Raw genomic sequence first — 64671 nt, forward strand, 5'->3', positions numbered from 1 at the left:
ATCCAAAAAGAGAGAAGAAGCCATCTAGCTACTAACTATGGACCCGAAGGTCTGAGGTAAACTACTCACACTTCATCGGAGAGGCTATGATGATGTAGAAGCCCACCATGATGATGGCCCTCTCCAGCGAAGCTCCGGAACAGGCCCCAAGATGGGATCTCATGGATACGGAAAGTTGCGGCGGTGGAATTAGGTTTTTGGCTCCTTTCTGATCGTTTGGGGGTACGTATGTATATATAGGAGGAAGAAGTACGTCGGTGGAGCATCGAGGGGCCCACGAGGCAGGGGGCACGCCCCCCACCCTCGTGACCGCCTCTCTGATGCCTTCGTGTAGGGTCCATGTCTCCTGGATCACGTTCGGTGAGAAAATCACGTTCCCGAAGGTTTCATTCCGTTTGGACTCCGTTTGATATTCCGTTTCTTCAAAACACTAAAATAGGCAAAAAAAACAGCAGTTCTGGGCCGGGCCTCCGGTTAATAGGTTAGTCCCAAAAAATAATATAAAAGTGGAAAATAAAGCCCAATATAGTCCAAAACAGTAGATAATATAGCATGGAGCAATCAAAAATTATAGATACGTTGGAGACGTATCAGTTAGACGTGAAACCATATGATCTTCCGACCAACTCATGATATTAGGCCGTGATTGGATCGTCGTTTTCCAACCAAAACCGCTTGTAAAACTGACGCTTGTAAATTAAAGCAGATGGTCTCGGGGAAGGCGCTTGGTTGGTCGATTTCGACTAGTAAAATATCGGAAGTACTTGACACATGATAAAAACGCTGAACGGCACTCGGATGATTGCTAGTCCAGCCGTTAGCTGCTGTTTCAGCCTTGCCCATGGATGGCATGATACGCACGTGGTGCATGTATCGTCTGGTAATGTCGCTCTCAAATTACACGCATAACCCGCCGGTTTTACTTACAGACCTCGGTCCCTCGGTTTCATTACGCCTGTATTTTACGCGTTGTTTTCGATGACGAGTAAATTACACTTGTATGTTAGTACAGGTTTGAAATAAACCAGAGCTCCCAAGCGCGGCCTTACCGTTTCATGCCGTCTCAGTTTCATGAAGGTGCTCATAGGTGTCCGATGATCCTGGCTTCCTGAATGAGTAGCGGGCGCTGTTTCAGACCATCCGTAGGGCCCGCGAGGCCCTCTCTGTTGTCCTTCAAGTTTTTGCGCTCACAGTGGCGCCGAGCATTGTTAACATCGTCAACGAACATGAGGATTCAGGAGATGACTTTATTTTGACTGGATGACACTAGTGACCCACTAGGGCCATAGCCATACGTACGCAAGTGCCTCCTTATTATGTACAACTATAATTTTTTTTTTTGCCTTTCTCCTGGTTTCGTGACATCACGGTCCCACACCATTGTCAACCTATGTAGTCAATATAAACGAGAGAATTGCACAAGGTGCGGCCGATAGCTGGGACCAAGCAGCTCGAGCAGTATTTGTGTTTTTGAGGCGTGAGCACTTCGGAGTTTTTCTTGGCGATGATTTCGTTGTTGTTTAGAGGAGAGCAGGGTATTAACTGGGCAGGCTGTGGCCCGTCTAGCCCAGGCTAGATATCCAGCCCAGATACTAATTTTTTTCAAGATGAAAATGGCTAGCCCAGCTATACGTCTTTTTGAGGAATACCAAGGCAAGGTCAACTTGTTATTCTCCGCACCGCTGGGCTGCAAATCTTTCCTAGGAGGGATGCATTACGCTTAACAGGAAAATGGGCTTTAAAAAATAATAAATGGGATGTAATTATAAAAACTGGGCAGTAACTATAAAAAATGCACCAAACACGAAATTAGTTTATAAAATATTATTTATGGATTTTGAAAATCTTAAATTTTCATTATTTAATCTGACTAGAATATTTCGGGATAAAAATATTTTGGAGCCCATCAAAATGTGGGAAATTTCATTGAATTCTGTCTTCAATGGTTGGTTGAAATTATTAATCATTGTCCTAGCTAGAAAATGGGTTGTACTTTTAACAAACTGTAAATGGGTTGTTGTAAATTCCATTAGAATTCCAAAATGGGATGTGCATTCTTACAAAACGCAAATGGGCTATAAGTTCTCTGCCACACACTTGTGGGCCTACTAAGTGACGCGTCCCCTAAAAATATTAAGTTGACGCGTATGCAAGGCTTTGCCAACTTATTATAGTCAACACATGGTTCTAGCAGCAGTGGCCGTTGGATGTCTATCCAACGGATGTCTATCCAACGGATGTCGTGCTTCTTCTTCAATCTCGGATATTCTTAGCTTCGGCCGCCCAAAAAATGATTCCTCCCCTAACATTTGGGGCGCACCATTTCGGAGGCTGACCTGTGGGCCTACTAAGTTGGAGCGTACCAGGGGCTTTGTCAACTTAGTCAATAATAAACGTTTCTAGCTTCAGTGACCGTACGATGTCCATCCAATGGCCGTAGTGCTTCTTCAACCTCTGGTCTTCTTGGTCCAGCCGCCCAAAGCAGCGCCGGTCGTGCCACCTGCTCCTGCCTCCCGTGGCCGGCTGTGCTGCCGCGGAGGCCTCACCGCCCCCATACTACTCCCACCGCTGGCCCGGCCACCCTCCACTCACCCACACCCCCTGTTATTCTGCTGCGATGGCAGCCTCACACCGCATCCGAACTAGTGAACCCTCGTACTCCTCTCCGCGCGGGCTTCCACTGCTGCGTCATCCCCGGCTCCGCGTCGTCCCCTTCCTAGGCCTCGCCGTCGTCCAGACCATCGCTCTGGTGCTCTCGGCGTGGCATGGTCAACGACCGACTTCCATCGGAAGAGTACTGTACATGGAGAGGCTGACAGCTAGGTCCAGGCGACCGCAAGGAAGTTCCTCCTTATTACGTGCAAAATAATTATTCCTCCACCTTATAGCAGGGACCCACCGGACGGGCCACCTTATTTCGTGAAAAAAACATTTTCCCCCTGACTGCTCGGACCCATCGGACAGGACAGCGTATTTCGCGAAAAAAAATGTTCCCCCCGCTGTCAGCAAGGACCCACCGAAAGTGCCTCCTTATTACGCACAAAAAAATGAATACTCCCCCTGCTAGCTGGGACCCACCATGGTGGGAGGCTGACTTGTGGGCCTACTAAGTCGATTGGGACGGGGGCCTTTGTCAACTTTAGTCAATATGAACGATTCTAGCTCCAGTGACCGTACGATGTCCATCCAATGGTCGTAGTGCTTCTTCAACCTCTGGTCTTCTTGCTCCAGCCGCCCAAAGCACCGCCGGTCGTGCCGCATGCTCCTGCCTCCTGTGGCTGGCTGTGCTGTCGCGGAGGCCTCACCGCCCCCTACTATTCCCACCGCTGGCCAGGCCCTGCGGCGACGGCAGCCTCACACCGCAGCTGAACCAGTGAACCCTCGTACTCCTCTCCGCGCGGGCTTCCACTGCCGCGTCTTCCCCGGCTCCCTGTCGTCCCCTTCCTAGGCCTCGCCATCGTCCACCGCCCTGGTGCTCTCGGCGCGGCATGGTCAACGTGGTCAAGGAACGACTTCCATCGGACGTGGACTGTACATGGAGAGGCTGACAGCTGGGTCCACGGCCGCAGCAAGGAAGTGCCTCCTTATTACATGCAAAATAATTATTCCTCCACCTGACAGCGGGGACCCACCGGATGGGCCACCGTATTTCGCAAAAAAAACGTTTCCCCCTGACTGTTGGGACCCACCAGCTACACCTTCGCACGCAAGGAAGTGCGTCCGTGCAAAAAAAACGATTCGCCCGCCTGACTGCTGGGACCCACCAGCTACATCTTCGCACGCAAGGAAGTGCCTGACAGTCGGGACCCACCTGGTCGAAGCGTACGTAGCGTTGTCATTCTGGTCGCAAACGTGTACGTACATATATACTGGTAGATGTAGAGGCGCGCACGTACCATGTACATGTACGTACAGCGTCCAGGGTGCAAGAAAGAAAATACGGCCACGTATGTGTACATACGGGCGGGGTCTTGAACGCCTACTCGCGCATACGTACGGCCAAGGCTCGTGTACATGGCTGGGTCAGAATGGAGAAACAGCGTCGTCGTCGTGTTCATGGGGAGGCAACGGAATGCGTCGTGTTCATCGGGAGGGCTTGGACGGAACAGGCGATGGAAACGAGGCCTGGCGTACCGCAGAACGGAGGAAACAGCCTTGTGTTCGACCGGCCACGTTCGAAATGGGATCCTATTCATCGGGAGGGATCTGGCGTACCGCAAAACGGAGGAAACGGACCTCCTACGGTCGAAACGGGGGTCCTGTTGATCGGGAGGGGTGTGGCGTACCGCAAAACGGACGAAACGGACTTGTGTTGGAGCGCTACGGTCGAAATGGGGGTCCTGTTCATCGGGAGGGGTGTGGCGTACCGCAAAATGGGACTCCACGGGATACTGTTCATCTCCACCGTCGACCCCCTCCAGCCTCCACGAGCTACTGTTCATCCACTGTCGACCTCCTCCAGCCTCCACCTGCGACTGTTCATCCACGGGCTCCTGTTCATCCAGCCTCCACCGCGCGCTACTCCACCGGCTACTGTTCAACCACCCCTCTCCACGGGCTCCTGTTCAACCACCCCTCCACGGGCTACTGTTCATCATGCCCTCCACCGTCTACTGTTCATCCTGCCCTCCACGGGGTGGTCCTGTTCATCCAGCCCTCCACGGGGTCATGTTCATCCAGCCCCAACCGGCTCGATCGATCGGGGTCCTGTTCATCCAGAGGCAACACCACGGGGTCCTGTTCATCCACCACCACCGGGAACTGTTCATCCAACCCCCCCCCCCCCCCCCGCAACGCTCACTGTTCATCCAGAGGCAGCATCGATCGGCTTCAGTTAGCAGCAGTAGCGAAGGAATCGCTCGATCAGGTTCAGTTAACAGCCATCGATCGATTTCTCGGATTCAGTAATGCGTAGCCTGCAGTGCAATCGCTCGGGTTCAGTTAGAGCCCAATGCCTCACTCGGGTTCAGTTAGAGCCAACGCCTCGCACACACGCGCGTACGTGTATGAGAGAAACGTGCATCGCTCGGCCCCCGACCTCCCACCATAACTGGGAACTCCCTGAAATTTTCCTCCCCCTTGCTTCTACCACAGTTTTTTCCGTCATGGACGGTCCAAAGAATGTCATGCAGCTGCGTCTCCGGCCCGCCCAGGACGAAAAGCCCATTTTCTATCATGATTTTTTGTCATAGAAGTAGGAGCCCACCACATCTATGATGATACCGGGTTTTGTCACAATTATCGTCATAGAAGTGTCATATGTATGACAGAAAAAAAATTCGTTCGGCCCAAAATGTCACGGATGTGTCTTTTTTTGTAGTGGATGTGGCTGACGGTTGGATGTACTAGTAGGCGAATTACCAAACCTGTCGGATTTCGGGTTCCGGCAGACCCTTGAGGTTTGAACACTGGGGTGCGCGCGGAGATCTCTCCCCTACCGATCTACGTCCAATCTCCTCGCGTGATCTAAGATGGAAACAACGAACAACACAAGGGACAGAAGGTTTATACCGGTTTGTGTTGGGGAACGTAGTAATTTCAAAAAAATTCCTACGCACATGCAAGATCATGGTGATGCATAGCAACGAGAGGGGAGAGTGTTGTCCACGTACCCTCGTAGACCGTAAGCGGAAGCGTTAGCACAACGCGGTTGATGTAGTCGTACGTCTTCACGATCCGACCAATCAAGTACCGAACGTACGGCACCTCCGAGTTCAACACACGTTCAGCCGGATGACGTCCCTCGAACTCCAATCCAGCCGAGTGTTGAGGGAGAGTTTCGTCAGCACGACGGCATGGTGACGATGTTGATGTTCTACCGATGTAGGGCTTCGCCTAAGCACCGCTACAGTATTATCGAGTTGGACTATGGTGGAGGGGGGCACCGCACATGGCTAAGAGACGGTCAACTTGATCAACTTGTGTGTCTAGAAGTGCCCCCCTGCCCCTGTATATAAAGGAGCAAGGGGAGAGGTGACCGGCCTAGGAAGAGGGCGCGCCAAGGGGGGAGTCCTACTCCCACCAGGAGTAGGACTCCTCCTTCCCTTGTTGGAGTAGGAGAGAAGGAAAGAGGGGGAGAGGAACAAGGAAAAGTGGGCTGCACCCCTTGTCCAATTCGGACCAGAGGGGGGGCGCGAGCCTCCTTCCTTTTGGCCTCTCTCCTCTATTCCCGTATGGCCCAATAAGGCCCATATACTCCGCGGCGAATTCCCGTAACAATCCGGTACTCCGAAAAATACCCGAATCACTCGGAACCTTTCCGATGTCCGAATATAGTCGTCCAATATATCGATCTTTACGTCTCGACCATTTCGAGACTCCTCGTCATGTCCCCGATCTCATCCGGGACTCCGAACTCCTTCGGTACATCAAAACTCATAAACTCATAATATAACTGTCATCGAAACCTTAAGCGTGCGGACCCTACGGGTTCGAGAACAATGTAGACATGACCGAGACACGTCTTCGGTCAATAACCAATAGCGGAACCTGGATGCTCATATTGGCTCCCACATATTCTACGAAGATCTTTATCGGTCAGACCGCATAACAACATATGTTGTTCCCTTTGTCATAGGATGTTACTTGCCCGAGATTTAATCGTCGGTATCTCAATACCTAGTTCAATCTCGTTACCGGCAAGTCTCTTTACTCGTTCTGTAATACATCATCCCGCAACTAACTCATTAGTTGCAATGCTTGCAAGGCTTAAGTGATGTGCATTACCGAGAGGGACCAGAGATACCTCTCCGACAGTCGGAGTGACAAATCCTAATCTCGAAATACGCCAACCCAACAAGTACCTTCGGAGACACCTGTAGAGCACCTTTATAATCACCCAGTTACGTTGTGACGTTTGGTAGCACACAAAGTGTTTCTCCGGTAAACGGGAGTTGCATAATCTCATAGTCATAGGAAGATGTATAAGTTATGAAGAAAGCAATAGCAACAAACTAAACGATCAAGTGCTATGCTAACGGAATGGGTCAAGTAAATCACATCATTCTCCTAATGATGTGATCCCGTTAATCAAATGACAACTCATGTCTATGGTTAGGAAACATAACCATCTTTGATCAACGAGCTAGTCAAGTAGAGGCATACTAGTGACACTCTGTTTGTCTATGTATTCACACATGTATTATGTTTCTAGTTAATACAATTCTAGCATGAATAATAAACATTTATCATGATATAAGGAAATAAATAATAACTTTATCATTGCCTCTAGGGCATATCTCCTTCAGTTCGTGCCACCGTTGTGGTGTAATACCCTACTCCAGTGTGTGGTGTGCTGGATTGCCTCAGGGGCTGATGATGATTAGTACAAGGGAAGAACAGCCTCGCGAGAGGTGTTCTTGAGCTGGTGCGATGAACTGCTTGGGTGAGTTCAATCGCCTCTCTCTCTCTCTGCTAGGGCTCTACCAGATTTCTAGATGTCCCTCTACTCTGTGTGGCTAGTTCTACTTATAGAGGCCCTGGGCCTCTCCCCAAATAATGAGCGGGAAGGGCGCCAACAAATGGCCATTTTGAAGGGGAACATATAGGACAAGTTATCCTGACCAAAGGTGGTCTTCGGCTGCCAAAAGTACTGGTGATGACGCCGTCTTGGGCTCCACGATGACCTCTGTCCTGCCGCTCTGCTGGTCTTGGTCTCGTTGCACCGGAATGGTAACCTTTGCCCGGTGCCATGGCCTGTGCTTGCCCCCCTTGCACCAAAGGGGAAACAAGGACACTACGCAGGCCGGCGCCCGCCTGGTCTCGATCGTCATGGCTTGCGTCACGGGCTCCTTGTGAGGTATCCCTGCCTTGATCTCTCTGCCTCCTCGCGAGCCTGCCTGATGAGGCTACCTCTGAGGAAGCTTCCGGTCATCCACCCCGCGAGGCTTGGCCCCTCGCGAGGGTCTTGAGCTTGAGCTGATGAAGATGGGCCGCGCTGGGCCCCCACTTGAGCCACGCCGCTGGCTGCAGGCAGGCAAGTCTGGGGACCCCCGTTCCCAAAACGCTGGCAGTAGCCCCCGGGCCCAAGGCACGCCCGGGCTTGGCCTAGCAGGGAAACGAAGGGGCAAGCGCGAAGCGCCGCGGGCCCTAACAGCCTGCGGCCTTGGGCGTCGCATGGCAATTGATTGGACGTGGGTGTCTGCGCTTCCCCACAACGCCTCGGCAACTGCACGACTTGACATGTCCCTTTGTTCCCTGTGAGGAATCGAAGCAACACCCCGTGGGGGTATGTAAGGCGCCTGCCATGTCTTTTGTGAACATTATATCCTTAATATGAATCAAAGTGAGGTGCTTGCTCTGTACTGGCTCGGCTCCCCCTTTCTATCCTCGCGAGGACTCGGCGCTCTACGCTGACAGGTCCTAGTCCCCCCGCAGGCTTCAGCCGTCGCTGGTATGCCAGGTCGCGATGCCGTGGTCAAGTCCAGGAGGTGAGCGGCCCGAGGTCCGGTAAGAGCCCCCGAGTCGCGATGCTCGGGCGGTCCTCTTTAGCGCTCAAGAAGCCCTCGCTGGGCGAGAAAGGAAGGCAACGTCGCCATGACAGAGCCGCACTGGGCGAGGGTTTGGCGCTGCGTTGGTCCAACTCTTGTAAGGGCGTGACTTATCTCTTGAGTTTGGTGTAGTTCCTCGATGAAGCGCCTGGCCCGAGCGGTGGCAGCTGAGGCGCTGCTGGGTTAGGTCCTCGCGAGCTTCTTCCCACTCCCCCGCACTTTCCTTAATGCTCTATGTCCTCAGGTCCCGGCCCTCGAGCGGTCTCAGTCGCCGCTGGTATGACAGGTCGCGATGCCGTGGGTTAAGGCCAGGGGGTGAGGGATGGAGATCCAGTAGGAGCCCATGAGTCGCGATGCTCAGGTACCCCCCCTTTTAACGTGCAAGCGGTCCGCGCCGGAGAGAGGGTGAGGCGGCTCGTGACGTCCCTGACGTTGCTCCTGGAGTAGGTCCTGCACACTAATCATGAATAGAAACAAGACCTGTTGTTACGGTTGCCAGCCAACCTTCGGTTGCTCCAGGGAAGTGATTGGGGCACTGAGGGCCTGGTGAGGTGGCGCCTTGCGGGGCTTCCGCGGCCAAAGCTCGACCACTCAGGTTTATCGGCGTTGCAGGGACGGACCCGTGCGCAAATGTCGTGCCAGAGCGAGCAGCTCCATAGGTAGGCGTCAATCGAGCAGGCGATTAGGTCGGCTGTGTTAAGCACGCAGGAGGAAATTCATTTAAATAGACGCGAGAAAAGCAAACGCCGCTGGGCCAGGCCTGAGCAGCTCGGGGATGATGCAGCCCGAGGGGCACCCCCAACAAGGTAAGTAAAGAGCATAAGCAAAACGGATACATGCCGCAGGGACGGACCCACGCGACCTGGGAATGATGCGGCCCTACGGGCGCTCCCAGCTAAAAACGGGACTTAGAAAGATGTCACCTAGTGCCGTTGAAGATGAAGTGATGCTGAAGAAGCGGGCGATGCACGATGAAGACGTTGATCCTCACGAGCCCCCAGGCCCAGGAGCCTTGGGAGGCTCCGGGGGCACAGGTGGGCTCCCGAGGGCCATCTCCATCTCCGCCAGGACCGCACGATGCCTGACCTCCTGAGCCTCCAGAATGCTCCTCAGCAGGCGTTGATGAGTGGCGACCGCGTTCGGCAGGCCGAAAGGCATGCGAACGTAGCTATGAGGTGGACCCTCGCAATGACCCACGCGTGAAGGCCAGACGCGCTCCTGAGACGCGGCTCGGTTGAGCCCTGACAAGTCGACGCAGACGCGCAGCCCACCATCCTCGCCTGGATGCGCGGCCATGGCAGGCAAGCGACGGCTGCCGCGCATGACTCTCGACTCCTGTAGCTCCTGGGTGTTTCTTGCGATGAACTCCCGAGGGTTTGGTCTTCCTTGCCTTGTATCTTCCTGAGGGAAACGTGCCTGGAAGCACCCCTCCAAGTGGTGCCCGAGCGCCTCCCTCGTGACCTTGGCAAAGTCGGTGGCTCTCCAAGAAAGAGCCCCCGAGCCCTGCCTGAGGAGGGCGCCGGGCGCGCCTTCCTATGCGAGAGAGGGTGGCGCTCCCTGATTGGGCGCAGATCCTGACGCAGCACCTCCGGAGGCGCCTGCCTCCTTATGGCTTGGGTCAGGTGAAACCTTCTTCTTCTTAAGGGTCGCCTCGGGAAGCCTTTAGTTCCTGTGGTTCGGGTCTTCGATTGCTGCGGCTTGGAACGCACGCTCAAGTGAACACACTGCGTCCCTTTCTTCACAGGGTACGCGATGACTCCATGGCTTCCTGGCATCTTGAGGACATTATATCCATGATGAGTCACTGCCATGAACTTGGCCAGGGCTGGGTACCCGAGAATGGCGTTCTATGGTAGACGGATGTGGGCGACGTCGAAGTCGATGAGCTTCGTGCGGTAGTTCTTGCGCTGTCCGAAGGTGACTGGAAGGCGAACCTGCCCTATGGGAACAGTGGAACCACTAGTGACTCCTGAGAATGGCTTGGTTGGCTGAAGCTGATCGTACGGCACTTGGAGATTGTCGAACGTCTCGACGGACAGGACGTTGAGTCCTGCTCCGCCGTCAATGAGGGTCCTGGTGACCTGCACGTTGCTGATGACTGGGGAGCAAAGCATCGAGAGGACTTCGGCCGTTGCCGCGCACTTGAGCCAATCCGCTGAGCTGAACGTGATAGCGCACGCAGACCACCTGAGAGGGCGCGTGGCCTCAAGCTTGGGGAGGACTGCATTCACCTCGTGAGCAAACTGCTTGAAAATGCGCTCTGAGGCTGGGGCCTGCGCGCCACCCAAGATGCAAGCGATTGCGCGTGGCTCCTGGAAGCCCCCAGCCCCCTCGTCTTGATGTTGGTCTTCGTTCCTCCTTGGCGGTGGCGGCAGAGGAGGAAGGCCTGCATTGTCGTACGGGCGATCCTCACGAGGCTGATCTCTCCAGCCTCCCTCGCGAGGCTGGTCCTGCCAGCGATTCTCGCAAGGTCGGTCACGCCACCCTTGCCAAGGGCCACGGTCTTCCCATCGTCCGCCACCTCTTCCTCCTCCTCGGCCATAGCCCCTGTCGTTGCGCTAGGAGCGTCGGCCGACACGTCCATCTCTCACGGCCCTGAGCTCTTGACATTCATTGGTGTTGTGGGTGTGGAGGTCGTGGTACACGCAGTACCGGCTGCCCTTGGATGACTCAGGCTGATCCCTGCCTCGCTTGGTGTCTGGCTCCGCTGCAAGCACGGCAGCCCACTTGCGTTTCACGTCCTTGGCCTTGGGCTTCTTCTCTTCTGGGTCGGCAGCTGGGAGTTCGAGGAGGGAAAGGCGCCCTTCCTCAGCCCTGGCGCACTTGGTCGCCAAGTTGAACAGCTCCAGGGATGTGCACAGGTCTTCATGGATTGCTAGCTCCTCCTTCATCTTGATGTCGCGTACGCCATCGGAGAAGGCCGAGATGATGGCTTCTTCAGTCACCTTGGGGATCTTGAGGCGAGCGTTGTTGAAGTGCTGGATGTATTTCTGCAGGGTTTCCCCTTGCTGCTGCTTGATGCGGCGTAGATCGCTCACGGCCGGGGGCCGGTCGCGAGTGCCCTAGAAGTTGGCGATGAAGCGAGTGTGCATCTCGTCCCAGGAGGAGATTGTGCCAGGAGCCAGGTTCAGGAGCCAGGTGCGGGCCCCGTCCTTGAGCGCCATGGGAAACCAGTTCGCCATGACCCTTTCGTCTCCGTTGACGGCTTCGATGCATAGCTCGTAGAGCTGCAGGAACTCCGCGGAGTCCGTCGTGCCATCGAGCGAGGGGGCAGGTCAGGCTTGAATTTGCCTGGCCATGCGATGCCACGTAGCTTGGGGGTGAGGGCGCGGCAGCCTGCCGTGGCCACCGGTGCCTTTTGCTGGTGCTGGGCTTGTTCCTGGGGATTACCGCGCGCCGCCGCTTGAAGCAGCGTGGGGTCTTGGCATGGAGGTGCAGGGACGCGATCTTGGCGCGCCGGCGCTGGGAGCGCGCGAGCACCTTCTTGGGGACGAGGGATCTCTTGGCATCTCCTTTCTTGCTGCGCAGGCGCCGGGCGCAGAGGGTCTCGCCCTGGGGCTGCGCGCCTTGGAGCCAGGGCGCCTTCTTGGGGAGGAGGTGGTGGAGGCGCCTCCTGATCCTCGCCTCCTGCGCGGAATGGAGGGCGAGGCAGCGAGAGGGATGGCAAGGGGGAGCCCCCTGCGGTGCTGACGAGCTCGGTGATGCAGGCGAGCCAGTCCTCGTAGAGGTCGTCGACGGGGCGGTAGTGCAAGAGCTCTCTTGCCAGGAGTAGCGCGGCGTGGGCGTCCGTGGGGGCGCGACGGGCATGGGATGACGATGCGGCTAGAGTCAGCGACGGTGTGGCGGTGCGGCCCTCCCGCCGAACCGAAGGATGCTGGGAGGATGCCTGCTGCTCGTTTCCCGTCGGGCCGGTGGCGGCGTTGGCGGTAGGCAACGGGGAACGATGAGAATGCCCGCCGACGGGCGCCGTCTGGGCGACGCGGGTGGCGAGAGCAGCCCAGCGCTCGGCGCGAGCCCGACGAGCGTCAGCCATGGACACGACGGAAGATCGTACGCGAACAGCAGAAGAAAGATTCCGGCGCACCCCTACCCTGGCGCGCCAAATGTCGGATTTCGGGTTCCGGCAAACCCTTGAGGTTCGAACACTGGGATGCGCGCGGAGATCTCTCCCCTACCGATCTACGTCCAATCTCCTCGCGTGATCTAAGCTGGAAACAACGAACAACACAAGGGACACAAGGTTTATACTGGTTCGGGCCACCGTTATGGTGTAATACGCTACTCCAGTGTGTGGTGTGGTGGATTGCCTCAGGGGCTGATGATGATTACTACAAGGGAAGAACAGCCTCGCGAGAGGTGTTCTTGAGCTGGTGCGATGAACTGCTTGGGTGAGTTCAATTGCATCTCTCTCTCTCTCTGCTAGGGCTCTACCAGATTTCTAGATGTCCCTCTACTCTGTGTGGCTAGTTCTACTTATAGAGGCCCTGGGCCTCTCCCCAAATAATGAGCGGGAAGGGTGCCAACAATTGGCCATTTTGAAGGGGAACATATAGTACAAGTTATCCTGACCAAAGGTGGTCTTCGGCTGCCAAAAGTACTGGTGATGACGCTGTCTTGGGCTCCACGGTGACCTCCATCCTGCCGCTCTGCTGGTCTTGGTCTCGTTGCACCGGAATGGTAACCTTTGCCCGGTGGACTGGCCTGTGCTTGCCCCCATTGCACCAAAGGGGAAATAAGGACACTGCGCAGGACGGCGCCCGCCTGGTCTCGATCGTCATGGCTTGCGTCACGGGATCCTCGTGAGGTATCCCCGTCTTGATCTCTCCGCCTCCTCGTGAGCCTGCCTGATGAGGCTGCCTCTGAGGAAGCTTCCGGTCGTCCGCCCCGCGAGGCTTGGCCCCTCGCGAGGGTCTTGAGCTTGAGCTGATGAAGATGGGTCGCGCTGGGCCCCCACTTGAGCCACGCCACCGGCCGCAGGCAGGCAAGTCTGGGGACCCCCGTTCCCAGAACACCAACAAAACCGGACACGATCGTCCATTTTCCTGACCCAAACGGACAAAGTTCGGATAAAGCGGACATCCTTTTGGGGTCTACTTTGGAGTTGGCCTTAACCAAAACCAAGATTCTTTGTTCATGCCCAGTGAAGAGGAGAAAGTTACTCGAGATTTCTTGGACAAGGAGAGAGATGGAGGGGGAAAGGGCAACCATGAGACATAAGAGAAACTCCAACGCAGTGACCAAAATTGTCCACCAGTGTTTGTTTGCGTCCGCTCAGATAAAAATCAAGGCCCAACACGCAGACCCATTTCCATTTTCTGTTCGCTCCGTCTCCACTTGGAGACTAAAATGGGTCCGAAGTGGATACAAAGCGGAAATTTTTTGTGTCCTCTTCGTCTAGCTACTTCTGCTGCACGTCGATGTTGGCTCATCTGTCATCCAAACAAAAGGGCTCGCTCACCCATCCTACTCCTTTCTCTCTCCTTATTTCCTCTCTTTCTCGCTCACCCACGCCGGCACATAGCATAGCACGCCGTAGTGCCGACGCAGCCGGGCACACCGACGGTGTGGCAGCTCTTCCTCCGGTGGGATCTGACGCAATGACCATGTCGCCGGGGCAGGAGCAGTAGTAGTCAGACACGCCTGCCTTCCTTGCTCACTAGCCAACTAGCCCCGCCGCTCCCGGCCTCGCCTCGCCTGCGCCCAAGCCGCACTCCTGGCCGTGTTCACCTTGTCACGCCTCTCGCCTCTCATGCGCCCAGTCGGCACTGCTAGCCCCGCCTCGCCTCCCTGTGCCATGCTCGACCTCGCCTCCCCCGCCCCCGGCCGACGCTCCTAGCCGCGCCCGACCTCGCCGAGCTCGCGCGTGGTGGCCATGGGTGGCTGCCGACCTCCCCTCTCATGGGACGGTCACGCCCGGCCATGCCCGCACTCGCCTAGTCGGTGCTCCTGGCCTCGCCTTGCCTCCCCATGTCACGCCCAACCTCGCCTCCCCGCACACGACTAGCTCTCCTGGCCACGCGTGCCTAGTCTCGTCGAGCCCGCACGCGGTGGCCATGGGTGGTTGCCGATCTTCCCTCTAACAGCGCGGGCGCCCTCAGCCGTGTACGCTCCCATGCCCGCACTCGCCCAGCCGCTGTGCTCGAGCTCCGTGGCGTGGGTCAGTCAGCGGCTACGCGCGGTCAGAGAGCGCGTGCTGTGGCATGCGGGAGCTCTGCGTCTCGCGTGCATCGCATATGGTGGCCGGTGCTGGCGAAGCCACTACAACGAGATGCGGATGGTGTGGGAGCTCACGGCTGCGGCGAGGCGGGAGCTCGCGGCAGCGGGACATGTATCAGGCGCAGGAACTCAAGGCGGCGATGCGGGAGCTCGAGGCAGTTCACCCACCAGGTGTTCGATGGAATGCTGGGGCAAACATGTCACAAAATGTGTCCACCCCGTTGGGTGCACCGGCCGACCCAAATGAAAAAACGGACATGACCGAGCGGTCTGGCGACCCAAACGGACAAAATAGATACCCTTTTGGGTCACCGTGTTGGAGTTGCTCAACTCCAATGCGGCGACCCATTTTGTCTGCGCATGTCCATTTGGGTCGAAATGGATATAAAAGTCAGCCCAACACGCAGACCCAAACAGACATGCGTCCACTTTTTGTCTGTCGCGCGACCCATTTCAAGCCCAAATTTGGGCCTCGTTTGTGTTGGCGCAGACATGAAACGGAAGCGTGCGACGCCCGCCTACTCCTCCTCTGGCCTGTGAGTCGGTGGCACATTGGCCATTCCATCTTCCTCATCGACAACAAGCACACCCGGCCGCCCCACCCGTTGCCGCCGCCTAGTTTCGGTGCACATGCCAGCCGTCTGCACCCACATACATCCCCCACAACACGCCACCTTCCAACGTCATCACCACCATCGCCTTGCCCCACCGCCACCGCAGCATCCCCGACGTCGCTGCCAGCACCACCTTGCCCCATGCCCAACCCTACCTGAAGCACACAAAGCACGGCGACCTCGCTTGCCGGATGCCGCCATGCTTGCCGAACGCCGACAGAGCCTGCTACTAAGTCATGGGGAGTCATGAGGCTCTTCACCGGCCAGCTTCTTCGACGACGCCCGCAAGTTGTTCGACGGTTTGCCCGCAAGGTACAAATGGACTCCGCCGACAATTTTTTTCCACAATTTTATTGGCGACTCGGATGATTATTCATCCGACGATGAGGAATTTGTGTCTGCTATGCTGGTCGTCCATGCTGATGTTCCGGGGCTTGATCTCAGGGCACACTCTGGCGTTGAATCGCAACCGAAGAGTGGTCATTTCCTACTCTGGAAGGACTACTTCGAGACCCCCAACACGCTCTTCAAACATCACCTATTCCGGAGCCGTTTCTGTATGTCTAGAATGTGTTCAACCGTATCCAGGAGGGGGTGGTAGGAGTATGCCCTTGGAAAGATTGGCTTCTCCTCTTATCAGAAATACACTGCAGCTATTCAGATGCTTGCATAGGGAGTTCCCGGTGATCTCATTGATTAGTATCTCCATATGAGCGAGTCCACATGCCTAGAGTCCATGTATAGATTTTGCAAGGCTGTGAACTGTGATAGCAATGTTTGGCCTGAGTACTTGAGAGAGCCAAATGCTGCAGATACAGTCCGGTTGGCGATGAATGCCAGCAGGGGCTTTTCGGGGATGCTTGGTAGTATATATAGATTGTATGCACTGGGAGTGGAAGAACTGCCCTTCTGCTTGGCAGGGGCAGTATAGGGGGCAATGATAAAGCTTGCGCCGTCATACTCGAGGCTATGGCTTCACAAGATCTACAGATTTGGCACTCTTTCTTTTGCATGGCCGGATCTCACAACAATATCAACATGCATCAACGTCCTCCGGTGTTTGCAAGGCTTGCAGAAGGCAACAGCTCAAAGGTCAATGTTGAGATCAATGGCCGCAACTATAACAAAGAATACTACCTAGCTGACGGTATCTATCCTCATTGGACTACTCTTGTGAAGACAATCCCCAACCCTGTAGGAGAGAAGAAGAATACATTTGCCCAAGAGCAAGAGAGTGCTAAGAAGGATATGGAGCGTGCCTTTGGTGTTCTGCAATCTCAATGGGTCATCGTTCGGTATCCTGCCAGAACTTGGAGCACTAAGAAGTTGTGGGAGGTGATGACTTCTTGTGTGATCATGCACAATATGATCGTAGAGGATGGACCGAAACATATCTATGATCAAGGATTTCAATTTCAGGGTGACAATATTGTGCTTGAACATGGAAGAGCGGTAACCTTTGCACAGTTCACCGAATTTCATCATCAAATGCGTGATTGAAAAACTCACGCTCAGCTGGAAGATGATTTGGTTGAGCATATGTGGGTCCACGTAGGCAACCAATAGATGTATCCACTATCTTTTTTTTAAACGTATTTGAGATAATTTAAATTTTATTTGACTTGGAAACTATGAGATATTTATTTGGTTGAGATATTCGTATTTTTTAAAATTATGTAAATTAATATCAAATTTTCGTATATTTGCAGAAAAATATGATAGACCGTTCGCGAGGACGAAAATGCTTCCTTGACTTAACGCACGGCGGATCCAAACACAGAAGAAGACGACGAGCAAGCAACCAACTTATAAATGAAAAAAAGCAAGCGGACAAAACGCGTAGGAGTTGCTCCGGTCCAGGGCCTGCCGGGCTCCGTAGACTGCAGTGGCCGTTCTCTCATCTCCGCTTGCTCAACACAGGGCTGGTGCCTTGGTGCTTGGTGGGGAGTTGCTAAGAATTTTGGACAAAGCATGTCTGATGTGGCCGCGCGGCTTCCTCTTGCGTCTTCTCCTCCGCGTGACCGCCGGCGCCACTGCCCGCCACGCCTGCGCGCGCATCCACCCGCTCCTCGTGAAGTCCGGCCACGCTTCCGACACTCGCCTCGCCACCGCGCTCGCCGACGCCTATGCCAAATCCGGCCTCGCCACGCACGCGCGCAGGGTGTTCGACGAAACGCCGCACAGGGACCTCGTTCTCTGGAACGTCATGATCTCCTGCTACTCCTCCCATGGCCTGCTGCTCGACTCATGGGCCCTCTTCGCCTCCATGCGGAGGAACTCCGGCCTCTCGGGCGACGGCTTCACCTTCAGTACCTTGCTGAGCGTCCGCGCTCCTCCTTCTTCCTGCGGCCACCTCCTGGGGCTCCTCGCGCACGGCCTTGTTCTCAGGCTGGGCCTCCAGCTGGACCTTGTCGTCGCCACCGCGCTCCTCGACATGTATGCAAAGTGCGGCCGGGTCGCTGATGCTCGACGGGTGTTTGACGCCATGCTGCTAAGGAACTCTGTATCCTGGAATGCCATCATTGTCTGCTATGGCCACCATGATGGAGGCAAGGAAGCACTGCAGATTTTCGTGTCCATGCTCAGGAATGATGATGGGTGCTGTTGTCGGCCTGACGAGCTCACGCTTGCCAGTTTGCTTAGTTCCTGTGCCAACATGGCAGCTGCCTATGAGGCTACCCAGCTTCATGCTTATGCCCTCAAAAGGGGCTTCCAAGGATTTCTGCAAGTAGCCAACGCTCTGATCATGGCCTATGGTAAGAATGGTTTTCTTCAACAAGCAACACAGACATTTGCTGCCATCCATAGCCCAGACATAGTTTCATGGTCATCCATGGTTTCATCTTTCGCCTACCTTGGGTGTGCCAAGAGCGCAATCCATGTGTTTGAAAGAATGCTCCAACAAGGCGTGCGGCCTGATGGCATTGCGTTTCTTGGAGTTCTTTCTGCCTGCAGCCATGCTGGACTCATTCAACATGGCCTAAAGTATTTTCTTCTAATGACGACGGACTACCAAATTGATCCATGTCCACAGCATCTTGCTTGTCTGGTTGATCTCCTAGGGAGAGCTGGCAGGGTTCAGGAAGCCTACAACATTTTACTCAACATCTCCTGCCAAACAAACACTGATGTAATTGGAGCTTTCCTTGCTGCCTGCAAGACACGAGGCAACATTGAGTTGACAAAGTGGGCTGCTGATAGGCTACTCGGTCTGGAGCCAAACGAGCCAGCAAATTACGTGCTTATATCTAACGCTTATGCTGCTGCAGGAGCTTGGAGTGAGCTTGCAACGGTAAGAAGTCTTATGAGAAACGTGTGCAGCAACAAGGTGCCTGGTTGTAGCTGGATAGAAATAGGTGGAAAGGTTCAGACATTTGTCTCCAATGATATTTTGCTCCAACAATCAACAAATATGCGACAAATGATGGAAATTCTTGTTACATTCATGGAAAAAGAGAGCAATGATGATACTCTTTGTAAGGATTCAGAATTTATTTCAGAACGGTTTTGATGTCTCAATAAAAAAAATATTGGTTAAACTGACATCTGCAATATATTGTGTCTGACATTATCAATGTGGCAATTGAACCATTCTAAGGTAACTTGAAGATTTCCTTATTACATGGTAGTTACATCATTTTACCATATATTTTCTTTAAACTGAATGGATTGCCAGAATTTCCTGGAACAGGTTATCATAAAGACGAAGATAGGATACTAGAACCCTCGGGAAGGCAGAAAGTGGTCTCTTGCTTATGCAGTTATGCTTATGTATGTATGTCAACAATCATATATTTCTGTTGAATCATAGATTTATCTTGCAGTGGTGTAAATCGATTTATTATTTCTCATGAATCTCCAGATGTTGTGCTAATATGAAAAGGTGAGGAGGGTTAGCAGGTAGATGAGGTGATCCATGATCCTAATCCACCGCTTCTATCCCTGAGATGGCCACGGCTGACAGTCATGTTAGAATATTTCTCGCTGCTGTGAGATGGTGGAGCGAACACTAATCAGTATGTCGCTCTCCCCGAGCTCCTCTCTTCCGAATGTCACCTAAGACAGCATGGCAGCAACTTAAGCAGCAGATTAGTACCCCACGAATTGAGCACTCTTAACTCGATCGACCATTAATTGACAGACGACCGTTCTTATCTCAGTCATCATAATTGACAGACGATGATCGTGACCATGATGACTCTCTCTTGTGTGTGTGCTTGATGCCTGTCGTCCTTCGCCCATACTGTTTTCTCAGGGGAGCTTGTGGTGCTCCATTTCTGGCTGGTTGCTGGAGGTTGGCGAGGCAGGTTCAGATCTGGGCTTTTAGTGCGATTCAAGTCTACAGGATTCAGATTTTATTTCAGAACGGTTTTGATATCTCAGTAAACATATATGTGGGTTAAACTGACATCTGCAATATGGTCTCAGACCCTACCAGTGTGACAATGTAACCATTTTCAGGTAACATGAAGATTTCCTTATTACATGGTAGTTACATCATCTCACCATATATTTAAACTGAATGGATTGCCAGATTTGCCTGGAACAGGTTATCATAAAGACAGATAGGATACTAGAACCCTCGGGAAGGCAGAAAGTGGTCTCTTGCTTATGCAGTTATGCTTATGTAAGTATTTCAACAATCATATATTTCTATCGAATCATATATTTCTATCGCAGTGGTGCAAATCGATTTATAACTTCTCATGAACCTCGAGATGTTGTGCTATAATATGAAAAGTGAGGAGGGTTAGCAGGTAGATAAGGTAATCCGTGATCCTAATCCGCTGCTTCTATCCCCGAGATGGTGACGGTTGACAGTCGTGTTAGGATATTTCTCGCCGCTATGAGATGGTGGAGCGAAGACTAATCAGTATGTCGTTCTCCCCAAGCTCCTCTCTCCCGAATGACGCCTGAGACAACATGGCAGCAACTTAAGCAGCAGATTAGTACCCCACAAATTGAGCACTCTTAACTCGATCAATCATAATTGACGGGCGGCCGTTCTTATCTCAGTCATCATAATTGACAGACGATGATCGTGAGCATGATGACTCTATGTGTGTGTTCTTGATGCCTGCCGTCGTTTGCCCACACTGCTTTCGCAGGCAAGCTTGTGGTGCTCCATTTCTGGCTGGTGGCTGGAGGTTGGTGAGTCAGGTCCAGATCTGGGCTTTTACGCAGGCTGTATTGTCCACGCATATGACTCTGGTATTACATCAGGGGCTAATCTGGAATGTAAGTGTTGGGTTCAAGTGAACATGAACCCAATGAGTTTTTCTTAAACTGACTAAATTGCTACTTGGTACTTAGCACCGTGTGTCACTAGTTAGTTTGACCTCATACTTTTACTGGAATGAACCCAATACGAAATTTTCCTGGCTGGCTATTGCGTATTGACATCATGCAAGCATCTCTTATTTGGTGCTTGATGGAAAGCTATGGGTTTGGCTGCCCTATCCTACTATTCACTCTGGAAGTGGTTGGCTGAGGTATATCAATCTGCCTAACCCCTGCTTTTACTGTACTACCAATTCTAGCTTAAATTGCTTTCAATCTTCACATGACCCTAAAGAAGCGGGAGACACAGTCAATATGTCTGCGGTAGAGTCCACAACCGATATGCACGAATTCTATTTCTAACTAAGGATTGCCATCTTTTACAAGATGAATTAATTCATTTGCATAGATTTAGATATTAATAGGACACACAGTACAACACTCATCAATGGTGCCTATGGTTTTCATTGATGTGTGTGGTCTTTTGCTCTTTATTTCCTGGTGGGGCAAAGGATAAGATTAAGATTTCACGATGTAGAAATGATGTAAGTATATGATAAACACAGATGAATTGTCTGTATGTGGGAGTCCAAGAGATCATGGGGATCTACCAAGTGGGGACGTGCCTATTGTCAGCCACTCATCCATTATTTGTCAGTCACCGCAGCAAAGGGACATGAGAGGCACTCGTCGACCTCTACCCTGCAACATACGTCAACTTGGTCCCAGCCACAATGTTCAACCAACCGTAGCTAGCTGGGCCAACTTGCCTATTCTTGGCACAATCTCTGGGGGTGTGTTTTCTTGTAATATTTGTAGGTTGTATGTGTTGAAACTAGTTAAGTACTTTGCCTTTCTAGTCTTTTCTAAGGATTACAATTTGTCGCATGTGCATGGATGATCGCTCACCGTAATTTGTGTAAGTTCCGACGCAGTTGTTGCATGTGTACAAGGTTTTGTGCTTGAAAAGAAGCAAGTTTGCTGGTAGAGCGTAACGAAATCCTGTAGCGCACATTCATCTTGTGATGTAGCTTGAAAACTAGAGTTGGTCATAAACAGTTCCAGATTGCTTCTGTTCTTTTGAAACATGTGTAATTTTGCACTACATGTTGTGTACAAACAAAGCGCTTCTAACTTTATTTTATTTTATTATAAAATAAGAAGTATATATGGCTGTAATGATTCTCCACGATATAGATGGCAAATAAACTCAGTTATGTATGCTTTTCAGTTTGTCTACTTCATTTTTTTGGGTGAAATTGTTTGTCTACTCCTTTAATTGTGACACATGCATTAGCTATACAAGAGGTCACTGAGTCTATGATGCAACACTCGTCAACAAATAGTCCATAACTTTTACTGTGTGACGACGTGCGTGGAGCCGGATTGTGTGTACGAGTCTGGTCCCTTCTGGACATCTTCGCAGTTAACTGTTTCCTCAATCTGAAACGTGAAATAATGCATCATTGATTGGTTCTCATCCTATCTCACTGGGTAGTGGCCGCACATTTCTTTGCTCATTTGTAGCTTTGGTGATGGGACCACAAACTCTGGTTTTTACGTGTATATGACGTGGCGAAATATAATGCGAGTATGTGAGTAACTGCTTCGGTGTACCTTATGTACTATGTCCGTCCTTGTTTGCGTAGAGAACAAAAATCGAATTGTCTAAATTAAATATTTTAACTGCATGTAACTTTTACATGCCTCATCCGTTTAAAGGAATTTCATGAACTATCGACTAGTTCGCTTATCCCATATATTTGCCTAGGCTTGGTTTAATCTTTGCGTTGCCAAAGAGAACTAATGTGAACACAAATCAGTGTGTCAACTATGGCGTGCTTATCTTTCTTTAGTCGTCACTTCGTTTTGTCATGTCAAAGATTGAAAAACCATGGACATAACACATAATGAATTGATTGGTATCATTCTCATGTGTTTGATACTACCTACTTAGAGATGCATCCTAAATTTGGGGGAGATGGTTGCATCATGTATGACTAGGATGTTGGGAAGCGCAAATTGGGGACTGCTTCGAGGCCATACAAACGAGGTAATATTTCAAAGATCTTAAGGTGCCTTGTGTGTACCATTGGATCAATGATAATAAGTCTATGCTTAATTTTGCGTCATAGAACTTTGCGAAAAAACTATCAATTGGGGTGGTCCTTTTCCTAGAGATATGGTGATAACCATGGAAAAATACTAAAGCACAAAATTGTCTCTGAATTCACAAAAAGAAAAGTCATTGTAAGTCGTGAACAACTTTTGGATATACCTTTTTGGCCGCCTATCATTAGCTCTCTTTCTTCTTCTCCCTTAAATGTGTCGACCTCAACTCCCACACCGCGTGAGGGAGAAAAGGATAGAAAGAGAGAGATATATAGAGGGAGAAAATGTGCCAACTGATGAGTCCCTTGCTTTTATGCATCCACCAACTAATCATAGGATTGGGCCATAAGTATCGGTGCTCGGTGATGCTTCTCCTCTTAGGCCAGTTTGGAAATGCGGAGTAACAAAAAAAAATATAGAAATACGAAAGTAATTCACATGAAAAATAGATGAATGAGAAACACATAAATTTTCACAGCGAGCCGGTTGTAACGCGGGAAATGAGGAAACACAAGAACTCTAAATAAAGTACCGAACATGTGATCTTTGAAGAGATAAACATGTTTATGGTAAATTTCTTGCTTATTTTAATCTAAAGCCACATGTAGCACAATACGTAAATAAATTTTTTTGAACCGGGCATTACCCCTTTTCATTACTCTCATAACGGAAATAACATCAGTTCAACATGACCACTCAGGAAACTTAGAAAGGGGAAGCGGGCTCAAAGCATCGCTGGGAAACCCACGACAAACACCCATCATCCGGCAGTTCATCATGGGGCGAAAACCCAGCGACACCAAAGCATCTACCAACCCAGCGACACCAATACGTAAATAATTGTTCACAGTGATTTCTAAAATCAAAAAATCACACGAAACAGGATAGCATAATGAGTTTAGATGGGGCCCACATGGCATAGGCGGATAAGAGAGAGAGCCCACGTTCTCGACCACAGCGGTATCGTGCTTTACCTTATCTGCCGCATTCCCTCCAACTCATGTTGTTATACTGAGCAAACCAAAACTTATTCGTCTCGAAATCTGCACCAGATCGAGCTCAGCAACGCGAGCCGAGCCGGAGGCGTTCGTCTGCCCGGGGTGGCGCCATGCGGATCCGTCTCTTCCTCTGAACCGGGCAAGCGCGAGCCGCCTTCCTCCTCGTGCTCGACGGCGGCGACGAGCGTCGGTGGCGGCACAGCACAGTCCAGCAACGAGCAGGTGATTCGGCGCCCCGCGACGAGTGCCCGAAGGCGACCCTCCGTCTGTCTAATTGCTTGCTTGACGCTTGATTTGCCTCGGGCGTACACGGCTCAACTGTACTCTGTCTTGCTATGATCTTGATGGTTCCTAGTACACCTTTTCCCTGTAAAATTGAGGTATTTTCACCAGAATCTCCTACGCTTTCTGCAGGGTTTCATGTAGGGGAGGGCAACCTGTTCCCAGCCCTCGATTTCCGCCGGAGCGTGCGAAGTCCAGTCGGCAGCAACGGCGACGCCGGTGCAGGCAGCCGCGGGCACGGCAATGCCGGTTCCTCTTGCCCCTTACCCAACTCCTCCTGTGCCCTTCACACCACCCGCTCCCAATGCAGGTATGGTCGCCGGCTGGGTACTGCAAGAACGGAGACGGCTTTGGCAATCCTTTGATGCTCCCCTTTTTTGTTTTTTGAGAAACTATTATTTTGATTGATGTTTCTTGGCTACCCAGAAAACCAAGATGTTAACGGCATAACGCTCTGGCTTCTTCATGATTTTTGGACTAAAAAGTCTATAGGAGCTGATTTTTCATCTGCTATTTTTGTCTCCGAATTTCTGATAGAACAGAATAAGCCCGAGATATCAATTAACCCATAGATGTTTCTCTGCTGATTTTGCTGTTGCAATGCTTTTCTGAAATGTAACTTTTGGTTATTGGTAGGTGAGCTTCAGCAGCTGAAATTTCGTAACTAAGGTCCCATGCTTGTGCAATTTCAGGAGCTCAAAGCCAACTTGTCTGCTCTGGGTGCCGGAATCTGCTCATGTATCCTGCCGGCGCAACGTCGGTCTGCTGCGCAGTTTGCAGTACGGTGACCGCTGTTCCGGCTCCCGGTATGCACATCAATCTCATTTTGCTCATCAAGGATTTGTAAGTAATGTGGCAGCTGAACATTGAGTTCCATATTTACAAGATTATTATTACTAGTATAGAAGACAGTAGTGTGCATTCTAATCGACTGTGAGAAGTTACATTAGCTGGAAACTATCCTCAAGTGCAGTTCTCTGAACATATTTTCCACCCTGATTCGGTGTAGGGACTGAAATGGCGCAGCTAGTTTGTGGAGGATGCCACACTCTTCTCATGTACATACGCGGCGCCACAAGTGTACAGTGTTCTTGCTGCCACACTGTCAACCTGGCAATGGAAGGTACATCGACCAAAGCTTCTCTCTCTCTCTCTCTCTCTCTCTCTCTCTCTCTCTCTCTCTTCCCGGGTTGCAAGTGGTATATGCTGCTGGTTTTGATTCCCTTTTCAAAACGATGTTGACATTGATTCGTGTATGTAAAATCCTCCTTCTGAGCAGAATGTGTTCTGAGGTTGGAAAAGCTCTAGCAATCAGTCGATAACCGTTAACATCGTAAAATTGGCTTATCCTGAAGTCGCACTCTTCAAAATTGGACAGTAGGATGTATGCATTTGTTGTGATGCAGAAAACAAATGGTTTGACAAGGATCTCCCGGATCTACCAAAAAGTTTGATCAATATCTCCTAGTTTTACTATAAGTCTGACAAACATGTCCTACAGTTACTACTGAACGATTCACAAACAAAAAGATTGAAAGATACCACTAGCATTGGGTCCTGACTTCTGAAGATGCTCCACAGGTTCTAAGAACTCAGAAGGATGAGTGCATAGAGCTGATGTGTGCTCATCAAATCTCAAATACTCTGAATGACAAATTCTATCTTGTGCTTGGCCGCAGCGAATCAGGTTGCGCATGTAAACTGCGGGAGTTGTCGAATGCTGCTCATGTACCAGTATGGCGCGAGGTCCGTCAAATGTGCAGTCTGCAGTTTCGTCACATCAGTTGGGGTAAGTGTTCATTATCAGAGCTGTTAATCCTAGCACGCGACAAGAGCATTTGCTCTTTTTCTGGATTTTTCACATCTTTTAATTGTCATTGCTGTTGAGAGACCTGAATTTCACACCAACCATACCTGAAATGTGTTACTTCTTACCCTTTTCAGGCATCATCGGGTGCAGAGCAAAAGCCCAGCAACTGAAGTTCTTCAAGTTCATACTGAAGGCAGCTTCCCGCAATAAGAATGCTTTGAGTGCACATGTATAGAGTTCTTCCCAGAAGCAATCTCTTCCTCCCCTCTCCATTTCCCTCCTTCGTTGGACCTGGCGAGCTTGCGGAATAAACAAGAGTTTTTGGTAATACATAGTGCTCGAAATTCGTCGAATCATCTGTGTAACTGGATCAGACAGATATATGAACCCACCATGTTTATGTTCAATTATATCCTCTTTTACTTGTGTTTTATTTCAGAAATTTTTTCTCCTTGTGGTTATCTGAAGAATTTCTGCCGATGCGCTTTTGTCGTGGCAATTCTTGAACCGAACAATATTATTACGGCCAACATGATCGTGAACAGTTCTCCCCAAAAAAAGAACAGTTCACTAACACATACAAATCCAAATGATGCATGATTAGGGTGCGCAAACACATCTTGAATGGTGACTCTGGCGCAGAGTTGATGTTGATTGCTAGGGCACAGGATTGGGTTAGTGTTGGGCACCATCTCTCTGACTCTTGTCCAACTCTGAATCTCCGATGGCATCTCCCAGCCAGCGAGCAAACAGCTTATGGTGATACGATGGCATGTCATGCATCTGATCTGAGCCTGAGAAGGACTGTCAGTTCCTGACCACTCTATCAATGGACCCAATTATTGCCAGGAAAGGTGCGCGGAAAAGTTTAGAGAACACAATGATGTAAAGGCATAGATGGTGCTCGGTCGCAGCAGCACTCAATGGTGCCTGCTGCTAGTAACAGTTCAGAGACATACTCGTACTACTGAATAGCAACATCACTATTCATGGGTTAGAATCATGTGGACCAAAGGAGCCCTAATGAGTCTAGGGGCATACTGCAGGATTGGTGGGTATCTTAGCTGTTGTTATCTCATGGACCGGGACTTTGTGTGCACCAGGTGCACTGCATCAGTTTATAGTAAAAACTGAAAGATTTTTTTAAGGGGTAAAAAACTAAAAGAAATACAATGGCGTAGATAATACTGGTATCTAATACTATGTCAGAAAAATACAAATCACAATTCACAACACCAGTGGAGATTTTTTAGGCGCTTGCTGTTTATCGCGCAGGTTGCTGGGTAGCGACCAATTGCATACCACCTGCGATCGCTACGTTTCATATTGGGCAAACCCAATTAGGCTTCTACGGGAGATTTGAACCTTCCTAGGATGGGTTTTATTGTTATTCTCTTGTTTCTTTTTTCTGGTTTTACATTTATGTTTTTTCATCTCGCGTGGATATTTTCAAAACTAATGAAAACAATTTGAAACCGTGAGCAGTTTTTGAATTCACAAAGATTTATTCAAATTCGTGATTTCTACAAAATCATGAATTCACAAACATTTTTGAATTCATGAACATTTTTTTTCAAAATCATAAATTCATGAAACTTTTCAAAATCATAATCATGAACTCGTGGTCCTTCTATTTTAATTCACGAATATTTTTTGAAATTCGTTAAAAAATTAAAATCACATTTTTATAATTACTTAAACTTTTTTAAAGTCATGAACATTTTTTGAATATGGTTTTTTAAATGCACGATTTTTATAAATTAGCCGTGGACACCCATATTGACCCCTATACCCACACGAATGAATATTCGAGTGAACCTCCAGTTGCCGTGAGCTATTCCTGTTGCTTCGCGATATGTCACAAACACCCGAGGTGAGATTTATTGCATTCCTGTGGATCAACAATTTGTCCACTATGCTAGTTACCTCGTTACTGGTTTTGTTCTCTTTTCTCGTTTCCGTGTTTCGGCATCCTTGTGATCAAATCACACTGTGTCTGGCCAGACGATGATGGATACCGTAACACCGAGAGGGCCCGAGAATATCTCTCCATCATCGGAGGAGCAAATCCCAATCTTGAGCTATCAAGTTACTTGACACACTTTTCCATGAACCCATAAGCCGCCGTAATAGCCACTCATTTACGGATGACATTTAACAAACCCCAAAGTTCATGAAGCAAGCATGAAGAAACTCGATACTCTCATGGTCTAAGGAATCATGCAAACGTTAATCATCTCTGTGTTATGTACCATTAACTTGCGACGAATGAATCTCTTAGCATAACATCAATCCGGGTCGATTCAACACAAATGTTCTCTTAACATTGTGCCCTCAAAGTTGCTGGCATTGACATGCCCATGATTAGGAAAATAGAACCATCATGCAACACTTGAGCTAGTCTTAGAGGCCAGACTAAGAATACTTCTTACCGTTTATTATTCCACACGTGCATATGAGTCTTCCTTCGAGCCTCGTGTTATTGCAGACTCGAGAACCATAGCAGTTATAGCATGGAAACATAAACATAATTATGAACCAGGAGATAATCAATAACATTTATTATTGCCTCTAGGGCATATCTCCTACAGACTCCCACTTGCACTAGAGTTAATAATCTAGTTAATGCTAATGCACTTTACACCTATGGCATACTCGTGTAAAAAATGCTTTGCATGTGGTATAGCCTGATGTCCATCGGATCTGACAATTTCATCTCAGTGTGTATCTCTGCATATCCTCACGTTTTCACGCTTTCACAAAATTCATATTTTGTGCGGACTTGGCTTTGTATATATGTGAATCATTGGTCGAAACCTGATTCCTCTGACTGAGCTATGGAGCAACTATCTGCAATAGTGTCCCATTGACCAAAGCCTTCTAGGAACCATACTAAGTTCATGAATGAACTATATGATTCAACGTCTTTGTCTTTGTCGCTTCTAAAGTGGCAACACACTTCGCCTCTGTTATAGAATTCGCCACAGTAACTTGTTTGGAACAATTTCCAACTAACTGCACCACCATATTGTGTGTTACACAAAACCCTCAATTTAAATCGAAAATCGCATGGAGAAATGATGAAGATTGTATCGATGTAACCTTTTACAATGAACTCTTCATGATCTCTCCACTTGCGAGAAAACATGTCACCGGTGCTACTTTAGTACTCAATGATCATTTTTCACTGTTGTCCCATGATCAGTACTTTTGATCACTTTGGTATCTATACTCGCAACAGCTTGGGAGTATTGGACATATCTGGTTGTTTTTACATACCATGGAATACATGATTAATCCAAAACACGAAGGTGTGTGGAATCTCCATCATGTATTTTACTCATCAGTGTTTTGGGACATCGAGTCTTGTAAAAACTCTTTCCATGTGACTTAGTCAAGAATCACTCCTTGGCGTTTTAAATGCTAAATAGGTTTTAGCACTTTGTCAATATGTATTCATTGCTTAGCCATATTAGGTAAATCTATCTCCATAGATCATCATGCCTAATATTGACGCTATTTAGCCTAAGCACTTCATCAAAAACAATTTCAAATGAAGTCCTAATTCGTGTCAAGAAATTTATTTCCAATTAACAATGTGTCAAGCACACAAGGTTTTTAGAAATATTATTACGCTCCTACTTACTTTCTTGAATTACAATCATCTTCGTTACCCATTGATGAAGTCGGAACCCTTTGACCATTTCATCAAAGCACGAAGATTCAAACTCCATTTTGCTCTATTCTGTCCATCGCTGGAACTCTGAAGTTTGCACCCTTACTAGCATCCTCTGGATAGACAAAATGCCTTGGACTGTAACACATGCAAGTCCTTGGTTTCATTTTCATCAGATGGAAATCCTATTGTCATCCATGTTTCATATCTCATGATTGAAATATGTATTAATTTCTAGTTCAACCCGAACCGGCTTTAAGCATCGCTACGATGAAAACAACCTCATCATAGTCAACTCTTGAACTCGTTATTTCAACAAGTCGAGCTTTATGGATAAAACATTTTTATCAGTATTAGTTTTAAGTTTGATAAATATTCGTTAGACTCTAAGTCTTACGAAAGGTGTATCAAGGTTTTAATCTTGAATCACTTATATGGAAACTAACTCGGGTTGTATTGGCATTTAGCCAATTTCGGAGTGAGGGCCCATCAACGCTTCCTTGTGTACCGTAGGTATAATGTTGTCTAACAAAAATATCTCATTTGCGCACCTGAGAGGTTTGCACGAGCCTTGCCTACGTGGTTCAGCTGCAAGTTCGACCGAAGTTCATACATTTTATTGTAGAGACTTCCGTATCAGTCGCAGTAGGAAACTCTAGAATTACTTCCAAGGTCTCTTTCCTTTGATCTAATGACGAAGATACTGTTTATCTCGTCGAGTTGCACTATTCTCCCACTCACCTTTTTGAAAGAACCACTTTCTTTAAAAGCACACCGCTTCGCAGTAAAACTATTTGCCTCGGTATAGTGAGGGAGGAATACACAACATTTTGGTATAACCTACAAAGTAGCACTTGTCTGATTTGGAATAGGTTTGTAACCTTTTACACAAGCCCCATATTCCAAATGTTAAGAAAAGAAATAACATGGTTGGGCGTACCATACCATGGCTTCATTTCAACGGACCCGATGTAGCTCTTTTCAGTGTAAAAGCCGCAGTCTCTAAAGCATCACTTTAAAAGGGATAATGGCAAATTTATTTATGTCATCTTTGACCTTACCATGTCATAAATGGTTAGATTACATCTCCACGGACTTTCCACTTGCAGTGGTGTTCCAGGAGGTGCAAGTTATGAAACCCTTTCATAACTCATTAGACATTCGCTAAACATGTAATTCAAATATTCTTTTGTGCAATCAAATTGCAGAAACATAATTTTCTTGTTACAATAACTTCTACTTCATTTTTGGAAACCTTTCGAATGATTTCAAAAGATCCATACTTATGTCTCATCAAGTAAATATCCATATATCTACTTGAGTCATTTCTGGAGATAAATAAATCCACCACTAACAACACTTATCGGACTACACACATCAAATGTATGATCACTAATAAGTTTGTTGTTCGTTCCTTATGGCCTGTGAACGGTATTTTAGTCACTTCACTTTTCGGAGGAAAGCTGCAAGTGTCAGATGATTCAAAATCAAAAATACTTCAAAATCCATCATAATGGAATTTTCCATGCGGGTTTCTCCAATGTGACCAAATGTAGGGCCACACTTGTGTGGTATTATTTTAGTCTTGCGACATTTAGCGTCAGTGTTATGGATGTATCATATTACCATCAATATTCATAACATACATCCCATCTTGGATGGAAGCATGGCCCTTCATGTTATTCATAATACTTAACAACAATTGTTGTTTTTCTGAACAACTCTTTTGCAACAAACATTGTGCAATGGGCTAGAGTGTATGAAACTCTAAAATGAATTATGAAAGTAAACCCGGAGGTATTGTATTATTATCAATATTCATAACATACATCTCATTCATAATGAAAGTATGGCCCTTGTGTTATTCATAACATCAAACATAAAAAGTTCTCTTATGAACAACCTTCTTGCAATATACCTTATGCAATGGGCTAGAGTTTGTAAAACTCTAAATGAATTATGAAAATAAATACAGATGGCAATACACCGATGGAAGGTATAGTAACATTTACTATGTTCCCTGTGTATACCTTAACCTCATTTCTGGCTAGTCTTTTTAGGCCATAGTAGCTCTTACATTGATTCGCAATAGAATGCAATCGAGTGGGTATCTTTGTGATTAACTCACAATACCCAAGAATTAGTGATTAAGATGTTTAACCATAATTCCCAAGAACTATCTCTTTGACCAGCCTACTATACATCAAAAACTTGTATGACATTCATACATGAGCTGGATATTCCAGTCATCTTTCTTTCTGCCTTTATACTTCTAACTGTTTAACTTTTAGTATTTCTCCTACTTGCAAAAGAAGCACAAAACTTAAGAGTGGCGTTAGCCCCAGACTTCCTAGGCGTGTAAGTCATACTAACGCCCTTTGGACACTTCCTTTCTCTTTAAGTTGTTGTTTTATTCACCTTTCATTATATGACAAGCGTTCTTCTGGATCCCTTTCCCAACAGTCAAATGCATAGTAAACACTTTTACTAATACTTGCAAACAAACATTGCTTTGTTTGTATCTGAAAATAATTTTCAGTTCCATGAATATCATATAACTATCCCAACTTTCAAAGTTTGGGTTTCATGGAAGCAAACATATTCCACTTGATCGTAACAGAATTCTAGATTTTGGATCGAAGGACGAGAGTCACATGATCCATAGCATTAGCGGGAGGATACGGAAAGCATGCGATAGGAGAAAGTCCTTCTCGGCACTTTTGAGGACAATCCTCATATTGTGTTACCAATCATAAATTTTTAACCAGATATTTAACAGCTATTCAATTTTAACAGGGAAGGTGGAAACACGAGCCATTATTCTACAACTATTTTGCAAGAAACACTTAGACAGTGTTCATAATTAATTGCACTTAGAATTAAACATGTTAATTCAACTGTGCGCTCCCACTCAAATCAATATCTCTCATAATTAATTTTGAGTGATACAAGATCCAGACTTCAATTCATCGCCATAGAATCATCATCTCATAACGGGAATTTTAATCGGTAGGCCAACTTGCCGATCACATCTCTATGTGTCTCTTGCTCATCTTTCGATGCGTGTGTTCCGAGCTCAGGACGGTCCTGCCATGAACGTCAAGACAACTAAGTGATCTTGCTGCGAGGTCTGACCTCACCCGCCTCACACTTCTCTAATCGTTCGTACCCATGCATCCATGGCACACCCTGAAAAGATAGGTGCCCTAATGGTGCTACACTTGGGAGAACACTAACTACTTGATATTTTAGTGAGAGATCACCCTAATAAAAAGCGACTACCGCGCAATCAAAAAGGGTGCATCAAAGGGATAAACATCTTAGACAATTCATAATAGCATGATATGGTATAGCCCTTTATGACGGAGAAGTCTTTCATTCCTTCGTCTTTGGCATTCGCGTCGGTGTTCACCTTCACGAAGATTGCCACCACCCTGTTGATGCACCAGATAATATTGCTATCTCTATAGCTAATAAAATAAGTGCATTACTTATGGTTGACACGCAGGTCATTAAAGTGACAATCATATGGCTCCAGCTATCATGCCGAATCATGACACGCAAGTCATGTTAATTACATCATATAGTCATCTCATACATAATCAAATTGAATATGAGCATTGCTATACCACATCACATGCACATCTTGCAAAACCAAGTTAGACGCCTCTAATCGGTTTATGCAAAAATTTATTTTATGTGGCTTCTAAGGTTTTGACTTAAACCGAACCTACCAACATTTTATCATCAAGTATGATTATTCAAGTTGCTAGATTAACATCTCGGGGTGTATGAAACACGAGATAATTAAATATCGAGCCCCATACTAAACTTCGTCATACGCATGACCCCCGTGCAGATCATATCTGCAATGCCCTTTCATCTGTGAATTTCATCTTTCTTTTGACTATGGCAGAACCCAAAGAACTGATAGCACTTCCATGACCAATCAGGATCACGGATTGCCAGAACTTTGTCAAATTCCACCATGTTGTCTCGAGATTGAGAAAACGCAAATTCTAGGGAAGCAACAAGAACGTCGGGTAACAGATTTCATCTGTCACCCGCATAAGTAATTTTCAGCAATAGATCTCATCTACTACCTAATTATATTATGCAATACCCATACATCTCCATGTATTCTAGATCGAAACCTGCATCTACGCATAGCACGGCTCATGATCTTCTAGTTGATTACTATATGGTTTATTTGGTTGAAGACTATATGTTGAGATCCATTATGCTATTTAATACCCCTCTAATCTTGAGCATGTTTATCACTTGTGAGTAGTTACTTTTGTTCTTGAGATCACGGGAGAAATCATGTTGCAAGTAATTGAAGGAAATATGCCCTAGAGGCAATAATAAAGTTGTTATTAATATTTCCTTATATCATGATAATGTTTATTATTCATGATAGTATTGTATTAACCAGAAACTTAGTACATGTGTGAATACATAGACAAACAAAGTGTCACTAGTATGCCTCTACTTGACTAGCTCGTTGGATCAAAGATGGTTAAGTTTCCTAGCCATAGACATGAGTTGTCATTTGATTAACGGGATCACATCATTAGGGAATGATGTGATTGACTTGACCCATCCGTTAGCTAAGCACGATGATCGTTTAGTTTGTTGCTATTGCTTTCTTCATGACTTATACATGTTCCTATGACTATGAGATTATGCCACTCCAGAATACCGGAGGAACACTTTGTGTGCTACCAAACATCACAACGTAACTGGGTGATTATAAAGGTGCTCTACAGGTGTCTCTGATGGTACTTGTTGAGTTGGCATAGATCAAGATTAGGATTTGTCACTCCGATTGTCGGAGAGGTATCTCTAGGCCCTCTCGGTAATGCACATCACTATAAGCCTTGCAAGCAATGTAACTAATGAGTTAGTTGCGGGATGATGCATTACGGAACGAGTAAAGAGACTTGCCGATAACGAGATTGAACTAGGTATTGAGATACCGATGATCGAATCTCGGGCAAGTAACATACCGATGACAAAGGGAACAACGTATGTTGTTATGCGGTTTGACCGATAAAGATCTTCGTAGAATATGTAGGAACCAATATGAGCATCCAGGTTCCGCTATTGGTTATTGACCGGAGATGAGTCTCGGTCATGTCTACATAGTTCTCGAACCCGTAGGGTCCGCACGCTTAACATTCGGTGACGATCGGTATTATGAGTTTATGTGTTTTGATGTACCGAAGGTAGTTCAGAGTCCCATATGAGATCGGGGACATGACAAGGAGTCTCGAAATGGTCGAGACGTAAATATCGATATATTGGATGACTATATTCGAACATCGGAAAGGTTCCGAGTGATTCGGGTATTTTTCAGAGTACCGGAGAGTTACGGGAATTCGTCGGGGAGTATATGGGCCTTATTGGGCTTTAGGGGAAAGAGAGAGAGAGGAGGCTGCGCGCCCCCTAGGCCTAGTCTGAATTTGACTAGGGGAAGGGGCGGCGCCCCCTCCTTCCTTCTCTTCTCTTTTCCCTTTCCTTCTCTCCTACTCCTACTACATGGAAGGGGGGAATCCTACTCCTGGTGGGAGTAGGAATCCCCAGGGCGCGCCATAGGAGGGCCGGCCCTACCCCCTCCTCCACTCCTTTATATACGTGGCCAGGGGGCACCCCATAGACACACAAGTTGATCATTGATCCCTTAGCCGTGTGCGGTGCCCCCTTCACCATAATCCACCTCGATCATATCGTAGCGGTGCTTAGGAGAAGCCCTGCGTTGGTAGCAACATAATCACCGTCATCACGCCGTCGTGCTGACGAAACTCTCCCGTGAAGCTCTGCTGGATCGGAGTTCGTGGGATGTCATTGAGCTGAACGTGTGCTGAACTCGGAGGTGTCGTGCGTTCGGTACTTGGATCGGTCGGATCTTGAAGACGTTCGACTACATCAACCGCGTTCTCATAACGCTTCCGCTTACGGTCTATGAGGGTACATGGACGATACTCTTCCCTCTCGTTGCTATGCATCACCATGATCTTGCATGTGCGTGGGATTTTTTTAAAATTACTACGTTCCCCAACAGTGGCATCCGAGCCAGGTTTATGCGTAGATGTTATATGCACGAGTAGAACACAAAGGAGTTGTGGGCGTGGGTATATACATATTGCTTGTCGTCACTAGTTGATTCTTGATTCGATGGCATTGTTGGATGAAGTGGCCCGGACCGACATTATGCGTACGCTTATGCGAGACTGGTTCTACCGACGTGCTTCGCACACAGGTGGCTAGTGGGTGTCTGTTTCTCCAGCTTTAGTTGAATCAGATTCAATGAACATGATTATTTCTGAAGATCAAAAAGCAATCACTATACCGCGTTGTGGTTTTTGATGCGTAGGTAAGAATGGTTCTTGCTCAGCCCGTAGCAGCCACCTAAAACTTGCAACAACAAAGTAGAGGACATCTAACTTGTTTTTGCAGGGCATGTTGTGATGTGATATGGTCAAGACGTGATGAAATATAAATTGTTGTATGAGATGATCATGTTTTGTTAAAGTTATCGGCAACTAGCAGGAGCCTTATGGTTGTCTTTTTATTGCATAAGATGCAAGCACCATATAATTGCTTTACTTTATCTCTATGCGATAGCAATAGTTGCAAAAGCAATAGTTGGTGAGACGACCATGTGATGACATGTTGATAGAGATCAAGATGATGGAGATCATGGTGTCATGCCGGTGACGATAGAGATCATGACGGCATTTTGGAGATGGAGATCAAAGGCACAAGATGATGATGGCCATATCATGTCACATATTTTGATTGCATGTGATGTTTATCCTTTATGTATCTTATTTTGCTTAGTTCGACGGTAGCATTATAAGATGATCTCTCACTAAATTTCAAGGTACAAGTGTTCTCCCTGAGTATGCACCATTGCCAAAGTTCGTCGTGCCGAGACACCACGTGATGATCGGGTGTGATAAGCTCTATGTTCATATACAACGGGTGCAAGACAGTTTTGCACACGCAGAAATACTCGGGTTAAACTTGACGAGCCTAGCATATGCAGATATGGTCTCGGAACACTGAGACCGAAAGGTCGAGCATGAATCATATAGTAGATATGATCAACATAGTGATGTTCACCATTGAAAACTACTCCATCTCACGTGATGATCGGACATGGTTTAGTTGATATGGATCACGTGATCACTTAGATGATTATATGGATGTCTATCTAAGTGGGAGTTCTTAAGTAATATGATTAATTGAACTTAAATTTATCATGAACTTAGTCCTGATAGTATTTGTATCTATGTTATAGATCAATAGCTCGCGCATAGCTTCCCCATTTATTTTTGATATGTTACTAGAGAAAAACTAAGTTGAAAGATGTTAGTAGCAATGATGCGGATTGGATCCATTATCTGAGGATTATCCTCATTGCTGCACAGAAAAATTATGTCCTTGATGCACCACTAGGTGACAGACCTATTGTAGGAGCATATGCACACGTTATGAACGTTTGACAAAGCTCGGTATGATGACTACTTGATAGTTTAGTGCACCATGCTTTATGGCTTAGAACCGGGACTTCAAAAATGTTTTTAATGCCACAGAGCATATAAGATGTTCCAAGAGATTAAATTGGTATTTCAGACTCATGCCCGAGTCGAGAGGTTTGAGACCTCTGACAAGTACTTTGCCTACAAGGTGGAGGAGAATAGCTCAGCTAGTGAGCATGTGCTTAGAATGTCTGAGTACTACAATCACTTGAATCAAGTGGGAGTTAATCTTCCAAATAAGATAGTGATTGCGAGAGTTCTCTAGTCACTATCACCAAGTTACTAGAACTTCGTGATGAACTATAATATGCAAGGGATAACGGAAACGATTCTCAAGCTCTTCGTGATGCTAAAATCGACGAAGGTAGAAATCAAGAAAAACATCAAGTGTTGATGGTTGACAAGACCACTAGTTTCAAGTAAAAGGGCAAGGGAAAGAAAGGGAACTTCAAGAAGAATGACAAGCAAGTTGCCACTCCCATGAAGAAGTCTAAAGCTAGACCCAAGCCTGAAACTGAGTGCTTCTACTACAAAGGAAATGGTCACTGGAAGTGGAACTGCCCTAGATACTTGGCGGATAAGAAGGATGGCAAAGTGAACAAAGGTATATTTGATATACATGTTACTGATGTGTACTTTACTAGTGTTCATAGCAACCCCTCGGTATTTTGATACTAGTTCAGTCACTAAAGGGAAGTAACTCGAAACGGGAGTTGCGGCATGAACATAGACTAGTTAAGGGTGAAGTGACGATGTGTGTTGGAAGTGGTTCCAAGATTGATATGATCATCATCGCACACTCCCTATACTTTCGAGATTAGTGTTAAACCTAAATAAATGTTATTTGGTGTTTGCGTTGAGCATGAATATGATTTGATCATGTTTATTGCAATACGGTTATTAATTTAAGTCAAAGAATAATTGTTATTCTATTTACATGACTAAAACCTTCTATGGTCATACACTCAATATAAATGGTTTATTGAATCTCGATCATAGTGACACACATATTCATAATATTGAAGCCAAAAGATGCAAAGTTAATAATGATAGTGCAACTTATTTGTGGCACTGCCGTTTAGGTCATATTGGTGTAGAGCGCATGAAGAAAATCCATGCTGATGGGCTTTTGGAATCACTTGATGCTTGCGAACATGCCTCATAGGCAATATGACTAAGACTCCGTTCTCCGGAACAATGGAGCGAGCAACTGACTTATTGGAAATAATACATACTAATGTGTGCAGTATGATGAGTGTTGATACTCGCGGCGGGTATCGTTATTTTCTGACCTTCACAAATGATTTGAACAGATATGGGTATATCTACTTGATGAAACATAAGTCTGAAACATTTGAAAAGTTCAAAGAATTTTACAGTGAAGTGGAAAATCATCGTAACAAGAAAATAAAGTTTCTACGATCTGATTGTGGAGGAGAATATTTGAGTTACGAGTTTGGTCTTCATTTGACACAATGCGGAATAGTTTCACAACTCACGCCACCTGGAACACCACAGCGTAATGGTGTGTCTGAACGTCGTAATCGCACTTTACTAGATATGGTGCAATCTATAACGTCTCTTACTGATTTACCGCTATCTTTTTGGGGTTATGCATTAGAGACAACTGCATTCACGTTAAATAGGGCACCATCTAAATCCGTTGAGATGACACCGTATGAACTATGGTTTGGCAAGAAACCAAAGTTGTCATTTCTTAAAGTTTGGGGTTATGATGCTTATGTGAAAAAGTTTCAAACTGATAAGCTCGAACCTGATGACCCACAAGTATAGGGGATCTATCATAGTCCTTTCGATAAGTAAGAGTGTCAAACCCAACGAGGAGCAGAAGGAAATGATAGGCGGTTTTCAGCAAGGTATTCTCTGCAAGCACTGAAATTATAGGTAATAGATAGTTTTGTGATAAGATAATTGATAACGAGCAACAAGTAACAAAAGTAAATAAAGTGCATCAAGGTGGCCCAATCCTTTTTGTAGCAAAGGACAAGCCTGGAAAAACTCTTATATGATGTAAAGCGCTCCCGAGGACACATGGGAATATCGTCAAGCTAGTTTTCATCACGTTCATATGATTCACGTTCGGTACTTCGATAATTTGGTATGTGGGTGGACCGGTGCTTGGGTGCTGTCCTTACTTGGACAAGCATCACACTTATGATTAACCTCTATTGCAAGCATCCACAACTACAACAAAAGTATTAAGGTAAACCTAACCATAGCATGAAACATATGGATCCAAATCAGCCCCTTACGAAGCAACGCATAAACTAGGGTTTAAGCTTCTGTCACTCTAGCAACCCATCATCTACTTATTACTTCCCAATGCCTTCCTCTAGGCCCAAATAATGGTGAAGTGCCATGTAGTCGACATTCACATAACACCACTAGAGGAGAGACAACATACATCTCATCAAAATATCGAACGAATACCAAATTCACATGACTACTAATAGCAAGACTTCTCCCATGTCCTCAGAAACAAACGTAACTACTCACAAAGCATATTCATGTTCATAATCAGAGGGGTATTAATATGCATATAGGATCTGAACATATGATCTTGCACCAAATAAACCAACTAGCATCAACTACAAGGAGTAATTAACACTACTAGCAACCCACAGGTACCAATCCCGGACTTGGAGACAAGAATTGGATACAAGAGATGAACTAGGGTTTTGAGAGGAGATGGTTGCTACCTCTTGAGCACTGCGTTGGATTTCCCCGAAGAGGAGAGGATGATGCAGCAAAGTAGCGTAAGTATTTTCCTCAGTTTTTGAGAACCAAGGTATCAATCCAGTAGGAGGCTACATGCGAGTCCCTTGTACCTACACAAAATCAATAGCTCAACGCAACCAACACGCTTAGGGGTTGTCAATCCCTTCACGGTCACTTATGAAAGTGAGATCTGATAGAGATGATAAATAATATTTTTGGTATAGAGATGCAAAGTGAAAAGTAAATGGCAAAGCAATAATAAAGCGATGGAGATTGATATGATGAGAAAGAGACCTGGGGGCCATAGGTTTCACTAGTGGCTTCTCTCAAGAGCATAAGTATTCTACGGTGGGTGAACAAATTACTGTTGTGCAATTGACAGAATTGAGCATAGTTATGAGAATATCTAGGTATGATCATGTATATAGGCATCACGTCCGAGACAAGTAGACCGACTCCTGCCTGCATCTACTACTATTACTCCACTCATCAACCGCTATCCAGCATGCATCTAGAGTATTAAGTTAAAAACAGAGTAACGCCTTAAGCAAGATGACATGATGTAGAGGGATAGTTTCATGCAATATGATAAAAACCCCATCTTGTTATCCTCGATGGCAACAATACAATACGTGCCTTGCTGCCCCTTCTGTCAATGGGAAAGGACACCGCAAGATCGAACCCAAAGCTAAGCACTTCTCCCATGGCAAGAACAACCAATCTAGTAGGCCAAACAAAACTGATAATTCGAAGAGACTTGCAAAGATAACCAATCATACATAAAAGAATTCAGAGAAGATTCAAATACTATTCATAGATAGACTGGATCATAAACCCACAATTCATCGGTCTCAACAAACACACCGCAAAAAGAAGATTACATCGAATAGATCTCCACGAGAGAGGGGGAGAACATTGTATTGAGATCCAAAAGGAGAGAAGAAGCCATCTAGCTACTAACTATGGACCCGTAGGTCCGAAGTAAACTACTCACACTTCATCGGAGGGGCTTGGATGATGATGTAGAAGCCCTCCGTGATCGATGCCCCCTCTGGCGGAGCTCCGGAACAGGCCCCAAGATGGGATCTCGTGGATACAGAAAGTTGCGGCGGTGGAATTAGGTTTTTGGCTCCGTCTCTGATCGTTTGGGGGTACGTGGATATATATAGGAGGAAGAAGTACGTCGGTGGAGCAACAGGGGGCCCACAAGGGTGGAGGGCGCGCCTAGGGGCAGGCGCGCGCCCCTACCTCGTGGCCTCCTGTTAATTGGCTTGACATAGGGTCCAAGTCTCCTGAGTTGTATTCGGTGAGAAAATCACGTTCCCGAAGGTTTCATTCTGTTTGGACTCCGTTTGATATTCCTTTTCTTTGAAACCCTAAAAAAGGCAAAAAAAACAACAATTCTGGGTTGGGCCTTCGGTTAATAGGTTAGTCCCAAAAATAATATAAAAGTGGATAATAAAGCCCAATAATGTCCAAAACAGTAGATAATATAGCATGGAGCAATCAAAAATTATAGATACGTTGGAGATGTATCAATGGTGCTGGTGAAGATGTTGATGGAGATTGCCCTCTCCCGATGACAGGAGCGTTGGTGATGACGATGACGATGATTTCCCCCTCCTGGAGGGAAGTGTCCCCAGCAGAACAGCTCCACCAGAGCCTTAGATTGGTTCCTCCAAGGTTCCGCCTCGTGGCGGCGGAGTCTCGTCCGGAAAGATGGCTTATGATTTTTTTTCTCATCGAAAGACTCCATATAGCAGAAGATGGGCATCGGAGGGCCACCAGGGGGCCCACGAGGTAGGGGGCATGCCTAGGGGGGTAGGGCGCGCCCCCACCCTCGTGGGCAGGGTGTGGCTCCCCTGGTGAACTTCTTGCACTCAGTATTTTTTATATATTCCAAAAATGACTTCTGTGAAGTTTCGGGACTTTTGGAGCTGTGCAGAATAGGTCTCTAATATTTGCTCCTTTTCTAGCCCAGAATCCCAACTGCCGGCATTCTCCCTCTTTATGTAAACCTTGTAAAATAAGAGAGAATAGGCATAAGTATTGTGACATAATGTGTAATAACAGCCCATAATGCAATAAATATCGATATAAAAGCATGATGCAAAATGGACGTATCGACTCCCCCAAGCTTAGACCTCGCTTGTCCTCAAGCGAAAGCCGAAATCGAAAAATATGTCCACATGTTTAGAGATAGAGGTGTCAATAAAAATAAAATACGGACATGAGGGCATCATGATCATTCTTAGAACAACAACTTATATAATTCTTGTCATATGATCTCTTATGCTAGGGTAACAATTCAATCACAATTTCAAGTATGAATCATAAACTTCATTGAAAACTAACAAACTATAATCTCAGTCATTGAAGCAATTGCAATTTATCATAACATAGGAAAGAGTCAATACAAGAGCTTTTTAGCGAGTCCACATACTCAACTATCATATAGTCTTTCACAATCGCTAAAACTCACGCAATAAATATGGGTATGGAGTTTTAATCGGACATAGAGAAAGATAGGGGCTTATAGTTTTACCTCCCAATGTTTTACCTCAAGGATAATGTCAACAATAATAGTTCATGAAAACTCACATCCAATTAGCCATATATACCAAGATCTTTCCAACATGTTTTGCTTGCCAAACGATAAAATTTAAAAAGGAAGGGCGAAGATCACCATGACTCTTATGCAAGGTAGGAGATAAAAGTAAAAGATATGCCCTTCGCAGAGGGAAGCAGAGGTTGTCATGTGCTTTTATGGTTGCATGCACAAAATCTTAATGCGAAAGAACATCACTTTATATTGCCACTTGTGATATGGACCTTTATTATGCAGTCTGTTGCTTTTATTTCTTCCATATCACATGATCGTATAAAGCTTATTTTCTCCCACACTAATAAGTCATACATATTTAGAGAGCAATTTTTATTGCTTGCATCGATGACAACTTACTTGAAGGATCTTACTCAATCCATAGGTAGATATGGTGGACTCTTATGGCAAAACTGGGTTTAGGGATATTTGGAAGCACAAGTAGTATCTCTACTTGGTGCAAAGAATTGGCTAGCATGAGAGGGAAAGGCAAGCTCAATCATGTTGGGTGATCCATGACAATATAAATTATCTTAGATGTAAGAAAACATAACCCATTATGTTGTCCTCCTTGTCCAACGTCAACTCTTTAGCATGTCATATTTTAATGAATGCTCACAATCATAAAAGATGTCCAAGATAGTGTATTTACATGTGAAGACCTCTCTTTCTTTATTACTTCTTATTAATTGCAACGATGACCAAAACTATGTTTGTCAACTCTCAACAACTTTTATTCATCATACTCTTTCTATGTGAGCTCATTACTCTCCATAAGATCCATATGATCTCTTTGTTTCTTTTTATTCTTTTCTCTTTTCTTTTATTCACTCAAGGATCATGGCAAAATAATCAATCCCTTGACTCAACACTAATCTTTATTATATATAGCTCACGGACTCGATTACATAGAAGGATCATAAAGCAAAACTCAAAACTAGATCATACTAAGAACTTTTATTCTACTAGATCAAAATAGTATCAAAAGGATCGAACTAAGAAAAGCGGTAAATATAAAAGTGATGGTGATAAAATACCGGGGCACTCCCCCAAGCTTGGCAGTTTCCAAGGGGAGTGCCCATACCCATGTGATTATGTCTCCTTTGTTGGTGAAGAAGTTGATGGTTTTGTTGATGGCGTAGGCTTGTCGTCCTTCTTCCACGGCATAGGCTTACCATCATAGAAGGATGATCGAGTCTCCTGAAACCTCAAATATGCAGCCAAACTCATCCTCTTGAATCTATATTCATACTAACAATTTTGATTTTGCAGGTCATAGATCTGGGCTTGGAGGTGCTTGATTTTCTCATGAAGCTTGAAGATGGCCTCCCCAATGTCCTTGACGTCCAGCTTGTGGTTGTTGGTGAACTCCGTGATCATAATGTGATTGGAATCGAGTCCACGCTCCACCATCTCCTGACACTTGAAAACTTCTTGCTCCAATGTCTGGAGCCTTGCCTCCGTGCTTCCGGTCTTCCTTGATCTCTCAACATCGCGGATGTGCAACAACCCCTCACGCATCTCAATGGTTTGAGGGTGTTGCAGCACTTCCGCGAGGTAGGGGTTGATGACCTTCCCGAAGAACTGGTCCTTGGGGGCACTTGAAGATGACATGAGGACCTGGATCTGTCAGAAAAACAGCTCGAAACAAAGACATGAGATTTTTGCGTGATACGGTGGTCAAAACCTTCGGGAGGTTATATAATGAATTTTTACCGACCAAAATACATGTCGTGCAAGAAAACGGAGTCTGGAGAGCACACGAGGTGCCCACGAGGTAGGGGGCGTGCCCAGGGGGTAGGGCGCGCCCTCCACCCTCGTGGAGCCCTCGTGTCCTTCCCAGACTGCTTCTTATTTTTCTATTTTTCTAAATATTCCAAAACGGAAGAAAATTGCCATTAGAACTGTTTTGGGGTCGGTTTACTTACCGTACCACATACCTATTCCTTTCCGGAGTCTGAAACGTTCCAGAAAGTGTCCCTTATGTATTCCTCCGGGGTTACGGTTTCAATAACATTGGTTTCAACATTTATAGGATTACCTGAGATATAATGTTTAATTCTTTGACCGTTCACCACCTTCGGATTTGTGCCTTCGAAGTTGTTGATTTTTATGGCACCGGAACGATAGACCTCCTCGATAACGTAAGGACCTTCCCATTTAGAGAGAAGTTTTCCTGCAAAAAATCTTAAACGAGAGTTGTATAGCAATACATAATCACCTAAATTAAACTCACGCTTTTGTATTCTTTTGTCATGCCATCTTTTAACTTTTTCTTTAAACAACTTGGCATTCTCATAGGCTTGGGTTCTCCATTCATCAAGTGAGCTAATGTCAAATAACCTCTTCTCACCAGCAGGTTTGAAATCATAATTGAGCTCTTTAATAGCCCAATAAGCCTTATGTTCTAGTTCGAGAGGTAAGTGACATGCTTTTCCATAAACCATTTTATACGGAGACATACCCATAGGGTTTTTATATGCAGTTCTATAGGCCCATAATGCATCATCAAGTTTCTTGGACCAATTCTTTCTAGATCTATTAACAGTCTTTTGCAAAATTAATTTGAGTTCTCTATTGCTCAATTCTACTTGACCACTAGACTGTGGGTGATAAGGAGATGCAATTCTATGATTAACATCATACTTAGCAAGCATTTTACGGAAAGCACCATGAATAAAATGTGAACCACCAACAGTCATTAAATATCTAGGGACTCCAAACCTTGGAAAAATAACTTATTTAAGCATCTTAATAGAAGTGTTATGATCAGCACTACTAGTTGGAATAGCTTCTACCCACTTAGTAACGTAATCAACAGCAACTAAAATATGTGTATATCCATTAGAGGCAGGAAAATGTCCCATATAATCAAAGCCCCAAACATCAAATGGTTCAATAACAAGTGAATAATTCATAGGCATTTCTTGACGTCTACTAATATTACCAATTCTTTGACATTCATCACAAGATACAACAAACTTACGGGCATCCTTGAAGAGAGTAGGCCAATAAAAACCGGATTGCAATACCTTATGTGCAGTTCTATCTCCAGCGTGGTGTCCTCCATAAGCTTCGGAGTGACACTTGCGTAGGATCTGTTCCTGTTCATGCTCAGGTACACAACTTCTAATAACACCATCTACTCATTATTTATAAAGATGTGGGTCATCCCAAAAGTAATGCCTCAAATCATAGAAAAACTTTTTCTTTTGCTGGTATGTGAAACTAGGTGGTATAAATTTAGCAACAATATAATTAGCATAATCAGCATACCATGGAGTAGTACGAGAAGCATTTATGACATTTATTTGTTCATCAGGAAAGTTATCATCAATAGGTAGTGGGTCATCAAGCACATTTTCTAACCTAGACAAGTTGTCTGCAATGGGGTTCTCGGCTCCCTTTCTATCAATAATATGCAAATCAAATTCTTGTAGCAGGAGAACCCATCTAATAAGTCTAGGTTTAGCATCCTTCTTTTCCATAAGGTATTTAATAGCAGCATGATCCGTGTGAATAGTTACTTTAGAATCAACAATATATGGTCTAAAATTATCAAAAGCAAATACAACTGCTAGGAATTCCTTTTAAGTAGTAGCATAATTTCTCTGAGCATTGTCTAGAGTTTCACTAGCATATTGAATAACATTTAATTTCTTATCAACTCTTTGTCCTAGAACAGCACCTACAGCATAATCACTAGTATCACACATAATTTCAAAAGGTAAATTCCAATCAGGTGGCTGAACAATAGGTGCAGAGATCAATGCTTTCTTAAGTATTTCAAATGCTTCTACACAATCATCATCAAAAACAAATGGTATATCTTTTTGTAATTGATACGTCTCCAACGTATCTATAATTTTTGATTGTTCCATGCTATTATATTATCAACCTTGGATGTTTTATATGCATTTATATGCTATTTTATATGATTTTTGGGACTAACCTATTAACCCAGAGCCCAGTGCCAGTTTCTGTTTTTTCCTTGTTTTAGAATATCGCAGAAAAGGAAAATCAAACGGAGTCCAATTGATCTGAAACTTCACGGAACTTATTTTTGGATCACAAGAAGCCCGAGAGAATTGGAGTCCACGTAAGGGAAGCTTCGAGGAGGCCACAAGGTAGGGGGGCACGCCCACCCCCCTGGGCACGCCCTCCACCCTCGTGCCCCCCCTGACGTACTTCTTTCGCCTATATATCTCCATATACCCTAAAAACATCCGGGAGCACAATAGATCGGGAGTTCCGCCGCCAGAAGCCTCCGTAGCCACCGAAAACCAATCTAGACCCGTTCCGGCACCCTGTCGAAGGGGCAATCCCTCTCCGGTGGCCATCTTCACACTACTAGGAAAACGGCTATAGATGAAATGGTCACTATTGGCGCACCACATGTGTGGTGCGCCATTAGAATATAGCAATGGCGCACCACATACAGGTACGCCATTAGTAATATATTACTAATGGCGCACCTGGTGTGCGGTGCGCCATTAGAAGTTTTGAAAAAACAATTGTTACTAATGGCGCACCGTGGGTGTGGTGCGCCATTACTAGTTGACATAGTAATGGCGCACCACACCCACGGTGCGCCATTAGAAGTTTTGAAAAAAAAAGTAAAAAAAATAAAAAAAATTGTTACTAATGGCGCACCAGTGGACAGTGCGCCATTAACTAGTAATGGCGCACTGTCCACTGGTGCGCCATTACTAAGTTTTTTTCAAAAAAAGTTCAAAAAAATTTCAAATTTTTTTATATTTTTTTTCAAAACTAGTAATGGCGCACTGTGGGTGTGGTGCGCCATTACTAGTTTGCCCGGCTTCCACCGAATGCACCCCCCCTCGTGGACCGCCTTTTCAGTTTTAAAAAAAATAAAAAAATGATAAAAATGTCAAAAAAATAAAAGAAAATAAGTTTGCCATGTGATATGTGCTCTAGTTGTTGGGAAATTTACAAATATAAATTTCGACTTTATTTGCAAAATCTCTCTGGAAATTTGTAAAATGGGCATAACTTTTGCATACGAACTCGGATTAAAAAGTTTTATATATGAAAAATCATCTACTCAAAAAGTTACATCCGAATTTAACGGGGGATCCCCGTTAAACATTTTCAAAATCCCCAAAAACCTAACACAAAAAAGTTACGGGGCTTTCAAGATCTAGAGGCAAAAAAATTCAAAAAAATAAGTTTTGATATTTTTTTTATTTTTTTTTCAAAAAATGATACGTAATATGACCGGGAAGTTTGAAATATTTTTCAAAATTTCATCATAGTCATGAACATGAACAAAGTCCTAGACATCAACAAGGTATAATAGGATTGATATGCTAGATATATCAACAAGTGCCTGTGAAGTGAGTTGTTGCTGGGGTTGGATAGAACTCTGAAGTTAAGCGTGCTTGGGCTGGAGTAGTGTGAGGATGGGTGATCTTTCGGGAAGTTTGACCACGGAGTGCGATTTGACTTGAGATTAAGCATATTGACCCGAGATTAAGACATAATGACCTAAGATTAAGAAAAAAACGAAAAAAAATTGAAAATTTTTGAAAAAAATTAAAAAAAAATTTGAAAAGAAAAAATTGTTACTAATGGCGCACTTCTATGTGGTGCGCCATTAGTATACCAGATACTAATGGCGCACCGTGGGTGCGCCATTATAAAAAATTCTAATGGCGTGATGCTAGTGGCGCACCAGTAGTGCGCCATTAGTAGCGAAAATAGGTGCGCCACTAGCAGCCCTTTTCTAGTAGTGTCATCATCCCGGTGCTCTCCATGACGAGGAGGGAGTAGTTCTCCCTCGGGGCTGAGGGTATGTACCAGTAGCTATGTGTTTGATCTCTCTCTCTCTCGTGTTCTTGAGATGATACGATCTTGATGTATCGCGAGCTTTGCTATTATAGTTGGATCTTATGTTTCTCCTCCCCCTCTACTATCTTGTAATGAATTGAGTTTCCCCTTTGAAGTTATCTTATCAGATTGAGTCTTTAAAGATTTGAGAACACTTGATGTATGTCTTGCCGTGCGTATCTGTGGTGACAATGGGATATCACGTGATTCACTTGATGTATGTTTTGGTGATCAACTTGCGGGTTCCGCCCATGAACCTATGCATAGGGGTTGGCACATGTTTTCGTCGTGATTCTCCGGTAGAAACTTTGGGGCACTCTTTGAGGTTCTATGTGTTGGTTGAATAGATGAATCTGACATTGTGTGATGCATATCGTATAATCATACCCAGGGATACTTGAGGTGACATTGGAGTATCTAGGTGACATTAGGGTTTTGGTTGATTTGTGTCTTAAGGTGTTATTCTAGTACAAACTCTAGGGCTGTTTGTGACACTTATAGGAATAGCCCAACGGATTGATTGGAAAGAATAACTTTGAGGTGGTTTCGTACCCTACCATAATCTCTTCGTTTGTTCTCCGCTATTAGTGACTTTGGAGTGACTCTTTGTTGCATGTTGAGGGATAGTTATGTGATCCAATTATGTTATTATTGTTGAGGGAACTTGCACTAGCGAAAGTATGAACCCTAGGCCTTGTTTCAACGCATTGCAATACTGTTTACGCTCACTTTTATCATTAGGTACCTTGCTGTTTTTATTTTTTTCAGATTACAAATACTCATATCTACTATCCATATACCACTTGTATCACCATCTCTTCGCCGAACTAGTGCACCTATACAATTTACCATTGTATTGGGTGTGTTGGGTACACAAGAGACTCTTTGTTATTTGGTTGCAGGATTTCTTAAGAGAGACCATCTTCATCCTATGCCTCCTACGGATTGATAAACCTTAGGTCATCCACTTGAGGGAAATTTGCTACTGTCCTACAAACCTCTGCACTTGGAGGCCCAACAACGTCTACAAGAAGAAGGCTGTGTCGTAGACATCAGTAATAAATTAGTCAGAGGCCGAGAAATTTTTGATAAGTCCTTAATGAACCTCCTATAGAAACTGGCATGACCAAGGAAATTTCTTATACCTTTGATGTCCTTGGGACATGGCATCTTTTCAATAGCATCAACCTTGGCTTTATCAACCTCAATACCTCTTTCAGAAACTTTATGCCCCAAGACAATACCTTCATTAACCATAAAGTGGCACTTTTCCCAATTCAAGACAAGATTAGTTTCTTCACATCTCTGCAAAACTCGGTCAAGGTTGCTTAAGCAATCATCAAAAGAGGATCCATAGACGGAAAAATCGTCCATGAAAACCTCACAAATCTTTTCACAAAAGTCAGAGAATATAGCCATCATGCATCTTTGAAAGGTAGCTAGTGCATTACATAAACCAAAAGGCATACGTCTATAAGAAAAAGTGCCAAAAGGGCAAGTAAAAGTAGTCTTTGATTGATCATTGGCTGACACGGGTATTTGAGAGAAACCAGAATAACCATCTAGAAAGCAAAAATGTGTATGTTTGGATAATCTTTCTAGCATTTGATCAATAAAAGGTAAGGGGTAATGATCTTTTTTAGTAGCTTTATTTAATTTGCAGAAATCAATTACCATCCTATAACCTGTAATAATTCTTTGCGGGATCAACTCATCTTTATCATTAGGAACGATAGTAATACCTCCCTTCTAAGGGACGCAATGGACAGGACTTACCCACTGACTATCAGCAACGGGATAAATTATACCTGCCTCAAGAAGCTTTAGTATTTCCTTTCTTACCACTTCCTTCATCTTAGGATTCAGCCGTCGTTGATGATCACGAACTGGTTTGGCATCTTCCTCCAAATTTATTTTGTGTTGACATAGAGTGGGACTAATGCCCTTAAGATCATCAAGAGTATATCCAATAGCAGCACGGTGCTTCTTCAGAGTTTTCAATAATCTCTCTTCTTCATGCTCTGAAAGGTTAGCACTAATAATAACAGGATATATCTGTTTCTCATCAAGATAAGCATATTTAAGAGTATCAGGCAACGATTTAAGCTCAAACACGGGATCACCCTTGGGTGGAGGAGGATCCCCTAGGATTTCAACAGGCAAATTGTGTTTCAGGATGGGTTCCTTTTTAAAGAATACTTCATCTATATACCACTTGTATCTACTATCCATATACCACTTGTATCACCATCTCTTCGCCGAACTAGTGCACCTATACAATTTACCATTGTATTGGGTGTGTTGGGGACACAAGAGACTCTTTGCTATTTGGTTGCAGGGTTGCTTGAGAGAGACCATCTTCATCCTACGCCTCCTACGGATTGATAAACCTTAGGTCATCCACTTGAGGAAAATTTGCTACTATCCTACAAACCTCTGCACTTGGAGGCCCAACAACGTCTGCAAGAAGAAGGTTGTGTAGTAGACATCAATATCTTTTCTGGCGCCGTTGCCGGGGAGGTTAGCGCTTGAAGGTATATCTTTAGATCTTGCAATCGAGTCTTTTAGTTTCTTATTTTATCACTAGTTTAGTTTATAAAAGAAAACTATAAAAAATGGAATTGAGTTTGTCTCATACGCTTCACCTTTTTAATATCTTTCGTAAGTATGATGGAAAGGAAAATTGTTCTCAAATGCTAGAAGAAGAAATCTATAAAATGTTTGGCACTAAATATGTGAATGATGAGCATGATTGCAATGTTGTTAGTACGAATTTTTTGAATATCCATGATACTAATGATGATTGCACTAGTTATGATGTCTCCTATAAACATGTCAATTTTTGTGGAGTACATTGGATTTGTACGAACACACCAAATAGGGAAGATAGATATTACAATAGGCATAAGTACTTAGAAACTAAATTGTTGCAACAAAGGCTAGATGAATGTGCTGAAAATTTAAATTATATTGGCCATACTTGTGAACTTTGTAATGAACATGATCATTTCAATACCCAATGCAAATTGTTTCATGATCGTATCGTGTCCAAAAATTGTGATGACTTGATTTCCCTTGCACATCATAATGAACTTAGTTTTCTCTTGGGTTATGAAGAAATGAAACGTATAACTAAGGATATTCCAAAATATGCCCTTGATAGAGTTCTTCATTTTGATCTAGAGGAAATTTATATGTATTGTGCGGTGAATTGTATTGAAAATCCTTATATTTCCAACTACATAAAGAAAAAAAACAAATAGAGGATGAAGAGAATACTAATGAAAGGGAAGAGACTTCCCAATATCCTCCTATTATTTCTTATGATGAATCAGGTAACTAGGAGGAGCCTCCTATTCAACCAATCTCATTAATAAGGAGCTCCAAAAAGAGGATTGAACCCACACATGATGTGGTGAAGAAGAAGAAAAGAAAAAGGAAGAGAGGTAAAAAGATATCTCTCCCAAATAATGCTGCTCCTATTACTATTGTGCCTCATGAAAATATAATTGTGGAAGATAATGATACTTCTTATGATCTTGAAAATCTTTTTGTCACTTGCTTGGAAGAATATGATAATTGCTATACTATTGGTGCTATCTATACTATTAATGATGAGAGTGATTATGCTTATGATATGAAAAGGCCCAAGCTTGGGGAAGCTATGTTTGATGAAGATGATATTTTTAGTCTCCCAAGTTTTGATATGCAAATTTGTAATGATGATAGCATGCCTCCTACTTATGATGATTATTGGGATGATACTTATGCTATAAAAAGTAGTGATTATATTTATAAAACTTGTCATGATTATGGTTACCCCTTCTATGAACATTATTCTTTTAATGTGGAAACAATTTATAGTATTCGAGTTTCTTATGACACTTTCACTATCCCGAATGAGAAGAATTTTGCTTATGTGGAGAGTAATAAAATTTCTATGCTTGTTGCTCATGAAAAGAATGCTTTAGGTGCTGGTTATATTGTTTAATTCATTCATGATGCTACTGAAAATTATTATGAGGGAGGAATATATGCTTGTAGGAATTGCAATAATATCAAGTTTCCTCTCTATGTGCTTAAAATCTTAAAGTTTTGCTTGCTTTACCTTCCTATGCTAATTGATTATTGTTTCCATAAGTTGTTTGCTCACAAAATCCCTATGCATAGGAAGTGGGTTAGACTTAAATGTGCTAGTCATATTCTTCAAGATGCTCTATTTATGTTTCAAGTTTTATCTTTTATGCGAGCATCATTGAAATCATCATGCCTAGCTAGGGGCGTTAAACAATAGCGCTTGTTGGGAGGAAACCCAATTTTATTTTTGTTCCTTGCTTTTTGTTCCTGTTTAGTAATAAATAATTCATCTAGCCTCTGTTTAGATGTGGTTTTATGCTTTTAATTAGTGTTTGTGCCAAGTAGAACCTTTGGGAAGACTTGGGGAAAGTCTTGTTGCTCATGCTGTAAAAAACAGAAACTTTAGCGCTCACAATAATTGCTGTCATTTTTATTTGGAAAGTGCTATTTAGTTAATTATTTTTTAAGACGATTAATAGATAAATTCCTCAGCTCCAGAAATTTATTTGAGAATTTTATGAGTTCTAGAAGTATACGTTTGATCCAGATTACTACAGACTGTTCTGTTTTTGACAGATTCTGTTTTTCATGTGTTGTTTACTTATTTTGATGAATCTATGGCTAGTAAAATAGTTTATAAACCAGAGAGAAGTTTTAATACAGTAGGTTTAACACCAATATAAATAAATAATGAGTTCATTACAGTACCTTGAAGTGGTGATTTATTTTCTTATACTAACGGAGCTTATGAGTTTTATGTTAAGTTTTGTGTTGGGAAGTTTTCAAGTTTTGGGTAAGGATTCGATGGACTATGGAATAAGGAGTGGCAAGAGCCTAAGATTGGGGATGACCAAGGCACTCCAAGGTGATATTCAAGTATAGCCAGGAGCCTAAGCTTGGGGATGCCCCGGAAGGCATCCCCTCTTTCGTCTTCGTTCATCGGTAACTTTACTTGGAGCTATATTTTTATTCACCACATGATATGTGTTTTGCTTGGAGCGTCAATTTATTTTGTTAGAATTTGCTTGCTGTTATTTAGAACAATGTTTTGCATCTTTTATTTCAATAAAAGTGGCATTGATAGCCTTTACTATGCCTATTTTAGAAGTCCACATGTTGCTGTTTGAAAACAGAAAGTTTACCGCTGTTGCAATAATTCCCTAGAAAAGTCAGAATGTGATAAAACGTTGAAACCTTTTTCATATTAATATCTGATAAATTTACTACAGTGGGAATTTTCTTTCATAATTTTTGGATCTAGGGAAGTTTTGATGTTGCTGCATTCCTTACAGACTGTCCTGTTTAGGCAGATTGCTGTTATGTTTGCATTGTTTGCATATGTTTGCTTCTTTAATGATTCTATTTGAGGATAGGACTATTAAATATGCAGAGGAATTTAGTTTGCAATGTTGAATAATAATTTTAGTGATTTGCTACAGTATAGTATGATAAGGTTTTTGCAATGGTTTATACTAACTTATCTCACGAGTCCTTGTTGAGTTTTGTGTGGATGAAGCTTTTGAGATTTAGGAAGACCGTGATATGAGAGGAATTAAGGAGACACAAAAGCTCAAGATTGGGGATGCCCAAGGCATCCCAAGATAGTATTTCAAGAAGTCTCAAGCGTCTAAGCTTGGGGATGCCCCGGTTGGCATCCCACCTTTCTTCTTCAACAACTATCGGTTAGTTTCGGTTGATCCTAAGTTTTTGCTTCTTCACATGATGTTTGCCATTCTTAGAATGTCATTTTATTTTGCTTTGCTTGCTGCTTGAATAAAATACCAATATCTGAAATTATTAAATGTTAGATATTCTTCACATAGTTGCATAATTATTCGACTACTCATTGATCTTCACTTATATCTTTCGGAGTAGTTTGTTGTTGCTCTAGTGCTTCACTTATATCTTTTTAGAGCACGGTGGTGGTTTTATTTTATAGAAATTAATGAACTCTCATGCTTCAATTATATCATTTTGAGACTCTTTAGAACAGCATGGTAGTTTGCTTTCGTTATGAAACTAGTCCTAATATGATGGGCATCCAAGAGGGATATAATAAAAACTTTGATATAAAGTGCATGGAATACTATGAGAAGTTTGATACTTGATAATTGTTTTGAGATATGGAGATGGTGATATTAGAGTCATGCTAGTTGAGTAGTTGTGAATTTGAGAAATACTTGTGTTGAATTTTGTGATTCCCATAGCATGCACATATGGTGAACCGTTATGTGATGAAGTCGGAGCATGATTTATTTATTGATTGTCTTCCCGGTGAGTGGTGGTCGGGGACGAGTGATGGTCTATTCCTACCAATCTATCCCCCTAGGAGCATGCGCGTAGTACTTTGTTTTGATAACTAATAGATTTTTGCAATAAGTATGTGAGTTCTTTATGACTAATGTTGAGCCCATGGATTATACGCACTCTCACCCTTCCACCATTGCTAGCCTCTCTAGTACCGCGCAACTTTCGCCGGTACCATAAACCCACCATATACCTTCCTCAAAACAGCCACCATACCTACCTATTATGGCATTTCCATACCATTCCGAGATATATTATCATGCAACTTTCCACCGTTCCGTTTATTATGACACACTCCATTATTGTCATATTGCTTAGCATGATCATGTAGTTGACATCGTATTTATGGCAAAGCCACCGTTCATAATTCTTTCATACATGTCACTAATGAGTCATTGCACATCCCAGTTGTGACGCCCTCGATTTGATCGTACACTAATCATACACGCAAATATGTACGATCAAGATCAAGGACTCACAAGAAGATATCACAACACAACTCTAGACACAAATTAAAATAATACAAGCTTTATATTACAAGCCAGGGGCCTCGAGGGATCGAATACATAAGCTCGAATACACAAGAGTCAGCAGAAGAAACAATATCTGAGTACAGACATAAGTTAAACAAGTTTGCCTTAAGAAGGCTAGCACAAAAGCAACATCGATCGAAAAGGCAAGGCCTCCTGCCTGGGAGCCTCCTAACTACTCCAAGTCGTCAGCGGTCGTCACGTAGTAGTAGGCACCCTCGGGGTAGCAGTAGTCATCAGTGGTGTCGTCTGGCTCCTGGGATCCGTCATCTGGTCGCAACAATCGGGTATGGGGGAAAAGAGGTAGCAAAGCAATCGTGAGTACTCATCCAAAGTACTCGCAAGGCTTACATCAGATCTAAACTAAGTATGCATCTGTATCAAACGAATGGGTTGTATCTGTGGACTAAACTACAGAAAGCCAGAATAGAGAGAAGGCCTAGTCCTATCGAAGACTAGCATCTTCTAGAAACCACCATCTTGCAGCAACAGTAGGGAGTAGAGTAGCATAAAGTAAAGTAGTAGAATTGTTATCAACCTCGGCCAGAGATCCTTTCTCGACTCCCCGCGAGGAAGCAATCCCAGAGCCATACTATCCATTTCTCATCTCGATGTCTCATCTCAAGTATCCAGTTCTAGTTGTATTGATCGGGATACAACTCCAAGTGTCCGTTACCGTAGGACATGCTATCGATAGATGTTTTCTTCCCTGCAGGGGTGCACCAACTTACCCACCACGCTCGATTAACTCCGGCCGGACACACTTTCCTGGGTCATGCCCGGCCTCGGCCAAACAATACGCCGCAACCCGACCTAGGCTTAATAGAGAGGCCAGCACGCCGGACTAAACCTATGCCCCTAGGGGTCATGGGCCATCTCCTCAGGAACTCCTGCACGTTGCGTGGGCGGCCGGTGAGCAGACCTAGCTACCTCCTTCAAAAAGGCAGGTGCTTACGCAGTCCAACCCGGCGCGCCGCTCAGTCACTGACGTCTATTAAGCTTCGGATGGTGTATACGACGCAGAACGCCCATACTATGCCCACATGATGGTTAGTGCTATCAGGCCAAAGGTCCCTTGGATCAAATATCCAAATCGTAGTGGATTAGGAACGCGCGGTAACGAGCAGAGACTCACGATCGATGTGACCCTGTCGCCCCGTCTTGAGTACTTGCGGCAAGGGCTAAGAATGCCCGGCCACGCCTCGTAAGTATCTCGCGGGCACCTTCCAGGTCAACCCGACTCCACATCACTCGCTATTAAGCTCGCGCGGGTACCCCTCAGGGTCGACCCGTCTTTAGTAACATGGTTCAGTGTAAAGTCATAGTAACCATAGTAATTGTGTGTCTAACACCAAAGGGAAAACCCGAGGAATCACCCCCGGTGAATTCCACTCGATGTTATCATCAAGGTAAACGTAAGAGGATCCACCCTCGAGGTTCACGTTTGATGGGTTGCATGACAGAGCCGTAACGGAAGTGGTTAAGGAGGTAATCACCCTCGATGCCTTGACCGTAAAGCTACACTACGGAGATCTCATCAGGAGTGATATAAGAGGTTCCACCCTCGGCACTCGATGGTAACTCTGCAGAGTCGCACAACTAGGGGGTGATGTGCGGTGTCGGGGCCTGGACGACGATCACGTTGATCGAGACATCGAACATAAAGCGGGGCAACTGGGACAAGGTGGGGGTCACTGATGGATCTCTAACAAACCTATACTAAGAAGTTTAGGATAAGTAGGTAAGGTATAAAAGCAGGTAACAACAACAGGCTATGCATCAGAGTAGGATCATACAGAAAGCAGTAGCAGTTCTAATGCAAGCATGAGAGGGAAAGAAATGGGCGATATTGGAATGCTCAAGGAGGGTTTGCTTGCCTGGTTTCCCTGGCAAGGAGGGGGGTCGTCGTCAACGTAGTCGATCACAGCGGCATCGGCAGCCGTCACGGGGTCTACCGAAGAGAAGAGGGGGGAGAAACAGTAAATACATAGCAAGCAAGCGCATAACAGGAAAACAGGCAGAGCTAGACGTGTTCTAACGTGGTGCTACACGATACCGGTGAAGGGGGAAGTCAATGGGGAATGTTTTCCCGGTTCCGGACCTATGTCACACAGATGACCGGAGGGTAAATGTTCCAGGTTCAGATAGTTAGAGACATCTGACAGGTAAACGGATCACGTATTCGGATTCATCTCGTCGTTCTGAGAAACTTTCATGTAGAAAACATTTTCATCCGAGCTACGGTTTATTTTCTAAGAATTTCTAAAGGTTTAAACATTTTCTGGAATTAAATAAATTAATAGAAGGGAATTATGACATCAGCATTGTGTGGGGATGACGTCAGCAGTCAACAGACTCGCTGACCAGGGTCAAACCTGCCATGTGGGGCTGGTGGGACCCACATGTCATGGTCAGAGGGCTTAACTAAGTTTAACTAAGACTAAACAGGGTTAATTAGCACCTGGACCCCACCTGTCAGTGACTTAACAGATTAACTAATTAATTTTAATTATAAAACTAGTTTAGTTAAATTAATTATGCAGTGGGGCCCGCAAGTCAGTGGGCCAGAGTGCCCAGTCAGCAGTTGACCTAAGTCAACAGGTCAGCCGGGCCCCGCGGGCCCACGGGTCAGCGACCCAGGGGGTGGCCCCGGTGCGCCACATTGGCAGTGGCCGGCGGCTGAACGCCGGCGACCGAAAACATGGCGGAGGTGCTCGGGACCTCGCCAGAAACGCGCCACAGAGGGCCATTTCGAGAGCGTCCGGGCTCGTTCGGACGCGGGAGGAGCGGCGCATCCAACTGTGGCCTTAGCTCGGGCTGAGACGGGCTACAACGATGGCGGCGGCGAGCAGAGGCGGCGGCGGCGGGCGATGGTGGATTCGGCGATGCAGGGCATGGGTCGGCACACGGAGAGGGCCTACGAGGAGCTGACGCTCGCGCGCGTCCAATGGAGGTAGTGGGAGGCTGCGGGGAGGTCCGTGGGGACGACGGTGATGAGCGACGCGTCGGCCGGAGTCGGGCGCAGATGGATCCGGTGCAAGGGGACAGGGGAGGAAAGGTAGAGGGCACTGGCGGCTTCACCGCGAGGCCCTCAGCACGTGCCCGTGCTCGGCTAGCTCGGAACGAGCGGTGGCCATGGCAGCGATGGAGCAGGGCGGCGGTGGCCTACGGGAGCTATGGCGACGGCGGTTACACGCATTGAAACGGACGGGGCAGTGAGGGATTACGCGTGGGAGCTCACCGTGGGGGCGTAGGGGAGTGGCAGTGAGCTCGGGGAGGGCGTGAGGCAGCCGGAATCGGCGACAAACGCCGGTGATCCGAAGGTTGAAGACGGCTTGGGGCAGCGTCGTAGTGGCCTTCGGCTCTAGTGCGTCGGCGTGTATGACGTAGCGGATGGAGACGGCCTTCGTGGACACGACGGCGGGGCAGCAGGTAGCCGGTGGCCGCGGCGGAGCGAGGCGGACGACACCGGGCGCGACGACGAGGCGGATCTGGAGGAGGGGGCACAGGCGAGAGAGAGCGCGAGAGGAGTGGACTCGGGAAAATATCTGGTGGGGGAGCTGACGAAGCCGAGGAGACTCGACCTTATCCCCACGACGTCGACGGCGAGCCGGCTCGGTGGCAACCGGGCGTGCCCTGGCGCGCGGTCGGAGGAACAGGAAGGAGGGGGTGCAGGGGAAGCTGGGCCGGCCAGGCTGAAGTGGGCCGAGGCCCAATGGGAGGCCAGGGGCTCTTTTCTCTCTCCCCCCTCTGCTTTTTCCCTTTTCTTTTCCCCTCTTGTTTTATTTTATTTTCTCTGTTTTGCATTTTTCTTTTAGTACCAAAATGAGTTTTGTTTTCAACAAAACTTGGCACATAAAACTCACACAAAACCTTGAGATGGAACAAAAAGTTTGGGGTCAAAAGGAGTTGCCTAATCAATTTTAGAAATTGAAAAGTCCAATTTAAATGTTGCTGGAGCACCAAATTAATTCCCATGGGCATTTTGGTAATTCAGAAGAGGTTGGCTCAACATGACAGTGAACAGGGAAATTTATAGGATAAGGTGAACATTTTAGTTTTACTGCGCAAAGAAATAATTTATTCGACTTATCTTAAATTTGAAAAAGGCTTTGATTTTTGGACAAGTGGCAAGCTACATAGTAATCACGATGACATGGCCACCATTAGTGGGAGATTACTGTAGCATGATTCCCGGGGTGTTACAAATCTCCCCCACTACAAGAAATCTTGTCCCGAGATTTAAGAGGTGGAGTAAGGGGAAAGACTCGGGAAGGACGGAGCTCATCACAAGATAAGTACCTCAACGTGGCAAGGAGGCATCTCTCAAGTTGAAATTCAAGAAAGTCATCAGGAGCAAGGTATGAAGGTGCAATAAGAAGCTTCAAGCAGATAGACAATCGTCCGATGTGTGAAACACTGTGTGAAAAGGGGGTTCAGAGCAACGAGAGTAAGTGTTGCGTCTAATACCAGAATAGATTGACTCTCGGAAGGCGGCTTAGGATTTACATACGAAGCCAATCATGAGGAACAATGTTGGAAGACAGGGATGTACAGGAGAGTCAGGTTTCGATCCTGTGGAACTATGGGTTATTGGCCCACCAGGTGGGTTAACAGCAGAAAGGCGCTAATCACTTTGCACGGTCATGAAAGCAAGGCAGGTCATAGGATATATAGCCATGTCAATTATGTTGGCAACAACATTGGTACCAAGGGCGAGGGACGAAGAGAACCATTTTCCTACTCGTTAAGACGAGGCGGACCAATCGGCAAGGTTCCCGTCCATCGGTGGTTACTGGAATGTCATCAACAATAGTAACAGGGTCTCACTGACAAGGTTGTACATCGGAGTATTTTATAAGCAGAGAATTATTTCTTCTTTTATCATATAGATAAAAAGAAAGACTAACAAACCAATGGAAAGGAAAATGTGATTATCAGGATTAATCAGATCAAAGGAAAGGAAAAATGTGTTTGCACACAAGAATTTAGGGTATATCCTTCCCAAGGAAAGGCGGGGCATGATATACATGGTAGGACAGCAGTTCAAAAGTATTTAGACAAAGGGGCGAGGGAAGGATCATGATATTACCCACACCACGGTGTTAGAATAATGAATCAAGAAACATTTAGCATTGCACTCCCAATGTTCTTGTTGATATACAGAGTACCATAGTCATGCTTCGAGGTAGCAATAACATGGTGTTTCGGGTCAGAGTTGGATCTGAAGATCTCAAAAGATACACAGGAACACTTCCAAGATTATCTCGGAACGTAAGGTATCACCACACGAAATCAGGTTTGTGTTGGCAGAAAGTCAAGGACATTATCGAAGATAACACAATCATCGAGGGGGAGGATGGTATTTTTCATCATGAATTCGGTTGATATGCTGGAAGAGCTCAAAATGTTGATGATGATCATGACACATTTGTCGAGAGATTTCATGAAGATGTAATCAATCATCAATGACATCAAGTCAAAGGGATGATGAAGCGAAAGGTTATTGGAACCACGGGTACGACACCAACTCGAAATCAAGCTTGCTGTTCAAGGCGAAATGATATGACGAGGAAGATCGACGTAGGCTTAGCTCATCGTCGAAAATTCTGTTCCAAGAAGAAGGACCAGGTAGCACAGTTAAAATTTAGCACGATAATGATATAGCCGATCAGGCTAGGAATGACTTGAAGGATTATTAAACTCTTAAGTAATGAAAATTACTTAGAGTTATAGAATCAGAGTGCGGAATCGATTCAACCAATTCACTTATCAGTGTCCTCGATTGATTAATAACTCAGATCCCGGGGGAAATCTGAAATCGGTGAAAAGCAATACTAGATGAAGACTCATAGGAAGCAACACAGTTCTTTGATATTCTCGAGGTACCGGAGGGTAATACTCGAAGGAAGATCAAAATAGAGGTTGCCGAGATGCATTGATCTGCAGAAGACAAGTGCTTTAACTTGTCCGAGAAATGGAATTAAAGGGGGAACAATCATGGTTAAAACCACGGTTGCAAAGGACCAAACATAGATACCGTATGAACTTATATTAAGGGGATTATTATATCACAAGAAGCTTCCATGATAAGATCCACATTAGGTCCATGGGCATGAACACAAAGTTCAAGGTCGACTCCCACTTCTCCAATGCATAACCTTTCCTTCACTTCTCGCGTTCAATGAAGTTGTAGTGTAGAATTTTTTTTATCCGGCATAACACCAGTAGAGTATGACCCATAGGAATTCCCAGGTTCACAAAAATTAGGGAAAGCATTAGTTCAACCCGTCAGGGCATCTTAGGAACATATACCACGAACTTCAATACTACTTAACACCAGCCCGAAAGTAGAGCATGGTTCACAAAAGAGAGGATAATGTTTACCATAGGCATTATGTGTCAGGGGAAAACTCACGAGAATTTAGAATGTGACCGACACGGTCGGATAATAATCCAACAAAGGATTCAGCGGTCCTCAATGGATCTGATATGAGTATCAGTACTCAATCAAAAGAAGGAAATAATGCAAAGGCATCAGATTATAGAAACGGCTGAATAATTCAACGTTCAAGTTGAAGGGAACTAGGTGTACAATCAATTACAACATGATTGGCCGAGATCCAACTCATGTCTAGAATGACGTATGAGAGGGAAGGTCAAATTTCAGGGTTCGACTGATGATTGCGAGCAATCGCAATATACTGAATTAATAGGCTCAAGATGACAATGACAAAGGATGTTAATGAATATTGCCGGACATATGGATTTAACCATAATGCGGGCAGACAGGACTTTCGGGAGCACTAGGCTGCAGAGGATCTTCGGGAGATCGAATTGCATTCAAAGAATTTTTTAAGACATATGATCAACTGGGGATGAACGAATCCCCGATAAGTGTGAGGAATTATTCGTAGGGTTATTCAGGCGGAAAAGAGCTGTAAGGCAGTTGGAAAAGGGATTCTCGAAAGTCAGAGAATACTTTCGGGTATCTTGTAATAACAAGAACAACTAGGGATGGAAGTATGAACAGCGAGGGTACGCAGTTATCCATAAGGATTCAACGGTGTTAATGGATTGCAAAAGAAATGAACACAAGTTCTCGGGAGTAGATTGGAGAGTATCTTCGAAGTCTTCTGGTAAAGCAGACAACCATCCGGAATGAAGGGGCTCTCCGGGGAAAGTCGTTACGAGAACCTAATGTAGTTAGTAAATTCATTTAACCCGAAATAGAAGAGAGAATAGAGTCCGAGAGTATAGACGAGGAGAAAAAGATTCTAATACCACCCAATTGGCGACGTGGGCCCGTAAGCCACATAGTCATGTTAGTAAAAAATAGTTTTCAAAGACTAGACTCAACTTCGGCCAAGGAGTTGGAAAGGGGGATCCTACAGGCAGTTGGCTCTGATACCAACTTGTGACGCCCTCGATTTGATCGTACACTAATCATACACGCAAATTTGTACGATCAAGATCAAGGACTCACAAGAAGATATCACAACACAACTCTAGACACAAATAAAAATAATACAAGCATTATATTACAAGCCAGGGGCCTCGAGGGCTCGAATACACAAGAGTCAGCAGAAGCAACAATATCTGAGTACAGACATAAGTTAAACAAGTTTGCCTTAAGAAGGCTAGCACAAAAGCAACATCGATCGAAAAGGCAAGGCCTCCTGCCTGGGAGCCTCCTAACTACTCCAAGTCGTCAGCAGTCGTCACGTAGTAGTAGGCACCCTCGGGGTAGCAGTAGTCATCAGTGGTGTCGTCTGGCTCCTGGTATCCGTCATCTGGTCGCAACAATCGGGTATGGGGGAAAAAGAGGTAGCAAAGCAACCGTGAGTACTCATCCAAAGTACTCGCAAGACTTACATCAGATCTAAACTAAGTATGCATCTGCATCAAACGAATGGGTTGTATCTGTGGACTAAACTACAGAAAGCCAGAATAGAGAGAAGGCCTAGTCCTATCGAAGACTAGCATCTTCTGGAAACCACCATCTTGCAGCAACAGTAGGGAGTAGAGTAGCATAAAGTAAAGTAGTAGAAGTGTTATCAACCTCGGCCAGAGATCCTTTCTCGACTCCCTGCGAGGAAGCAATCCCAGAGCCATACTATCCATTTCTCATCTCGATGTCTCATCTCAAGTATCCAGTTCTAGTTGTATCGATCGGGATACAACTCCAAGTGTCCGTTACCATAGGACATGCTATCGATAGATGTTTTCTTCCCTGCAGGGGTGCACCAACTTACCCACCACGCTCGATTAACTCCGGCCGGACACACTTTCCTGGGTCATGCCCGGCCTCGGCCAAATAATACGCCGCAACCCGACCTAGGCTTAATAGAGAGGCCAGCACGCCAGACAAAACCTGTGCCCCTAGGGGGCATGGGCCATCTCCCCGGGAACTCCTGCACGTTGCGTGGGCGGCCGGTGAGCAGACCTAGCTACCTCCTTCAAAAAGGCAGGTGCTTACGCAGTCCAACCCGGCGCGCGCCGCTCAGTCACTGACGTCTATTAAGCTTCGGCTGATGTATACGACGCAGAACGCCCATACTATGCCCACGTGATGGTTAGTGCTATCAGGCCAAAGGCCCCTTGGATCAAATATCCAAATCATAGTGGACTAGGAACGTGCGGTAACGAGCAGAGACTCACGATCGATGTGACCCTGTCGCCCCGTCTCGAGTACTTGCGGCAAGGGCTAAGAATGCCCGGCCACGCCTCGTAAGTATCTCGCGGGCACCTTCCAGGTCAACCCGACTCCACATCACTCGCTATTAAGCTCGCGCGGGTACCCCTCAGGGTCGACCCGTCTTTAGTAACATGGTTCAGTGTAAAGTCATAGTAACCATAGTAACTGTGTGTCTAACACCAAAGGGAAAACCCGAGGAATCACCCCCGGTGAATTCCACTCGATGTTGTCATCAAGGTGAACGTAAGAGGATCCACCCTCGAGGTTCACGTTTGATGGGTTGCACGACAGAGCCATAACGGAAGTGGTTAAGGAGGTAATCACCCTCGATGCCTTGACCGTAAAGCTACACTACGGAGATCTCATCAGGAGTGATATAAGAGGTTCCACCCTCGGCACTCGATGGTAACTCTGCAGAGTCGTACAACTAGGGGGGTGATGTGCAGTGTCGGGTCCTGGACGTCGATCACGTTGATCGAGTCATCGAACATAAAGCGGGGCAACTGGGACAAGGTGGGGGTCACTGATGGATCTCTAACAAACCTATACTAAGAAGTTTAGGATAAGTATGTAAGGTATAAAAGCAGGTAACAACAACAGGCTATGCATCAGAGTAGGATCATACAGAAAGTAGTAGCAGTTCTAATGCAAGCATGAGAGGGAAAGAAATGGGCGATATTGGAATGCTCGAGGAGGGTTTGCTTGCCTGGTTTCTCTGGCAAGGAGGGGGGTCGTCGTCGACGTAGTCGATCACAGCGGCATCGGCAGCCGTCACGGGGTCTACCGAAGAGAAGAGGGGGGAGAAACAGTAAATACATAGCAAGCAAGCGCATAACAGGACAAC

The 64671-nt window shown here is 45.5% G+C and overlaps 2 protein-coding genes across 5 annotated transcripts; both read left to right on the forward strand.

The window, feature by feature from the left end:
* Nucleotides 1–17167: 17167 nt before the first annotated feature.
* On the forward strand, nucleotides 17168–21535 carry LOC147991777 (pentatricopeptide repeat-containing protein At2g46050, mitochondrial-like). 3 transcript variants are annotated; one of them, XM_087526100.1, is made up of 5 exons: nucleotides 17168–18917; nucleotides 18996–19090; nucleotides 19182–19780; nucleotides 19869–19946; nucleotides 21166–21535. In XM_087526100.1, exon 1 carries the CDS (start codon nucleotides 17298–17300, stop codon nucleotides 18828–18830), a length of 1533 nt encoding a protein of 510 aa, XP_087382226.1. In that variant the 5' UTR covers nucleotides 17168–17297; the 3' UTR covers nucleotides 18831–18917; nucleotides 18996–19090; nucleotides 19182–19780; nucleotides 19869–19946; nucleotides 21166–21535. The 3 variants fall into 3 exon arrangements, with proteins under 3 accessions (XP_087382226.1, XP_087382223.1, XP_087382221.1); XM_087526097.1 differs by having other exon boundaries at nucleotides 19011–19090; nucleotides 19854–19946; XM_087526095.1 differs by having other exon boundaries at nucleotides 19011–19090.
* A 2121-nt stretch (nucleotides 21536–23656) lies between these two features.
* LOL1 (lsd one like 1) lies at nucleotides 23657–26234 on the forward strand. 2 transcript variants are annotated; one of them, XM_087526105.1, is made up of 6 exons: nucleotides 23657–23931; nucleotides 24124–24301; nucleotides 24684–24797; nucleotides 25001–25114; nucleotides 25671–25780; nucleotides 25936–26234. In XM_087526105.1, the coding sequence occupies exons 2-6, from the start codon at nucleotides 24235–24237 to the stop codon at nucleotides 25969–25971; spliced, it is 441 nt and encodes a 146-aa protein (XP_087382231.1). In that variant the 5' UTR covers nucleotides 23657–23931; nucleotides 24124–24234; the 3' UTR covers nucleotides 25972–26234. The 2 variants fall into 2 exon arrangements, with proteins under 2 accessions (XP_087382231.1, XP_087382238.1); XM_087526112.1 differs by having other exon boundaries at nucleotides 23674–24029.
* Nucleotides 26235–64671: the final 38437 nt, after the last annotated feature.

The sequence above is a fragment of the Triticum urartu genome, chromosome 1A, assembly GCF_056163025.1.
Source record: "Triticum urartu cultivar PI428250 chromosome 1A, HENAU_Tu73, whole genome shotgun sequence".
Taxonomy (NCBI): Eukaryota; Viridiplantae; Streptophyta; class Magnoliopsida; order Poales; family Poaceae; genus Triticum; species Triticum urartu.

Bases quoted from the DNA above. Each gene is read 5' to 3' on its own strand.
- LOC147991777 (XM_087526100.1), top strand. From the start codon at position 17,298: ATGTGGCCGCGCGGCTTCCTCTTGCGTCTTCTCCTCCGCGTGACCGCC.
- LOL1 (XM_087526105.1), top strand. From the start codon at position 24,235: ATGCCGGTTCCTCTTGCCCCTTACCCAACTCCTCCTGTGCCCTTCACA. The intron at 24,798-25,000 runs GTATGCACATCA...GATTCGGTGTAG, and splicing joins GACCGCTGTTCCGGCTCCCG to GGACTGAAATGGCGCAGCTA. The intron at 25,115-25,670 runs GTACATCGACCA...GCTTGGCCGCAG, and splicing joins TGTCAACCTGGCAATGGAAG to CGAATCAGGTTGCGCATGTA.